Raw genomic sequence first — 66,930 nt, 5'->3', positions numbered from 1 at the left:
GACGCATAGTCAGCGAGAGAGTCCAGCCGGGATATCCAGACGAAACTTACAAGGGAAAGTCGAGGAATTCCTCAAATAAATTGAAAAGCCTTGAAAATTCTTAATTTCTCTTCCCTCGCATGTCTGATGGTCATGATCGGCTCCGGTGCAGACCCATGCCCACATGTAGCAGATTTGCATGCCCATGTACACGTGCCTTCCGTGTTTGTTACAGAATTCCGGTGTGTTTTCCCAATTACTGCCTAAGAGCAGGCTTCACCCTGTCCGATCTATAGACACTTACCCGACAGATACCTGAGCGCAAGGGGGAGCAGCTAAGTGGCCAACAGAATTCCATGAGCCCGATGCTCACAGTCAAGGGGATCACCGTCGAGCTGTACGGAATCAATGCACATGAAAATTGGGGAAGAATTGGGGTGTATCCTGGAGCTGCTCCTGAAAATTGTCGTCCTCATTGGCCTCTCGGGTCGTCGTCAGCCCTAGGAAATTCTTACCCGTAAGCCTGACCCATTTCTCCAGTCGTCCTCCGGGACGAATGAGCTCAGAGATCTGCGCGGATCCGCTCCTGTACCCGATCCCGAGAGCTCCTGCGACGATGGGGTCAAAGGTCGATATCGTTTCCAGAGCGATGCGTTGATGCGAGTATCAGATTAAGTCTACTCCTCTGATGGGAGATTCATGAAGAACCCAATAATCTCGGAGGCGTCGAAAGAGTAAACTTTCTGAATCTCATGCTGAGTTCCCGCCGAGTCGAGAATTCCTAGAGCGAGGATGAACGTCACAGACGTTGGACACATATTGAAAAATGCTTCAATAGCGAATCTGGCCCTTTAATAAAAATCGTGTCAATACTCTTCCTAGCGGTGGTAGCGAAGGCGAATCGGGTTGCCGGACGCAAACAAACCCAGGGAAGCAACAAGTCTGAATCGGGGAGGGCGGAACACACCGAGCGAGATATGCACAGCATTCAGAACAAACACGCTTCACTCGAGGATTTCACGCGTGAACTGCGATTTGTCTCCGAGTGTCGTAGGGATTCGTGGAGAAGGTACATGGCCCCGAGAGAAGCGCAGTGAATGTCGGCAGATTCCGCTTAATGTGTGTAGCTCCGAGGGCTAACCTCCTTCGTTCTTACGGCGTAAGATGACGCAGGCGGGGAAAAAATGCACCATATCCGTAGATGTCTTCGGAGGGAAAAAAGTTTTATCTCTGCTGTTCTTCTCGCGGCATTCGTCGGGGCTGGGAAGCGAACGGCTCTGAAGTTAATGAAGGATAGCCGTGCAGTCGCTAAAAATGGAAGAAGATATATGACGGAAACGCCAGGCAAAAAGACACCGCCGTCTCTTCCTCCTCTTGGCATCACTCACGGACTGCCGAGGACAATGATCTATGCCTCCTCGTCACCGTCGTCACTCGCTTTCCCCTCTCCTTGTTCGCTCATTTCTGCTCGCACATCTCGTCGTCGACGCCGTCCGCTGCAGCGGCAACTTCAGGCGGCGTCCTGGCGTCACTTAAACGTCTTGGCGACCAAGCAACGTCCAAAGCCGGTGTTGCGATTCATCCTCGACGTTGTTGGACTCACTTCGTTGAGAGCCTCTCACTTCCGTTTGTGTTTCATTTACGGCACGGTTAAAAAAAGCTGGACAACTCGTCATCTCCTTGACGGGAGTCCCACAATGACTGTCCTCGAGGAACAGTTGGAGGCGAAACGCAGCGTGGATCCTCCGACGAGTATTTCCTCAGTGTCTATCCCGAGCTGACAATGTCGTCCCTTCCCAGCAGTCGCTAGACACTAGTCGCTGCAGAGGGGACTTCCTACGACTACCGAAGACTTTATGCGTCCACGTCCAGCAGCTCCCCATTATTAATTGCATCTGCTCCCGGTGCCGCATGATGAAGGGTGTATGTATTTGTTAAGTGAGACGTCGCCCGGATCTCAAGTAAATCATCTAAAGGAGCCGACGCTCGCCATGCAGGCCTAGCTATAAATTTCCTCTTCGTGCTGCACGTATCAAACAACTGGATCACAACAGATGGCCGACAACATTTTCACTCATACGCCCACATTGTAGACGCACTGACTCAAAGAGCAGGATCTGCTCCGAACGTAACTCCGCCCGAAAGAGATCCTGACTCGTTTTTCTGCTCCAACATACGTCATTCAGGATTCAGAAAGGTCCCCGCATCGGCTCATACGTGTGGGAGTATTCAGGCGCAACACGACACCATCAGGTTTAGTCTGAGCGGCTCCATTCGGAGGGAGAGACACTCTTCCCATGTAACTAACGGACGAGGGAGCTGGCGAGCGCGGGTCCCGTCGAGGCACCGAGCTGAAGAGGCTGGCCAACTATTCCTTCCGACCGTTTCTTCGAACGTCTGCGCAGGGGAAGGAGAAACCCTACGCCATGCAAATGAGCCATCAAAAGATACTCACCAGACATCCGAAGACGTCACCATGATCGAGCATATCCTGCGAGCGAGCGACCGACTGGCTCGCTTGCTTGTTGGCTGGCTGGCTTGGTAGGATAAAATGCGCTGTTGAAACATTTTTCAATTTGCCTTAGGCCAACAGGGGCGGTGACAGCTTGAGTCAGCGGGCAGCGTCACCGAGGTCATTCCAATATTTTTCAGCGAATGCTCCTCTCCTCGTTCTTATACAGTGCATCGAATCGCCCCTAAATCTGCCGCTATGCAGACCTCAACTCCTCACTTTTTGAACGATGCCTAGAAAATGGATAATGCTGGAGTGTGGAATTTCATCGATGGCAGTTCCGACAGAAAAACCTGCTGGTAAACGGAGGTTTCAGGAGAGACCTATCAAACTTCGTCGCGGAGGAACAATGAGAGATCTTCTAGAAGCTGCATTCCAGGCCTAAACAGACGATTTTTCGAATGCCGTCAAGGCTGAGCGGGGCGAACGTTGGAAATGCGGCCTTTCTTCCGCTCCTGTAAAGTCCATCGAATGGGGAGCCTCTCGGCCTCTGAACGTTTTTGCATGCGAAATTATTCCCTTATCACTAATTTCGGTATGAGGTCTTCTCATGCTGCGATTTACTCGGAGAGCATCCTCCCAAGGGAGGGCTGGTGTCGAGCTCATCGTCGAGTGACTCGCTCGACCATGCTTCGCGTAAAGCTGAACTACATCGAGGAATACCTCGTATCTTGGAACTTCATGAACGACCTCTCGAATCAGACGGACATTTGAGGCCCTGGAGTTAGTACTCAGACTTGGCGGTAGTAGCAGAAGTAAGCTGTCGGCTGCTCGCGCAATGGGCATTTCTTCGTCGTGTGTCCGCTCCTCGCGCTACTCGACGCCAAGTTCGGGAATTCCCCCCGCCACCCGACCTGGCAGGAAAAACAGCACGAGAAGAAGAAATTCTTCTGATGTATGATGCATTCGCTCGACAGTCGAGTAACGCCCTAGTAGAAGTGGGCGGTACATCTGATGCATTCTGATCCACATGGTCATCGGAGAATCATTCGCTCCGGATGGCGAGCAAACAACAATGATTGGAGAATTTGAATGGGATATATCGAGGCGTAGATGTATCCCTCGAACGTGCGATGCTCCTTTTCGGATCCGTAGAAGCGGAGGCAAGCGTCCAAAGCTCACTGATATCGACGATCGAGGCAGCCGAGGCACGGACCGACAACGTTCAGCGAGCTCGAGGCGGGCGGGCGACCGGCTTTCCCGCTGAGCCAGACACAATCGATGATCAGTCAAACAGCTCGCTGAGATGTCTGTTATACAATGATTCCAAAGCGTTAAAAGCCCGAGTCGGGTCCATGATTTTCCATTCGACATGAAGCCCTTTATCGTCGCTTGTCTGCTCGTCGCTGCCGCTCGCGCGGATCCCGGAGTGGTTCAGGCCAAGTGGTCTGCTTTCAAGGCTCAGCATGGTGAGTCCGGACGTCAAGGAGCCCCAGGCGAGACTGGTTCCCTGAAATAGCAGAGAACCGAGGACTGATTCACGGCTCGCTTTCAGACAAGACCTACGAGGCTCACGAAGAGGATCTCCGTCTGAGCAACTTCCTCCAGGCTACCGTTGAGATCGAGGAACACAATGCTCGTTACCACGCCGGGGAGGTCAGCTACATGCTCGGACACAACGCCTATTCCGACTTGTCGGCGTCCGAGTTCAAGAGCAAGATGCTCGGTAAGAAGCGCATGAGCATGGAGGGAAGGAACTTCACCGAGGTCCCCGCGGCTTCGATGCCGTCCATTCCTCGCAGCGTCGACTGGAGAGACAAGGGCATCGTCACCACTCCCAAGGTTTTCTTGAGCTACGAGAATTCCCATATCACGTCGTAGGATACGATTCAAGACGAGGCGACCTCTCACTTGGGGGAACTCCCGTATCTTCCAGAACCAAGAGAGCTGCGGATCTTGCTACTCTTTCGGAGTTCTCGGCGTCGTCGAGTCCGCCATCGCTCAGTCCACCGGCAGGATCGTGGATCTCGCTGAACAGCAGATCGTCGATTGTTCCTACAACTATCAAGGAGAGATGAACAGCGGTTGCAACGGCGGTCACGAAGTCGTCGTTATGGATTTCGTCTCCCAGCGTGGAGTTGTCCTCGAGAACAGCTACAGCTACAGATCCGGCCAGTCCAATCACCACTACAGCTGCCAGAAATCCACGGGAACCTATGGAAGGAACCTCAAGTACCGTGAGGTCAAGCCCAACGACGAGCAAAAGTTGGCTGAGGCCATCGCGCAGTACGGAACCCTGGTCATGTCAATCTCTGGAGAGAACAGGGACTTCCAGATGTACCGCGGAGGAATCTACGACAACCCCAATTGCTCCAAGCAGGTCGACCACGTCATCTCGGTCGTCGGTTACGGTTCCGAGAACGGCAAAGACTTCTGGATCGTCAAGAACTCCTGGGGAACTACCTGGGGAGAGAACGGTTTCGGAAGAGTCCGCAGAGGTGTCAACATGTGCGGTGTTGTCTCTGACAGCTCTTGGTCTATCAGCGTTTAGAGTTCTGATCTTCAATAAATCAAATATTTGAGCCTATATCCCTCGAGTCTCCTAGATGAGCTCATCGAGTGCGGCGTCCTCTCCATCCATGTGCGGGAGTTGACCTCGCGATCCTTCTGATCCGCAATTTGACGGCCTGAAATAGGGTACTCGGAAACCTCGAAGGCCGCTCGAGAACTCTCAATCAACGTCCCGTGGAACGCAACGGGGCTCCCGAGGAGTTCATCCAGTCCTCTTCGGACGTATCCGATCGTCGAATTTCGTATCCTGTCTCCTTCCTCTCCGTCCTACACAGTTTACCGAAGCGGGGTGGGTCACGCTGAGTTCCCGTTGACAAAGAGAGCTCGGGGTCGCGTCGATAATTCTTGCTCACGGATGGAGTCGATCGTCGCCAGAAGCGCGATCGATTTGGAATCGGACGCGTTCTACAGTGCGACTCCGTAAAAGATGCCTGTCGTCTGGCTTGAAGTGATTCCGGAGGAGAAAGGAAACGGTACCGGTATTCGTCTCAATAATTAACGACAAGCGTCGAAAGCGGATGTCAGTAATGGCGCTGCTTCCGGTGGAAGGGGTTTCGAGGAGCCTAGGAATAAAAATTATCTCGCGACCGCTACACCATCTGGAGCGGTGGAGGCCGCTGGTCACACTGGTGAGGTTTTTCGGTCGCTGACTTTGCAGCGACACCGTACAGCTGCGTCCTTCGTACTCGAAGCTTTCTAACCTGTTTTATTCAAGTCTTTGAACCGACCTCTACCGTATTGGGCTGCCTCAGGCGACACGCCACACAAGTCGCATGGCAACGAATAATAATTGTGAATGGATGAGGCCCGAGCAATTTTTATGACGCCCATGACGATATCCGCTCTTTTTTCCTGTCCTGTAGTCTGGTGCGAGGGAGCCGTACTCGCTGTACCGGCGTCCAGTCCGCATTTCCATATGAGTACACGACGCGACGGCTAGCGTCCATTGAGATTCAGTTGCAAAATGACCGGGGTGTCGCTGACCACTGGCTGGACAGCTGAGTGTATGCTGCTTGACGAGTCAATCGACGGTTCGAGCGAAGAACAAAATTTCCATTGACGCCTGGAGCTCACCCTGAAGGAGGGGGAGAGGGGGGAACCGCTCCTCAGCGAAGATGACGCAGGCAGCTCGACCGTGATCGGGACTCGTCGGGCAATATCCGGATGTCATTCTCGCGCGTATAAATTTCACGCGCGGAATCCAATCTACGGAGCGAGGACAGACGACAGGCGTTACGCAACGGGAGTTGCATGCCAAAATCATTCAGATACAAACAAATGCATCCTACCCGTCCACGATGTCCTGCCTCGTACGAATACGGATACGAATTGGACAACCCATTCACGATGTTGTACCGTAGTCAATGAATGTGAGTCTCTGTGTTGATGGTGCCCAAAAAGTAGACGATATCAATCCGAACGCCGGCGGGCTTGGGAGCCCCTTGTTATTTTATATCTCCTGGCTCGATCCTAGCTCCATTCGCATGCAGTGGTCCTGAAAGGGAGGAACGATTCCGTATTGTATCCTGTCCTATCTGAAAGGCGATTGCCGACAAAGACTCATGCGCTCTAAATACGATCTTGTGCGATTGAGCATTTGCTTATCACGGATTACGCGCCTGGGACCTGAATGTTTTTTGCCAGCAGCTGGAATCGTGGCTCGCTCACGGCAGCCCTCGGCAAAACTCCTACCGAGGGTGCCGACCAGATTCAAGCAATGCCGCATCGTCGTGCCGGAGCGCGATCCGTGTACGATCTACTCAGAACTCGACCGTATCGGCGGCTACGACGCTCAGCTGTGAGCCGGTAGCCGATCCTCGATATTCCCGTGCATCGGGTCGCTCCTATTTCTTCGGCCCGAACAATCAATAGGTAGTGAGTTATCGTGTTCCCGGAGTCTACTGGCTGTTCGTGTCGTTTCCAGCTAAGAATCGGCAATAACCCGCAACTGGGGCGTATCTCCCCTCGAAGACGGGTTCGTCCGAATGCCAGAACACGGATTCCCTGAGTCGAGAATTCTCGTTGCCGGAGAACGATGAGAGGCGCAGAAAGAGTGAAAATGGGGAACTCTGCCCTGCCTTTTGCTCGGTAGCTCAGAAACGAGAGGTTATTCGTCACGAAAGCCGGCTCTTTCCAGAGACTTTGCTAGGAGATGACGATTCCGAGGGGGAAGTGCTCCTTACAAAAAATAACCTTTACACGGAAACTCCCCCGCTATATGTGCTCCATGGGAAGCTCAACGAGGAGTATTGACGTGTTCAATGAGAGGACAATCGTCGCGCATCTTTGCGCGTAGGTAACTAGCCCAGGCTCGTTCCCGGTCGAGAGTCTCGTCGACGGGTATCTGAAGCGTCCGGAATCCACCGAGATTTCTGCTCGAGCGGCTTCCGTCGCCTTCCGAGGATCTACCGTGACGCCAGGCTCGCGACTCTCCGACAGCTCGAGACGACAAAATTGCGGAAGCGAGCTCAATTTGCATCGTGGGAGCAATAAAGAGAGGATAGATGTTAGTGACATCCTTTATTCTCTTCTTCGTTAGAACTCTGTCGACAGCCGGTAGCCACCCCCGGGCAAGCATGCAGCGCACGATTTCACAGCCTAGTGAGCATGCAGGTTTGTACATAGTATCAGCAAGACAAATCAATACCTGCAGGAAGACAAGAGCGTGCTGTGTTCATGAAATCCTAGAATCTCCTCGAGCCCTCCGATCTGCGCATACCAGGGTGGCACCCAGCTAGAGCCCTGCAGACCCAAGCACGCCGTCCGCCCGAGTCGGTGGGAATCGCGCTCATCAGCAGCAGATTCCGGTCGCGCTGAGGAATGATCTCCCGGACGATTCATATGCTCATGAGAGTTATCGATTTTCAGTACTCTCCTAGGATAGCGGAGCAGATGATACATTCGCGGAAAACATACAGAAGATGGATGCGTCGAGCGCGTGAAGATCAGCAGCAATCATTACTGGAGCTTGAGATCAAGATTCCTAGCTTTCGAGTTATCCTGGAGCATCAGTCAGGGTTAGGGGTCGCAATTACCCGGGTATAGCGAATCCACTACCCGGGTACTAAAAACCCGAAAACCAATTTTCGGGTACTACCCCGCTACCACACTACCACTATCAAACCCGAAAATCGGGAAATACCCGGGTGGTAAACCCGGGTAGTGGGGGCCATTTGCTTTTTAAAAAATCGGTCGAATTAGTTCTTAATCCAAATGGAATCAGCCTTGGGCCTCTCTCTGGAGAAGGTTCAAAATGTGTCTCCGGTCCTCCTCCTTCGAAGCCAAGCTTGAAGCCACGCTTTGGACGCGCTAGGTTTCTCACAGACACTCCGGGAGACACTTGCTCCCCGAAGACCAGCGCGTCCAAAGCATGCCTGGCTTCGAGTCAAGCTGAGCAACAGAATCGGCTGCCGCGCTCGGAGACATACCGTGGACGATGAGATCAAGCGGCGCCGGTGAGAGCTTACGAACCCGAAGTAAAGGATTGCCGCATTCAAGCTCGAAGCTCGCGACTTGGCCGGACGGAAAGCTCGGAAATCCGGCGGCGGTCCCTCCCGACAGTCAGTCGAGGGCCAGTTCCAGGGACCTGTCAGAGACCAGCTCCAGGGTCCTGTTGGAGGCCAGCCCCAGGGATCTGATAGAGACCAGCTTTGGGGACCGAATGTAGCTTGAATGTCGACTAAATCATCGATCGAGCAAGAATGCACAGCTTGGTCTTTGCCCAGTTTCTTCAGTCTAAGTAAAGATGAGTCTCTTGGTGCAATGTCCGAAATCCATTGAGCCCGCACAAACGCCGGTCATATCCCAGCATGGACGATCAGCAGAGTCCCCGTACTCCGCGCATTTCATTTTCATGACATTCGAAAGCGGAGATGGCCAGCAACGCATCTCAAGGTCAGCCGCTTCGAATGAGTTCTACCCGCCACTACCCGGGTACGCCGGTACCCGACCTGAACCCGAAAAATGGTAACCGGGTACTCGATACCCGGGCTTTGAGATCCACTACCCGAGAATTTACTACGCGGGTACCTTTTTGCGACCTCCAGTCAGAATACGCTCGGACCAAATATCCGGAATATTCGGGGAGATCCTCAGGTTTCTCTTCTGGGTCTTCTCGGTGAAACTCACAGAGATCGCGGTCAAACAGTGGTCCAGACGCTCAAAATCTTTTGGCGCTGAAAAGCTCCGCAAGGTATGGAACGAGCTCTGGCGGTCATCGGAACAGGCTACTCGGAAATCGTTTTACATCACCAAAACTCCCTTTAGCCAGGAGTGCTGAGCTCACTCGGAATCTCGTTATGATGTGCAACCTCCTTGAGATTCCCGGCCGAATGAAATCGTCTTCCCGATGCGAGTTGTACCCATCCGCTCCGTCCCCAATGAACAGAGATGGGAGATACGCTCAATCGGTGATCGTAAACAATGTAGCACTCGCAACACAGCTCTCGGATTGCCGGCAGTGACACCAGGATCGATACGAGCGCCCGCTACGTATAAGAGTATGAGAGGGCTCATTCCGCGTTTGAAACATCGACCCACTTGAGCGCGGTTCGCGAAGGTGAACGATACAGCTGGAACGGTGAGTGACTGGCCAAATAATTTTGTTGTCCGTGTATGTTGTTGGGAGATGAACTTATTGAAATCCTGACGCGACGTGGACGAAAAGGAGACAATACGTACCAAGAGAGATACCATGGGGAGGAGCTGAAGTGTACCCTCAGAAGATGAACATATTCTTCTCCACACAAGAGGCTGCAACTCTCGGTCCCGATGAAGGTCGTTCTCTTCGTGGGGAGTGTCCGTCCAGGTCGCATGGCGGAGAGGGTGGCAAAAATGGTCCGCAACTACATATCGCAGTGGGGAGACATCGAAGTGATAACCTTTGGTGAGTGTTCCATCTTCGGAGTTCGCACTGCACTCATTCGACAACGTAGTCATGTTATGCGTCTGGTTGCATGGTCAAGCGCCGAAACATTTCATTGCCTAGACTTTCCTCCCACAGATCCGCTTGAGAAGAGTCATCTGACTGAAGTCAGGGAGCCGGTTCATTTCTCTGTAAGTACGAGCCGATGAGCAGACTCACCCAGAGTGTGAGATCCGATATCTCAATGACACCGAGAGAAGACGATCGTCTCCTTCCGGAGCGTAGATGCCTGTCAAGCATTCAGAGCCGGGACTCCGCACAGCTTCCCTTCTTTCATTTTCCAGAGCAATCCTTCCGAGAATCTTCTTACGGATCAGGAAACGATCGAGAATGCTGATGGCTTTATAGTCGTTTGTAGTGAATACAATCGGTCGATACCCCGTGAGTGAGAATGATGACTGACGATGTCATGATGATTCGAATCGGGTGGTGGATTTTATTCAATGACCGTGGTCTCGAACTCCTCGAGCTTGACCTCAAAAGGGGAACTTGGGATCATTTCAGCTGTTTGCTCCGCGATGATGTGCAACTTCCCGCCCAAATCCTATGCGGCTAAGCCAGTGGTTTTCGTCAACTATTCATTAGGTATTCGAGAGGTCGAGACAACGCATCATGTCAGTCTACCTCCGTCCCCATGTGGAGTTCAGAGATTCTGAGCTCGCGACCGGATTCTACGATTCCTCATTACAGGTCAATATGGGGGCGTCAGCGCGACCATGAATCTGCGGCAGTTTTGCACCGAATTGAGCATGATCCCACTGCAGGCGTCGATAAACCTGCCGCTCGTGAACAAAACTGTTTCCGAGGACGGCCATTTAGAAGACGCTACCTACGAGCGTCAAATGGAGCGGGCCTTCTCCCAACTCCTGTGGTATGCGAGAGTCATGCGAAAAGCCCGAATCGAGGGTGACGATCCGTTCCCGGCTTGACTACAGATTGCATGCAGTCGGCAGGAACGAGGTGGCAAATCTGCGGCTCGGACGGAAACGACGGAAAATGGACCTGGGGAACGCACCTATTCTGCTACGGCTCGACGTGATAATAACTCTAATCGTGCCCCCCTGGAAGAACGGGGACGTCCTAATCGACGTTTCGGGAGGACTCCACGAGAGGCAGGGAGGCATGTCTCGTCATCAAGGCTCCTTGACAAATTTTTATTTGGAACTCGAGTTGTGAGATCCGCATGGGGAAGGAGAACATCTCTCTGCGGATGGTCTCACCGCCGCGCCGGAGATCGGGACGGCTCGATTGGCTTTTGAGCAATAAAAGGTTTCGTGGAGATAATTCTTGTCTTCGACGAAGTCAAAAGCTCAGAAGTCCGACGGCTACTTCAGCGATCTCGACAGGATATTCATCCCTTCTCCGGCCCTCCAGTCGATCCGCGGAAGAGGATCGGGATCGACTGCCAACTTCCGATTGGCTCATCGAGACGATAATGCTAGCACCTCCAATTCACTAGCTTCGCTTGAGCTCATTTTTTGACGTGAAACGTCTTTAAAAAGGTTGGCCTAGTATTTCACCAAAAGTGGGACGAAACTTGTCCATTTTCGACGCCTTGCAGCTCCGTGCTTTCTACACCGATCGACACCCGGTTGGTGTCTTTAGATAGCAAATTTACGGCACATCAATTTCATATAATTCTTACGGAATTCCCACACACACAGATCAACTCCTGGAGGCAAGAATGACACCCTATACGCCCTATTCTCCTGTGAACATGGCTGCTCTTGGGAGAGGGTGATTTCAAATTTCCAGAGCGCGCGTAACAAAACTCAGAAGAAGATATTTTCCACTCGAAAGAAGATATTTTCCCAACTTCGGTGAAGAGTTAGATTTCACCAGTGATAATGAGACCTAAAAGAGCCAGTTCCAGACGTCGGAAGTCTCGTTCACGGACTAAAACTCCGTGTAATTGTAAACGGTCTCGTACAGGCGCTGAAAGGACGGCGCAATGGCGGGCGCGTCGACTGAATACGGTGAGCCAGTCCCGTAGCAATGCGACCACATACGAATCTAAGAAATATGGGCATTGATGCGCTAGTCAGTCCGATGGAGGTGACTCCCGATGTCAGCGACATCGGACCTTCCCGAAGCGCGACCTACACGCAGGCATGGCAACGAGCCACGACTCGCTTCAAACGATCATTCCTAGACAATGGATTCGGACTTAGCTGTGACGTCTGCGGTCGCCTATGGTTTCTTGGGGATCTCCAGATTTCAAATGAACCTTTCGCAGAGACAGTGGTTCTTGGTTTAACCATGATATCTCAGAAAGAATCGCTAACCCACCCCTGCTTACCTATGCGGTCGTAGATTTCCATTGCGCTCGGGTAGGAGCTGAGTTTAAAGAAATAATAACGATGCTCGAGTCTTACGAATGGCCATTCCGGAGACGTTCCACGTCCTCTACACGGTAGTGGCTCTGCTGCTACCTCTGAATTTTTCCTTCGATGTAGCCTGCATTCTGTCATTTCATTTGACCCGCGAGCTGAGTATCTGCGCCCACAGTTACTTTCAGCAGTTCCAGAAGGGCTACACAGGATCAGGATCAACTTCGCTTGGGACCAGCTCACAGGCGTCTGATGAGGATCCTCTCGGAACGAGCGCTTAAGAATCGTCATAGGCGATCGGGCAGCGCGGATTGCGACGCTTGAAGAAAGTGCTCAAAATCGTGCCTCTCGGTGGCGGTCAGTAGCTCAGTCGCCACGCAGATAGAGTTGCAGCACCGACCCGTAACTACGTGGCCCGTTTGGGGACATCGACGCTGTCTTTTTGGTGGAGGGCCTCGTGTCGTAATCGAAATAATTGTTTTCGCGCATCGAAAGCATCGAGCTTAGCGATATATTTTGCTGTCGATTTATCCTTGATGCTATTTCTGATTCGGTGCAGCGGCACAAACGGAGAAAATACACCGTGAGGGATGTGCTGCGCTGGGACTCCGGGGGAAAACCCTCCTCCAATGGTTGTGATCGGAAGAAGTCGTTTCGACCAACTTCCCCCGATTCCGAAAAATCAGAAACGAGCATGGGATCCGATTCCCGCGGATAAGGGTCGCTACGGGATTTCGGAGATTATTCTTGAAGAACAGGATGCTTCTCGACCTCTTCTCGGGAAGACTCCTCCAAGGAAAAATGGCGCGGAGAAAATGGACGATGCCTTCGTGCGTATCCCGATTCCCAGCGGGGAAAGACCCTCATTCGATGGACAGTAGGAACAAGGATCCTGCAGCTTTCTTCTACGCTGTCCGGGAAGGAATCAATAAGAGGAGGTGGAGGATATGAGCATGGATCAAGGTTTGACCGAGCCCTCCTCCGTGATAATAACCAAATGATCATGATGATGAATCAGTTTGTTCTGACTCGAATCAGCAACAAGTGTCGATGATGTGTAATTCCGGGCCTCCACGTTTCTGATCAGTAGTTTGCGCCGTATACTCGATCGCTGAGAACGTAATCGTAATCTTGCGAGTGATTTCATTCTGCCTTTGATTGCTGATTGGAACCGAATCCGATATCACATGTTGTCCATGTTACGACGGAGAACATGACAGCCTATCTTTGAGGTGGAACTTTCCCGGGGGTCAGCACTGCGGCCCGTCGGCAATGGTATTCTTGCGACAGCACTGAACTGATATGCGCATTATCCTACTGCGACATCATCCCCTTACAATCTTTCGCACGTCAGCGGGCATATGTCTGAAAATGAAACCTAGATGAATTCGGAGTACCTTTGTGTATCGCGCCATGTTCATGATTAGATCCGAGACTTAAAAACCCATCTCGGAGTCAGTCGGAGCTCCGAATTCTCGCGGGACACTCACTTCGCACGAAAACCCTGACAGCTCAAACCTTACCTCGAGACAGTCGATTCGGTGACGATTGGAAGACTTCGGAAAGGACATAAGTGCCTTCCTAGGCATCGCCTATGATTCTAACCGTCTTGGTCGCAGCGCAGGATTCGTGTCTCCCCAGCGTTCGTGAGCTATCCAAGAACCAGCACTCGTCTGCAGACCGGCAGACCCATTCAGACGATTTCCGTCGGTATCCTTGTTGCGTTTCTGAGTGACAGCCGTGAAGAGAAGTGACATGAAGTGATACGGCACCGCGGGGAGGAATTGACTGATCGCATTCACTGGCTCCCGCATCGGTCACGACCACGGAGTAGAATTTTTGTTTCAATGTTGCATTCGTTTCTCTGGGTCCGCGCGAAAAATATATCGATTATTTGCTGAAAGATGAACCAATGACACTTTCCCTTCTCGCACCGATCAGCGGACCCACAGCAGGCCCCGTTTAATTGGCCCGAACCCCTGATCAGCGCCCGGTGCTTCACATCGGCTGGGGTTGGATGGGACCGAGCCGCAAGTAGGGATTCGCCTGCTCACTGACCCGGAAAGAGATCTCTTTCAGCGTCGTAACAAACTTGTTCATTGAAAAAAGAAAGAGCGAGAGAAACATTTTGACGAGGTTTTTCATTAGAAAATATAGCGTTCGTATTTACAAGACTCGTTCAGAACTTCTGTGTTTCATGAGCAGGTTCGGTCTTTGGGGACCTCTTATTCTTCTATACCCTTCCACGTTCGCTTTGTATGACTGGTATCAGCGGCAGTTAGTCGTCTTCGTCACTTATTATGTTTCTCCATAAGATACGGATGGGGTAAAACTACTCAGGAGGGTCGATTATAGTCTGTCGGCACCCGTTCGGCGGTATCCTGTTGTCGCGACTTCTCCCATTTGGTATTCGCGGGCGGTCATATCATGTTCCTGACGGTACACCTGGGGGCATGGATCGCTTTCGTTTACGCTGTCACGTCTTCTTCGAAGGCCATCACCCAATTACAAGAAATTATCGGTCTTTCTAAAGCAATAAGCGTTTTCTAATCGAATGTCGAATCCTTGAACAGACCTGCGAGATGTCCACACCGGTCTCTCGTTTGTTTCTCTCCAAATGACCGTTCTGGCTCCGATGATTACCGCCTTTCCTCCCTGAAATACAAGATTAGTAAGCCTCGCGTTAGCGTTCATTCGCATCGCATTTCGGAACGAAAGAGAACGGTTTAGCGAAGCTCCAAGCAGAACATGAAACAATCCAGACCTAGAATCGGCCTGAGAATTAATTTCCAGGTTGATGATCGGTATCTCGAAGAGCATGGACATGGCGTAGGCACAGCCGAACGAGAAGGTAGCGTCTCCGAGGACTTCCCATGTCTGTAACAATTCCAATACCGACGGTCATGACTCATGACTTCGAAAATGCCCAGGGCTCCGCTGGTTTGGACGATGAGGGACGGTGAGGGTCGCGAAAGCACGACCTTCCCGTGGGCACGTACCATTTCTGGGAAATGTCGAAGGAAGAAGCGTTCTTTCGCTGATCCGCGCTTGTACCACATCACGATCGGATGAGCGAGGTATGTCATGAACACTAGCCTGGATTATTACATGTAGAGAAAAGAACCATGGTAAGAATAGCAGCTCGATAAACTTACGGAAGCCAACATAAATCGACCGCTATTGCGAATTATCGATCGAATTCGGATCAGCAGATCACCTTGACAATGGTATCAGAGCATTCCAGGTGAGTAGTTGTCCGATGAAGCCGCCGTACCTGCGATTCGGTGAGGTTAATTCTCTTTCTGAATGGGATGTGATCAACAAGGAGTCATCTAGAACAGCCGTGAAAGTCCACGGACATACCCGTAGTGGACTGCCCAGACGATATAGGCAACCGTGATCGACCAAGCTGTCCGATGGGTTGCTGCGTATAGGTATTGGGCTAGTCCCAAGTCATCGTAGTGAGAATGCCAAGGCGTAATTCCTACAATAGAATATATCGCGCAACTTATCGGACACTGCACAAAATCACTCCAGAGATATCAGCCGCTACGAGGAGATTTCTTTGGCATATTCCGGGACATGTATCGGCAGACCGCGACGGTCCGCAATGGATACATGACCGCTGATGTCTCACCGTAAATGATTGCCCATTGTGTCGCCAAAGAGACGACCCAGCCCATGACTGCTACGAAAGAGTTCGTTCGCCACTTGGGAGTTTTGAACATGAGATATCCCGCGAAGATGCCGACGGCGTAGGGACCCCAATGTGTGTAAGGCCGGTAGTAGACGAGGTGAGCTTCTTCTTTGATTAGACTGAGGGGAATTTTTCGAACTTACTTCCCTATCATATTCCAGAAAAAATAGGTAGACGAGCATACGAAAAGCAGATGTCGACTGATATCGATAGCTATGAAGGAAAGCTCACTCGATATCCGGATGAAGGAAAATCATGATCGGCGGGAAATCATACTTCAGGATTATAGCCATTGAGATGGATATACTGATAATGACTAGAGCTGTAAGAACAAGTGGAAAGATTGGCATCGATTCGTTTGATCCTGTGTTTGCCTTCTTTAGAATTGTGAAATTCTGACGCAAAGCTTTATGAGCTACAATAAAGTCGACAACACACCGATATTGATTAGAGCTCCCAGACCGGGTCGTCGGTACAGTGGGATAATGACAAGCAGCGCGACGATGTAAAATTGTAGATCACATTGGAGATACCACGTCGTCTCCAGGCACTGCAATAATTCGAAACAAAAATTCACGCTCGAGATACAACCTTCGAGGGGAGTCCTCCCCGCGACTTTCTCCATTTTATCAGAACAAGTATTCTCCCCGATCAGGGGGTTCGATTCGCTTACAACAGAGTCGAACGTCGCCGACCAGTTGGCGATGAATAGCATCGTTTTCCACCAAGATTCCTCGCACTTTTCTCCCTGGAACTCGAGCATTTCCTTCCACATGGGCCCACGTCCAAGCAAGGGCAGTACGATCTTTGAAGAAGGAAAATTCAATTTTTTCATCATGAATAATTCATGTTCGTGTATCGTGACTTACTCCGATGCGAGAAACCATCTGGAGCGTTGTGAAGGGCCTTACCGCGATCGCTATGGTGAAACCCATGGGCGGGATCAGTCTCCACAGGCGATGGAAGAAGTACATGAACAACGACAGTTTCCCGTTATTTTGATGCATGTATTTCATGCTGCCGTAGGCGAGAGCCAAGCCCCTGAGCGAAATAAATGACATGGGTCAGTCTTGTCTTAGAAAAAAATCCCTTCAAGATCTCTTCCGTTCCGGTTTCCGCGGAGCTCCGCGTGCTCGCTTCGAATACGACTCCTCGCATATATAGGGCAGCAACAGAAGCAGAAGCAGTCGCTGTTGAATCTACGAAAGGGCATCGTGAGAGTGATCAAAATCGGCCGCAACAGGGAGACAAAGGCATCCAAAATCCGAGTCGAAGATAAATCGCATCCGAGCCTTTCTTCTCAAACAGGATGCATTTCAGCAAACAGCTCTTTCGATTTGAGGGCGATGTCGTCTTTTCAAGACTCAAGCAAGGTCCTGAGCTTTGTTGGGAGAGCTCGATTCACCCTGAGAATCTTGCAAAATTCTCCATCGGCTCCTTTATCGCCAAGCCGAAGGCCGGCATACAAACCGCGAGAGCTTTCCTTCTGCTCAAGCCCGCAGCGAATTCGTGGATGGATTGGCTAACATATATGGCTCGGAGCTGAACCGAGGAAAAACTCACCCCAGCATAAAGAAAGTGTCAACAGCGAGCCAGCCGGACATAAGAACTTGGAACGGGTAAGTGAAAGGTTCACGTTGAATGTTCTGCAGGGAGACTGAAAAGAAGTTCCAAAAATTTTAAGACTTGGACCCAAAACCATTGAGGGGCTATCTGTAAGCAAGAACATCCTCACTAGGAAGAGTGAAGCAATCTTTTCCGCTTCAAAGGGTGAAATTATTCTTTGTTAGGGAAAGCTCTTGGCGAGGAAGCTTCGCAAACGGTGACGAACTCTCTCGAGTCAGCCGCATTAAACAGCTCTGATGATGGGATGACAGGAGTCCAAGATCACGAGAACTCCCCGAATGCAGAAAATCTCCTTATAAAGGTTTGTTTACTTTGTTCATCGTTCGCCTGACTGGTTGTGAGTGAAAGTCTGTTCGGGACATTTAGAGCCGCGAGGCATCCTGAGCGAAGCTATGATGGCTGTCCACAATCGTAGCTCGCTGCCGAAAAGTGGAGTTTCTCCATGACATCGAATGCTTTCAACGAGCTAGTCCGTCGTCCGTTCGTTGCATCGGTCACTAGCCTGTCGTTGATCTGAACGCCTGACCAGCCGACCGTCCGGCCGACCTCCCGAAGTGGGCTGATTCTATTGCAAACAGACTGATATTCCGGAATGCAGACGCAAATTTGCGCCATTCAAGTTATTTTCCTTTATTGCCCGTCCCCGCGGGGATGTGAAGACAGCGGCAGATGGGAAGACAATCTCATTCTCATTTATTGCCGCAAAACTTACCGACGGCCTCGGGATTGGTGAAAATGTAGGCGTGACACAGGATAACCCAGCACATGCTGAAGAACTTCATGCCGTGAAGTACCGTGAGCGTTCCTGGAATTCATTCAAGGAACGATTTGTTAAGAGCTTCGCGATCCCAATTTTCGATGCCCGTTTCTAGCGTAACTCCATTCAGAATGGAGGAAAATGGAGTCTGATGCTAGCCATAAGAACAAAAATCGCGTATCACGCTGTTTTCCCTTTATTCGATGCTAGTGAAATTCATTTCCATTCCGGTACCGGCATGACTTTTTCGAACAAGCCTGGAAAAACCATGACCTGGACGCAGTTTGAGCATCGGGATTCACTCACCAGGTGCTTGTTCGGTATTGAAGAGTTTGAGGGAGTTTTCGTACAAGGAAAAAGCAGTGAAGAACTCGATGAGGAAGCCTGCGAAGCGAGAAAAACATATCCGCTTGAAGCGTCGACATATTGTGAGACGAATTATTCTCCCTCATACTCCAGATCATTGAACATGGGACATGATCATCAGCTTATACCGCTTGGCTATAGGAAAAATACCATTTGGTTTGTGCGTTCGGTCGGTACCAGTGGCCAGGCGATAACATGCGGTGATCAGGGTACCCAAAATCATCAGTCCGAGCATGATCAACAACGCCGCGCTAAAACATAAATACTTGTTCGAATCGTATCACGCCCCTCGTCTACGACCGTCGAATTCGGCCACAGGCTCATTCTCGCCCATTCCAGAAAAGTGATCTCAAGGGAGATCACTTTCCTGGGCCTGGTTCTGCTTGGATGCATAAAATTTATGCACTCACATTGCGACTTTCTGCGCGGGGCGAATCTCAATGGGTTCACCGTCAACATCGCAGTCTGGGACGGTGGCGGTCCAGTTTATATTTTGCAGCACTAGAAAACGAATGACTTGAGTATCCCAGGCTTTCGGGAGGGTCTACCAGAGTAGTAACGGACTTCACCGACGTTCCCATCCCGGAAGCGTACTCTGGATGAACTTACTGACGTTGACGAGCTTCTCAATATCGTCGGCAGAGCATTCACTAGGAATACAGACTCCCAGCTGAGCATGGAGATGGTAGAAATACGTCGCATGAGGAGCCATGTGCTCGAGAAGGGAGCCTTTGTCGAGCGTGTGGTTGTCGCCCAGCGTTGCCCAAATGTCCTGGAAATAAAATAATCTATGGCTTACGAAACTTACTTTGATGACCGACAAAAAACTCCTGCTTCGTAAGATGCCATCTATGCAAAAGAACATTCTATTAGATCGACGTTTTACGGTTGAGCCGATTGACCGGTTTCAAGTCCGAGCGCTCCGAATGAATGACTACAGTCCCTAGTTCGCTCCAAAGCCGCGAACACTATTGGTGCTTCAATGTGTGACGCCCAAGTTTTCTCGGAGGGACATTATTCAGTTTTCGACATCCGAAATTCACAGGTGATCGCCATGGTACCGTTCTCTGTCGTGGTCAAGTGGTAAGCGGGGCTGATCATGAAAAGAAGAAAAAAGGACTCACCATGTCATAATGGATTCGATCTGGTTTTGGCGGCAGGGGAGCGTCGAACTTCAAAGTGCAGTATTTCCCCCTGAAATTGCGATCGATCTCTTCAGTCGACGATCGGGGTCGATCGGGAATTCATGTAGTATCGATATTGCGTCAAAGTAATTCGGAATTCAGAACGACTCCGAAACTCACCGGAAAATTTCGTTGCCTTCGTCGTCATCTTTCACTCTAACCCTAAGACACTCATCGTAGTTTCCGAAATCACGCAGCGTTCCAGTGAGCATCCCGGAGGCTGGTCGACCGCTCGCATCGATCACTGGAAAAAGCGTCGCGAAGTTTAGGAAATTCTTAGTTGTCATCGCGAACGAGACGATAAATTACGCGAGCCGCCCCACTGCTCAGTCGATAGCTCGCTGCCTTGCGCAATATCGCTCCCACAGATACTGCTCCTCAACTTGGAAACATGATCAATTCATGGCTCCCAGACGGCTCTCGTCGCATTAGACATCACATGCCGACCTCCGGCTTGACGACGATCACAAATACTACAATGCCGATCGCGCAGTCCGAGAGAAAAATCAAATCTTGACACTGACAACAATTACTATTGTATACGCTCCGGAGCTCCATCAGAAATGAGGCCGCTTCCTTCACGTCATTGACGGGGTCAATAAGTGCCGTGGCTGGATACATGCGGGGACATTTCCTCCTTCGAGTCGTGGGGGAAATTCGGTCGATGAAGCTCAGAAAGACGACAAGGAGTGCTCTAACCCCGGCTCTCACCAATCCACCTATGTTCTGCGAACTATCTGAACAAAATACCGCTTCCGAGTCATCGAAATTCAGTGCAATGAGCGATCGACCGAGTCTCAATCGCTTCCAGCCGGCCTAGTCAGTCTCTCTGGGTGGTGGATCGAAGGTCGGGGGTTCAATTCCCGTTACAAATTCATTTTGCTCTCTCCTGTGACCCCTCCCAGACTCAGTCGCCACGGGAGCTCCCCCTGGCTTCCCGGAACGGTTTCATTCTTCCCATCCCGTTTCCCTGGTATCCTGGTCGTCTGGGTTCATGTCGAGAAGCGGGGCACGGCAGGGGATTATGAAATCGGTAATCACAGACACAGCATAATGTGTTTGACGATTGGTATCTGACGCCAACGGGACGTAGAGCCGAAATGGGAAAGAAAAACGCGGATCGACTTGAACAACGGCACCTGTTCCTTTTCGTAGTTGAATCGCCGTCCGCTTCATTTACCGTTATTGTTTCTCCGCGGACCGCTGAGTCTTTTGTCTCTTTCTATTTCATAAGATCCCCCTGCCGGCATCAAGTCGGCACTGACTGAGACTTCGTTCGGGCTCGGACGACTGAAACATTGGCAAACCACGATCTCAGTCAGGATAGGGGAGCGCGCACGAAGACCAAGATGTGGTTAGCCTTCCGGAGGGCGCGACAATCTTTCTCCCCGTTGCCTCTTCTGGCGAGAGCTACTGGAGAGCTCAGGAATTGAACAACAACGCAACTATCCAAATTTGGTGCGTCGACGGAAAACGCGAGGGCAACGATAAATATCTGTCTCACGGCCGTCTGTTCTCGCGCAGAACTCCCATCCGTCAAGTCTCGTCAGCCAACCGACACGAGTTCTCGTGTAGACATCTTAATAGATAAAAATGTGGACGCGCGCATTACCATCGCCGGCGGCCGAGCCTCCCGCGTCTTTGAGATAGCCGCTCCATTTTTAACCGCTCGCAGACACCACCATTCATATCGATAGCGCTTGAATTCTATTACCTACTGCTCTTCAATACGATATTCACGACTGACCGACACAACGGTCCCTTGTTGGCGTCGCTGCTGCGGCTGATTTGGCCTGGCCAAAAGCGCTCGCCTGGCACGCCGAACTCCCCGTGACAGTTACTGAGCCTCATCAAGCTGCTTTTTCAACCAGGCTTCGAACTCTCCCCGAGATTTACAGACTGCAGCACCTTCGTTTCGACCGACCAGTCGTGAGAGCGCGATTCTCAAGCCATTCGAAGAGAAAACAAAGTTCCACTAGAGCGTCGCGTTCCCGTCGAGCCTCCAGCGGCGATGCGTGGAAAGAAAAATTCTCCCCCAGTCGATTGTCTCGAACTGTTGGCACTTTTATGCTCAAAAATTTGCATCTTGTCTACTAAACCATCCGCGTCAAACACATGCGTGCGCCGTCCCTTGCGGGTAACTGAGCAGCCTGCGGACGGCCGGCCAGATGGCCTAGGCGACGAGATGCCTGAGTGGTTGCCTCCAGATAACCACCAATGAAAACACTCATTTGAATACCCAGAATCAGATGATTGCTTGGGAAATTTTTCCCAGCCTTTGGACAACGTCGAAAGTTATCCAGAGAGAGAGAGAGTATGTCGACCCGCCGCACCCGATTGTCGCAGCGGGTCCTTACTGTTGCAAATGGAAAAGGTCTCGACGGAAAACTTCGGAAGCGAACGAATCGACGTCATTCATATTTTAAACAGGTGAGAGAAATGGATCACATGCCAATTTCCGAATCAATTGCTCGGACTTGAATGGTGATCCAGAACAGTGGCGCACCGACCAGCCATGACGCTCGGACCGGAATTCCCCCGTTGCGTCGCTCCGATGCCGAGCCCAATCTCTTCTTGAATTCACCTGAAACTTCTCCTCCGGCAATCTGTGTATCAACATATTTCAAGTCGAGTGTCGGTTGAAAAAAGTGAGCCGTCTACTGATAAAATCTTCTCTTGAGTGGCTTCTCGATGCCCCAAGACACTTGATGCCCGCAGCAGACGAACCGCCTCTTTTGGTACGCAAGTGTTCCAGAATAACACAAAGGAGCGATTTTGCGCGAAGTTCCCCTGCTCCGCGAGAGATAGAAAGCGAAACACCAAAGGCGGGAAATACCAAGCTCGTAACTGCCGAAAATGTCACGCTTGAAGAAGCGGTCATCAATTCTTACCTAACACCGTGATTCTGACGGCGAGGGGGAATGAGGTCTTCATCTTTCTTTTCTCAACTCAACACTCGGGGACAGCTCCTCAGCTCGATATGTAAAGATATCCACCGAATGGGAAAATCCATAAAAAATAGATTCCGTGCTGCGTTTGGATCGACAAAGTGATAGAATGACGACTCAATGCCCAACACTCACTCCTGGCATCGATTGAGATTCGTGTATGCTTCTATCGCCCGTGGCAAAAAAATACAAAAAACAAAAAAATGTCGCCTCAACGCCGATGCAGAGAACGAGAGTGAGACATCATGGTTTTTAGCGACAATGAAAAACTCCGATTTCATTTCGTGGGGAGTCTCGGTGGTCGATCACTACCTTCCGGGGGATCGTCTAGCTTATTCCGACGGTACTAGATCTTGTCTCAGACCAGTTCTCCCTTCGTCCCCCCAGAAGCTGGGCAAGGAGTGGGTCGAGCGGATCCCTTCCAGCTCCGTCGCATGATCTATTTCTATTCATTTCAAGCGGCCTGGGGCCGCACAGACGATGTCAAACGGAGCATTGATCACCGGAAATAAAAAGTAACTTTTTTTCGAGTCTGGTCTGTGAGAAAGGGGAAACAAAAAAGGCACGCTGTTTTTGAAAGGGCTGTCGAAGCTAACGAGAAGCGATCTGAAGATTGCGATAGACAAAACGATCCTTGTCCGCTGCTGCTCGCGGAAGCTTCGTTCGGAAACCGGTGTCGATTCTGGGTCTTCAAGATCCAGTCAGCAGATAGGCGCACGAAATTGAGTCGCTAGCTTGCTGGTTCATTGGCTCACGGCGGATTGCCCGTCCGTCAGAGCGACTGACCATCTTTCGCGAAGCACCGCGTTCATCGCCGAGCGCTGTGAAAGTGGATCGATCACACGCCTCTCAACAGCAGGGTTGAACCTTGTCCTCGCGCACGCATGCATTCATCAACAGGCACGCCACCCACAAACGACTCTCATGCAGAACATGGACAGGCCTCTCGGCGGTTCCTCAGACCTCGGGAATCGCACCGATCTGTTCTGTTTCCCTACTCCGATCCCCGCTGCGGCAGAGGTAATCCGGCTCCGCTGCGCTTTGAGCTTATTGTTATCCGTGCGAGTCAGCCCTCCGTTCGTTCGGTCGGTTCCACGAATGCACAGACTCATGTTCCTTCCATGTCCAGACACGCTTGAGAGACAAACATGAAGGCATTGTCCGCAGGAGAGGAGAGCCCAAAATGAGCCATCAATTTTTGCGGAACAACTCAATTGAAGCAAATCTCCCGTCTGAGCCAGCCAACGTTGGGTTGATGCCGGGTGCCCGCAAGCCCTGATAAGTCATGCCGCGCAACCATGTGTGGTGCCAGTGGATCGAATCCCAAGCAAAGAGCAGCCTTAGCTCATAGTATGTTGCTCTCAACCTACGCCCCGCGGCTTCGAAGGGAACGGCGACGAAATCCGCAGCGAACGCGCGGAGAACGGCTCAATTCGACGGCACCGTGACGTAATGAAGCAATCCGAAATTAACTGATATGCTGGTGATCGCTGCTTGCCAGCCCAGGCTCCTTCTCCATGGTACCAACGAGCCCACCGTCCGATGACCAAATGCATTCCGAAGATAATTCCTCTTCTTCCCTTCCGCAGGGGAAGATTTGAAGAGAAGAGCCCGGCTTCGCGATGCGGTCTTTCGCGGGTGCGCGGCATCACTATCAGAGGCGATGTACATTCAGCGAAGCTCGCTGACTGGCAAGTTAGAAGGGAAGCACAGTGGATAAATAGCTGCCCGACTGTCGGGCAAAACTTTCACTGCCGGCAATTTTTGCCTTGCGCCGAACAATCGGACAGACAGTCGGTCAGTCACTTGGTCGAAGTCGTGTTGGTACGTGACTTGTTTCTCATCCCACAGACGCACACGCTTCTATTCTCCATGTTTTTCGCTCCAGCCCGATATTTTCAAAATACTGCGTCAAACAAAGCAATAATCATTCCCCGCCAACAATTGCCTCCACACGCTCCGACACGAGAAGAAAGCCTATTATCATCGGGGAGCCTTCCCGGCTGATGATTCGGCTCGTTTCTTGTTGACAAGCGAGCTCAAATAAGTGAGAGACGCTCCCAGAAACATTTGTCAATACTTCCGTTTCGTCATTGGTCTTCTTCATGAATATGGTATTCGGCGTCTTTGTCATCAGCTGGTGCCTTCCCATCGGGAGGTTCGTTGCGATCTGGGGGATGCCTTTTTGCCAAGAGGAAGTCTTCGTCTGTATATTGAGAATTCCAGAAATGATTAATTCAGGCCAGCTAATAAATATGTAGATTCATATCTAAAATGAAACAGATGTCGGTCCTTCGCACGGAAGTGTGGACCGATAATGGAGCTCTTCGATCGTGTCCACATTGGCCCATGAAATAGTAAATTCACGGATGTACGGCGAACATCCTCCAAGAGATGAATATTCTCAATCGGAGGGAGAGGGTAGCTATCTTATCGGAGCATTTTTTTTTGACTAAGCTCTTCGCCAATTAATCCGCCAGTATCGCTGGCACACGTTTCATCAGCGATCGCGCCTCCGGACAAGCACCGAGCCAGAACGCTTCCCGAAAAGATAGGCTCGGGAGTGTCGGACCACCGAATGCCTCATTGACTCGAGCTCGATCTGCATGCTAAGTACGCTCGTGATTCTGAGAAGATTCCTATCGCAACGCACAAGGCTCCTATTCGCAGAAACTGGCAAAAAAACCGTTGCGAAAAACTCGTGATGACAAAGGATCTTGACACACGCAAACATTCCAGCTGTGACTTACAAAACGAGAAATTCGGGGTTTTCTGGTAGAGTCGTAATAAAGATCTTAGCGGGCTTTCCCATATCTGCGATCCCAAGATCATGGTCGGAACAGTGGCTTTCTGATTCTTGCCTCTTTCCCCTCGAAACCTGCGAATTCATCTCCGCGCTCGACCCGGCATAGTGGGCGGAGTCCTCCGATGGCATTCATCATCGGCGTGGATAAGAAGTACGAACAGCGCCAGGAGAGGTCCTGGCCTCTCGCTATAGTGGCCGTCCGCAGGGGTTAGCACTCACTGGAGATGAACATTTTCTATTTTTCCGGGGAATGCGCCCTTAACACTACGATTTGGGTCCCGCAGCGTGTAGCGGAAGAACAGGCAGCTTTTCCGATCCGGGAAGCAGTGCCCTGAGCTATCGGATCCGGAGGAATCTTGCGATTGTGGTTCGCCGCTCCGAGTGAGTTCCCTATTGCGGTCGATCATTGTATGGAACGTGTGGATGAAACACGCAACTTCGAGAAAGGATGGTCGAATTCAATCGATTTTTCAAACTCGCTCCGCCGCGCCGCTTCAACCGAAAATACCTGGCATGAAGTGCTTCCTCACTTCCGCAATCCGGAACCTCGCGTCGCGGACTTGAATCAGAAAAGACCTCGAGCAGGACCGGCAAGCCGCTCGGAAACGTCGGGAGAATTTCCTTAGAGTCTGATCTCGGGTTAAGTGTTCTAGGCGGCTGCCTCGATTCCTGAGCAGAAAGCTCATGTCTAATACTAAGACAAATCGAGAAGAATGCTTGTTCATTGAGCCCGAGCATCTGTTGGAAACGGACATCTGACGGCGACGCGACGCAAGCGATAAGGGCTAAAGGTTGGTATCGTTTCGACGGACGATTGGACGAAGCGGGGTTTAAATTGGCATCTATATTTGCGCGCCGGAAAGTGCCGGAAAACAAAATGCTGTATCCTGAGCCACCAAAGACGCCTGCGTTTTATATAATGGGAATCGGCTACAGATTACGCTTTCGGAGAGAAAATTCCACAGGGCTATCGTCCCGGAGACTAGCTCTTCGGCCGGCCGGTCGATTTGTGAGCAAGCAGGCCGCCCGACATTGAACCAAGCCACCCCACTGGTGAAAGCGATGGCGACGCCAGCGCAGGGACTTAAAGTCACGCTGGAGTTACGCTCAAGTTGAGTATGAACTTTTCTTCAAGGCTGCCAGCGGGCCTTCTTATGAGCTCGTGAGCAACGCTCCGAAAGCGGCGAGAATTCGCGATGTCCGTTTCTGCGGATTCGAACTTCATTATAATCTTCTTCACGGAACACTGTTCGCGCCTCGCAGTTTTCTGGGGTCGGTCCCCACCGCGGAAAGCGTACTTAGAAAAACAATTGTTTGTCGACCGAACGATTATTATCTCCGGTGTAACCGTTAGTGAATGAACGATCGGACAGTGCGGGAACGCAATCGAACTAATAGAATGGTTAGCTTATCTGATGGGAGCGTCGATGGAAATAACTACATCTGCGATATCGCCTCTAACAGCAGTTTAGTTTCACCCAATGATGAGAGATTAGATCGAACAAGATAGTTTTCTGTACTAGCGCAATTACACTGATTTGATCGACGCCCTGCAACCCGGATGAATAGGGGCTGTCTATCGGACTAGATCGACTTTTTTCGTCGTTCCTCGATAAGTGAATTCAAGCTCCCTACCTCCAGAGATTCGCAAGGACGACCCAAATTCCAGAACGCCGCGAAGTACTCTCCGGCCACAGCTCTCGGAACTTTTTCCCGGCTGGGAACGGGCAAGAGAATCAACAAATCTGCGAGCTCAAGATCATAACTATGACGAACTCAATAATCTTCGAATCCACCCGATCCCATGACCAATAAATATAAATTGTTTACCGTGAGAAAGTAACCTTCTACGCGTCTACGCGTCCGATCAATGACATTTGCTGTGTATGACTTTGGCGTGTAACGGTGCCGTAGATTATTTAGAAAGAATATTGCGCGAGCTTCGCGACCGGCCCCGTATGGTGTCCATGAGCGCTTTCACTCCGCTTCTAATTAATCCACATTTGCCGCACTTCGACTTCGTGAATAAAATCAGTGAATGCTCCTCAAGACGGTCCGCATATTCTCCCCGGAACGTGCCCTCTTTTGGATAATTCCATCGACGACGGCGGGAATTGCGTCAACAACACCTATAAACATCGTTAAATACTGTTGTGCTACAACAGTGATTACAGCGAAGTTTAAGTTATTGGTACAAGACCGGGTGACGAGTACGAAATCGTGATTCGTGTGCTCCGAATACTTGCGGTCTAGATCGGATTTCTCCTCGCCTTTCCGAAATTCGTGGATTAATGAGACGAGCTTCGCGAATCCATCGCGTGAGACGATGTGTCGCTCGAATCATCGACTAGAGCATGTCTTTCTCCGGGGCTCACCGTGTTTGTGTTTGAACCAAAGGTTCGGACAAGAGGCCTGACATTGGAATTACTGCCGGGATCAGCGGTGAGCTTTTCGTGCCGCTGATCAAGGGTGGCACGGCGATGATGATAGTGGTGCAAGCAAACGTGGCGTAACAATCCTTTTCATGGGTAGAATTAGAAAATATATAGAATGCTACCGGCGGAGCACTTTAAAGACTGGTGGGGTATCCCAGCAACGAAACGATTCATGACCGTGATCGAGAACTCAGTTGGAAGCCGACAGCGCTTTGCTTTTCGGCTCAGGAAGTCGATTGGCTACGCTGCGCTTCTACTTCAGCCGCGAGGCGCAACCGAAACAAACATTCAGAATGCAGACGTCAACGCTAAAGATTGAGATGAGCTTGATACACCTCGATGAGAGCCCGAAGTTAGGACCGATCGTCAATCAACGAAAATCGGAGTGTGCGAAACGTTGGGATCACTCACTTTGTACAGCCCACGCCTTGAGTGCACGGAGCCCCTGGAAGAGCTTGAAGTTCGCTGCTTGACACTCGGCGCTCATGTCAGCCTCAGACGATGTTCGCAGTAGGGAGGGTAAATTTTTCCTGGAACGGAATGGTTGAAAAGATGTTTTTCAGATAATTAGCACCAATCTCCGCACGGGAGTACACCCTGCGATTGAAAAGCGCCCCAGAAATTAAATCACAGGGGTCCCATGATGGAACCTCAAGAGAAAATCACTTTACTTCCTAGTCAACTCACCGCAACTGGTCATCGATGACTCCTTTGATCATGTTTTCGACCTTGGCCCAAGCCTGTCGTACGGGCTTCAGAGTCGTCGTCGCCTCTTCCGTCGATGGGCTGGTGGTCGTCTCATCATTGTTGCTCTGTAAGTGAAATGGATTCATTCGAAATGTTTCATTTCGATCGGTAAATTCGGTACTTCGCATGGCCCCGTTCCGCAACCCCCTTCTACGTTACGTTGGAGTCGTTTTGTGGGGGCTGCTTTCCCGATTGAACCGCACCCATTCGAGTAATTGTTCATTCCATCATAGAAGTTTCCTCGCGCCGCTCAGCCTTGTGTTCCGAATGAGCTTCAAGACGGCAATTTCGGCGAGTATCTATCGTCATCGAGCCCGAGATTCGCCCATCAGTCAGACGGCATTACGGTCCGTGAACGTGAACTGGATTGGGATTGCTCGGAAACGACACGTCGCATTCACTTGTGAGTGTTGACCGATGGATTTCTTTCAGGCAAATTACCCGTGACGCCAAACTGCTCCCGCTGCTCGTCTCGATACGAGTGTCGAACTTCTGTTTGCTTTAGTCAAGATTGAGTGAAAGCATCTTCTGATACAACGGGGCGGCCTGTCAGACGGAGGCGTCAACAAGACTTTCAAAAGCTTATTGCTCGAAAGCCGATCCAACGGGCGCTCGCGAGAACTTGTCAAGTGTCTTGTTTTCCGTCATGATTTGTATGAGATAATTCGCGCTCGAATATTAAGAGATACCATCGGTGAATGATAAGCGGCTCAAAATCGCGCCACTGCATTTGTCGGGGAGCAGCTGAGAAACCATCTATGTCGGACCCGCACCGTGAGGATACGAATTTTCCGTAGTTCGTCAGTGGCCCCAATTCAAGCGTATGTAGAACATTTAGCTTTCGGACGAGGCTGTCTTTGGCGTAGCTTGACGATTCTCGCATAGAGAAGATACGCATCTTTGCACCAACTCAACGTTCTCTCAACAGGATGGGCGGCAGTCTAGGATTTCAGTCAGATGCCGTCTTCTGGAGTCTTAAGAGTTCGTTGCTCCCACAGCGGTGATCGAGGTTCGCACGAAATCGCAGCTGGGACAGCGAGGGGTCGTTCCGTGCGAAAATGCCGTTTGAGAGTTATGGTACACTCGAGCATATCCATCTCCCTTGATATCCGGTGAATCGGAATTCCGGAATCGGAATTTACAATGAAGTCGAACGTCTGATTCCTCCACAGTATCATCCCGAATTTCCCATTTTCAGAGCTCATGTGTCGAGCCCATTTTGACGGGATCTGTGCGGAGAAGAACAGTTTTGAGAACGGTCCTGAATCCGGAATCGATCGAACCTCCTTGTGCACCTTCCGGCAGCTTGCCGCGGGGACTCTCATTGCTGTCACATGCAGATGTCGAGAACGGCAGCTGGGGCGGCCATAATTCGAGAGTCGTCCTCAGGCTCCTCGCTCCAGAGACAGGAAAGCCTTGACCCCGCCTTCCAACAAGGTGACACGAGGTGGCTCCCAAGCAGGTCGCCGAGGAGCCGCGCGCGGGTTGCCTCGGACTCTTCCCGCGAGAATGCAGAGCTCTGAGATCGTGTCTCCAGGAGCGATTCTGTTATCGGACGGTTCCGAAATTACGGGGGTCATGCGAAGATTTCGACAAATTTTTCTGAGGAAGGTTGTAGCCGAAAATCCTCGGAGGGCTTCGAGCTTGTGTCGGCTCACGGCCAGGGCTCGACTCCAGATTCACCATAACTCCCACCGAGTAGAACGTATCGTCTCCGGCTAATGGGAGAAGCTCCGCTCGCCGATAATGACAATCAGGCGTGTTTCCATGAGCCGGCTCTATCGTCTGCATTTCGTCGACCTCTGAGATCTTCGGGGATCGTGTAGCCGGTACGGAGCCGCGGTCATCTGAGGATTCCGCTCGTATATCCGAATTGTTCGTCAAGCCCTTCATCGCTCGCTAATGGGTCCATTGGACGACATGTTACTTTTCAGCACGTCGGTTTCTATCGCTCGCGACATCGCGTCCTGATCGGCGGCCAGCTTCGGTCGAGACGTTTCGTAACACCGGACCTCCAGCTCTCCGAACGCAATGCGGTGAGTGCTCTTCGCATGTAGTCTTCCAGCTCCGGGGAGGCGCTTACCGCAGATGTAATCGCCAGTATTCATCTTTCGATTTTTTTTTGGAAGTGAGCTCTTTTCATCGCTCACGATGCAGTAAATATGCCCGCTCGAACGTTGATCGTCTCCTTTGTCGGGGACTCACACGTCGCGTCGCAGCACGGAACAGCGGCGCTTTCTTTGTCGCAGCTCGTCAGCCTTCGCATAACCATCACCATTACCGTCTGAGGGGAATGTCGGAGTCACTGAGGTTCGCCCCGAGTCCATGTAAGTGCAGCGATCAAGTCGAATCAGCTTCTCCCCTCGCACCGATGTATTGTATTTCGCACGCTTTTGTTCTCAATCAGTCGCGACATGGGTCGCGGCCCCTCTGATCCCTTTGATTTTCCGCAGCACGCGTCGAAGTCATTAACAGAGTTGTTTGCTCCTTTTTCTGTCTGGTTCTCACATGAATAAATAATATAATCAATTCCAATCAAGGATGCCGTGGCGAAAAGAAACACTGCGCTCGCTAACCAGACTACAGAATCCAAACGCGGTCTGTGTTTCTAATTCGACCGTTCACCCTGACGCCCCTTCGACTGTATATAGATCAATGCCGTTCGCCCATTATCTTGGCCTGGTATCGTGTGGTTTGTGGTGGCCAATGACGTCAGAGGTAATATTCTTATGAATAAAGCGAATGTTTTTCCACGGTGGATGGCGGTGCGTGTCTTCGGCGATTATGATGCCGTACGTGCGACTTGCAGGAGCACTGGAATCTTATTCAATCGAGGTATCGAGGCACCCGCGTTGACTATTATTTCACGATCGTTTCACAGCCGCGGGAAGAACTTCTTCTGTAATAAGCCTTCGGGGGAATCTATCATCGGCGACCTCGCGTATTTCTCTGGGGTTATCTTCTTCTCCGCGCTACCGAAGTCGTCATTCTACTTTTCCGCAGTGTCATCTTTTCACGGTTAGAAGTTCTCTTGCTTTCGAATTGCCGTGAAGCCGCTCGCATCGAACGGATCCCAAATTATTCAATCGGGAGCCCGATACTGATGCAGGGTACAGGGAAAGGCTCCAGTCTGATCACCGACGCCGATGGAATGTCGGAGCTGTCGCAAATGACATCGCCAAACTTTATGATTCCGAATGAAACGATCTTTTTGACATCCGGAAAATATGGCGGAAAAGTATCCGGACGAGCGAACCTCCTTCGACGACGAAATGGAATAGTTTCGCTGTTTTGGCGGCGGCACATGACTGTCAAGTCACTGACTGTGCAACGCTCCCCTTAAAGCACAACAGCGGCGCAAAAGGAACCGTCAAGAAGAATGCTCGTTAGCGCAATAATCGAGGACGCGCTGCGAAACTGCAATGCTCGGATTGGACGGGCACAGATCTCGCCGGAAGATGGCGGGAGGCTTTTTGAATTTCAAACGAAGCGACTAATAAATAAAGCTTGTGGTTTTTCTCGGTAGTCGCGGAGCGGTGTTCTTTCAACGCCGGTGGTCAGTCAGATTCCTCGAAAGTTGCCATTGACTCACGAAAGTCTGCCTTTTAAACTTTAAACTGCTTGTTTGGCTGCAACAGCATGCTGGCCTCCCGGTCGACCCGTCGTTCACTCAGACCGCTTGGAACCGAGATGTCTCTATTTGAACTAAGCGCGGTCAGTCGGGAGATCGAGAATAGGCCGCAATGAAATTTGCTTGCCTCTCGCGCATGCTCGAATCAAGGAATGCTCGGCCAACGCCCTAAGATCGGTTTCCGCAAAATTCGATTCACCGAAATGAAGTCCCTCTCGAACTATCGACTGGCCGAGCGTCCTTATTCTTATCCTCGATTCCGGCCGCGGGTGTTGCTCGATCATGTTACCCTCAAGGCTTCCCGTAGAGCTGACCCCACGACTGGTGCGAATTGGAGTAATTACCTACAACACTGTGAGTGCTGCAGACCGTTGCCGTCGGTCTGTATGTTCACGCGCGAGAACGACAATCGTCAGAGAACGCTTTCCGATGGAGAATCGCGCGAACGCTTACGACATTCAGCTTGCTCAGCATGTAATACGCCCCCGAAACATGTTTCTCGATCTATCCGTTGTCTTCGGTGTCCATTCATCCATCTATTCTGTAGGCTGTTCTTTGGTATATTAATCTTGTCCAACATCCGCTCAGTTCCGTTAGTCGATATGCGAGCACGCGACGAGGAACGTCGGGACAGAACAAGGAAACCGAGAATTCCCCAGCAATCGATGCGTCTCACACTTGGCCAGAGAATTGTTGCCACTCCCTTGCAGCTTTGATTTCTGATCAAGTCATAGGTGTGATTTTCGCGAAGGGATCCGCGTGAGCGATATTTCCAAGTCTGGACAGGAGACGAGCGGACTCATTGCGCAACCGAATGGAAAGAACTGGAGCTGCGGGCAAGTACGTACATATATGAGTAGGCTACGAATGCGAAGAGAACGACGGATCGCATGAAAGGAGAGCTTGACAATTTTCGAGGAGACATTGTGTGATTATTATTTCGTCTGTGACTCATGCTCTGGCCGAATTATCTGAATCTGAACGACTTACGATATCTCAGACGATGACGGAAGCATATGAGTGACTGAGCGAGGGACACGGCAGTGTACTCTGAGTCTGCGATCTCTCAGGGGGAAATTCCAGATCGAATTTCCAAAGATCAAAATTGTTCAACTCTGCAATTCGAGCGTTCGCAGTTTGGAAACTCCCCGCAAGTCGGACCCATCGTAGCGGAGCAGAATTTCGAGCATTTGTGTGTGAGTCTTGGGTAATCCTGCCGCGCTTCGCAGAACGTTTTCCAAGAATTAAACACCGCCTCCGACCGGCTCGAGTCGTATGTTCTCACTCAGTCAGTTATCTTGAGTGTTAGACGGTTCAATGACAGTAGGTGATGAGAAACTCCCAACCGTGGAGTGATTTCCATCGATTTTATATTTTTGAACTCTACCGTGACATGACGACATTGGTTCACTGAATGTCTTCAACAGATCCGTGAACTTCTCGTTCGGGGGCAGAGCTGCCGTTCAAAGCAGGTGATCGTGTAGAACGTATCGGTGGGGGCGAACTCTCCGCGTACTTCACGGGCCCGTAACGCAACTTAGATCGTTAAGGGTAATGTCTTCTTTCAACGTTTGCTCCTGAGCGCTCGTTTTTTATGCTCTCACAAACACCGATATCGGATAGCTCCGTTTACGTGGTAAAGCGGAAAAGCTTCAAATCGGTCAACAGCGAAGACTGTTATCAGTTTGCGGATTCTTTCATTTCCTTTCTACTGACCGAAACAGACCCCGGATACCGATTGGGCCTATCCCGGGGCATGTCAGCCCTATAGCAAATGGAGCGGTGGTGTCTGCTACTATACTCGCTACTCTGCTTTGGCCCATGAGTCGGGCTCGTGGGGCAGCACTTTTCCGCCAGACTATTGTTGTTTTCTCCCGAACAACTGTGAGCTTTCGATTTATCTACATATCTGTCGATGGAGGACGCGGTTCTAAAACCGCGACGATCTTGACCGAGCCGCGAAGCGTCCTCAGGCTGCTTCGACGAAAAATGAGGAGAGAACTTGCACCACGCCCATTGTTGGAAACTCACCGAGGCTATTTTGGTTTCATCCTGCGCGGAACAGATCGTGCCGATCTGAAGGAAGATCAGGATAACGAAAGCACTCCGAAAGACGATGTTCCGTCGTCTAGACCCCATTTCGGAGCGAGATTCCACGCACAGCACGTCGCGCACTTTTCACTTATGTCAAGCTTGAATTTGCGATCCACCACAATAACAATAAAAGTCTTTCAAAATCTTTTCACTCGGTGGACAGTTGACCGTTCGCCGGTGTATCGGTCCCTTGTGTCTTTTCGGCACTCGATCCCACAGAATGATATACGGTGTCCGTATCACTCGGACCTGACTGATTCAACAAATCGAGTCGGAGAGCATCTGGACAGAGACGGTGAAATGCTTCCTATGACGCCGCCGATGAAGACTGATAAGTTTCTCTTCATTGAAGTACGCTGGCACGCGTCAGTGAATCCATGCTTGCCACGTGGGGAGTGACATAATTCAGATGTAAGGAGGTGGGAAGAGTCGAATACAACACTAATGATTGTATCCTCGAGAGGAGAAACTTCTTCGGGAGCACAAACTGGCACAGAACGAAACTGTTCAGAGCGAGAACGCACTGGGTATCCGCCAGGAACGATCCACTTGAGCGAATGTCCAATTTTCACGTCGGTCGCTCAGAAGTCCCTAATGGTGAATGAAGGACTTATTTTTTCCAGAAGACTGTTAGCTTCTCTGTCGCAGGCTCTCTCTACTTCCCCTCTCGGAGCTTCGCGAGCTCCAAGGTAACCACTTTCGATGGCACCGTCTCCTGATCGGTCCCACGCCAGTTCTGATAATTACCCAGACGATAATGATCAACTCTCATCGCCCGGCAGCAGGACAAGGCGATCCGAAGCTTAATGGAAGACCTGCACGGCGCGCGCGCGGCTAGTTAGCTGCGAGAGAAAGCGAAGTGAAAGTCAACGGAGTCGCTTGGCGAAGGGCGAAGACCGACTTGCCCTCAGCTGCAGCACCGCAGAACCCCGTTATCCGAGGGAATGGGTACGTCGGCGTCGGCAGCGTCAGTGGATTTGATAGCATCGATGCTGTGGAAATCTGCTTCTATCTGCCGTGTGACGGAGATTGAAGTTCCGTTCTTCTCCGGAGAAGCCCCCTTCATGTCTCGATTTTTTATACCCATCAATTACCCGCTTCTCGATGTACTGAATATTTCTCGCATTGTAGCGAGTCTTTCCTTACGACGACCGTCGTCGGACACAGTCATCGATCACCGAAAAACAGCGGAATCGTCTGTGATGATCGTCGAGGTGAAGAGTTCTTGAGTGACTCAGGGCCGGCCTCTAATTTCGCTTTGAATAGACTACTATTCTTGTCGGACCGACTCCTTCGAATATTCCTCCTCGATGTCGCTCGAGCCTCCTCGCTTAGGATCTCGTTGTCGATTTGCATCTCATGAAACTAATGTTTTCAAGCGGAGGAGAAATTTAGGAATTCGCCGCTATATACGGTGGGAGCCATGTATGACTCGTTCCGATCGTTAGAAAGGCCAGAATCACCAGGGTCGACAAGCAGATCGACATCAGTGAGGATTGATCGACTTGGAGAATTCTATTGCAAGGTTTCCTGTTCTAATTTCCAATCCCGATATATACGGGGCTCAAGTCTCATGGCTCCGATCGGTCTGGCGAGTCGATAGGCGCGAAGAGGGAAAGTTCTCGCTCACAGAATTTCTTCATGCATATATTCGCAGCCTCAGGCAGACGAGCCGTTTCGTCTGAGACGTGAAACCTCATTCAACAGCAGAAAAAAAAACACTAGGAGCATATTGAGGTAGAGATGGCGCCAAATCATTGGATACCATGCCTGTGCGGAGCTCGAAGAGTTTCAGGACCTTCCACGACGTGGAGACCTTGTTCATCGGTTTCCGGGGAATGAAGACGATCGTGAAAAATGGATCCATGCTCTCCGACCACTCATAATCTCTTCGATTCAATGAATGCTATCTTCGCTCGATGCCCGTTCCCGTCTTTCTCTGCACGAGCTCAGCGCTGACAATTTAATCCTTTATCACCGCTATTTGCCAGCAGAGTCCGTCGGCTTTGGATTTCAGTTTGAGAGGTGCTGTATTCGTATCCAGTGAAAATGGGGAAGCAGCATGTAACAGCGATGGATAGCAAGTTTGACATGCGACGTCTCGAAATCGCATCGTGACCGTACGAGGAACTCAGATGGCAATTCAATCAAATTGCCAGATTTGCTACATCCGGAAACTGAAGTCATCATCCAGGCCGTCACATGCCGAACGGAACCGTCTTGATGGGGAGTGACACGAAAATGCTCGCCGTCGCCACCGTATTTCGCACCTTAAACGTCGACCGTTATCGTCCCGATGATGGCGATATTTCGATACCTCGGAGCTGCTCCTCATCCGGCCAATGAGCTGCAAAAGGCGGAATGAAGAACCCATGGGGGGTATATGTGTGCCCCAAGACCGGATGCCAGGGAAAATTGTGGTAGAACCCTAGCCGGAGTTGAACGATTCGTGAACGACCACTAGACGTACAGGAATCTAATTAGTTTTCTCTGTGCCAGGATATTCCAAGGACTCTGAATTCTGAAGATCGAAAACGTTTGTCAGAGCTATGGCACGGAGCCGAATAATTTTGGGTCTATCGTAGGGCTGACACCGCTCAGACCGAGTGCGGACCTTCTCTCCTGTTCCCAGGGTCGAACGATCTTCAAGGCGTGATGTAAACGAGCGGGGTTACGTCACGCCAGTTTCACGCTCAGGTCCACACCCTCAGTGCATCATCGAGGCTTCAGAGTGTACGAATCCGGCAAGCGGAAACGTTAAAACGACTACAGAAATGATCCTGTGAAGTACGATCTTAAGGGCTACACGCTCGGATCTCGGATTCGGATCGAACATGAACTGCGACGCCAAGGGTCGCACCTCGCGACATAGTTACAAGTGCAGCGACTTGATGAGTCGATTCGCGATCACTAGCTCGTCATGCGATGTCTCCAGCTCCTCAGGCGTTGTTCTATAAGAGAATACTCGGAGGTCTTTGCGCCGCGATATCGATTTTCCGGTACGATTTCTCTCACAGCCCTCGGGTTCATGAGAAGTGCTCTCGATGATCGCGGCCCGATCCTGAAGAAGGAGCCCAGACATGCCCGGCCAGAAGAACAGAGATCTCATTCACGGAAGTTGAATGTGGTGATTTGATGGAACGAGGGCGCAAAGCGCTCAAACGATCTCCGAAAGCTTATTGTCGAATTGCCGTCTCCCGACCGAGGCAAAAATCAATCAAGTATTGTCTGTTTATAATTTTCGGATGTGTTTCTTCTCATTGCGGATTCCCAATTTTCGTCGACCTTTCTGTGATATGTCGGGAACACCCTTGACGACCCTCGTCGACTCGTATGCTGATGGAATTCCAAAGGCTCGCGTAAGACTTTCGTCATATATCAAGCAGGCGATAGCCTTCCCAGAAAATATCGTTGACCCGAGATCAAATGGGGCTTGCGAAAAGTGATCCCAAGTTGTGAAGAGATGAATTTTCCCCTATCAGAAAAATCCAGGATTTCCATGGAATCGTCCGGGACCTTTCCTCCCATCTCGCTCCTCGCTGGAGCAGAGCCAACAATGTTCGAGGGTGCTCAGAACAAGAGAAATGAGTACCCCGCAAGCTTCTCGTGTTGAACATCTTGCGAGACACCATAGCGATTGCTCACAGAAAAGTGATGGATAAATTACGACACCGGAAGGAGAAATACAGGCGTGCAACGTGGTTAATTTTTTTAGTTTGCTGCCTCCTTCTTTTCTCTGACTGCTCTTGATATCACCTCGGTTCGGAATAACAATGTGTCGATCGAGCTTTGTTTCAGAAACCGTCGGATGTTTTCTGCCTACCGCGATTCTTTAAATTCATTGTTTTTCTAGAAGGGCGTTTTCTCACAGAACTTTTGCCAGATGAGCGCTCACGAACACCTACAAGATTGATGAAATCGGGCTGCCGTGCTTCCCTGAGGAATGCGAGCTCCTCGGAAATGATTGTCTGTTTTACGATTCCCTCCATCTTCGTATCCAATTCGACTTCGTAGATAATGGCGTCGTGACAGGCGTCAGCGATATACAGAGAAAGAATCAATCGAGGATATTGAGGTTCTCCTGGGCAGGATTTCGTGGACAAGCCCGTGTCTTGAACAACGTTTACTTTTGTTACCGGCTTTGAAAGCTACATACTATCGCGAATGTAACCGGTGAGTTAATCATTGCCTACGGGACTTGAGGGTGCTCCCAATTTCAGATCAGATTCCGATTCTCTCCGCAGGAACGTCCCGCTGGGCATCGATTCGAACGGACCTAACGTAAGCATCATCTTGCGAGCCAAGTCAGATGAGGAGAAGAGGGGCACATCCCCTATTTCAGAGCGCACAGGGTGCGAATCACACCCTCTCTCTCCCTCTCTAGATTTCAATGCACTTATCTCCGTTCTCCTCGGGATTTTCCCTGCGTTTAAGCAGCTGATGGTCAGCATTTTGGAATTTTATCTTGGACAGCACATGACCGAGTCCTGATTGTTGATATCCTGACATTTATGATTTTCGATTTTATATCCGGGCTGAAACTTCTCAGACTGGATGCGTGCCTTCTCCCCTGTTTCCAGGAGCGAACGATCTTCAAGGTGTGAGTTAACCGTAAGCGGTTATATCACACCAGTTTCACGCTCAGGCTCGCACCCTCAGCGCATCATCGGAGCTTCAGGATGTACGAATCCGGCGAGCGGAAACGTTAGATCGACTACAGAAATGATCCTGTGAAGTACGATCTTAGCATTGTTACTCTTCTTGCTCTCTCTAGGCGCGACGCAGAGCGACTGTGTGCAAGACCGAGTGCCCACACGTGTGCTCAATTCCGACTGGTTCCCCGATGATGTTCAATATTTCCGTACCGCTTGAACACTCTGCAATCGAGCGATCTACCGTTCTATAATTACGAGAATCTGATAGTTTGCCGAGGAAAGACGTGATCGCAATTATGAATAGCACGGCGCCGGCTCATGAAAGGACCGAGCCTTAGGAGGGTGGGTGAGAAGGTCCGGAAGTTCCGAGAGCATCGGCGGCTCGAAGCGGTCTCACGGAGAATCACAGGCGGGTTATTGATACCCCGCCTGCGCTCACTTCCTACCTACATTATTGAGTTGTCTCGATAGACAAGTCCCACGTTTTCTCCCCGGCTTCTGAAGGACTCCCCCAAGCATTCGACGAATAGCAACGGGAGATTATTCAAATTATCACTCGAGCTAGGCGTGAATGCCGTGATTTCACAGAAGAATGATAAACAAGACACAGAACGTTTCGGGTGCTCTTCCGCTTACGAAAGAGAACAAATTCCAAACGAAAAGAGCGTTTGATGGTATGCTTCTCTGTATTCTCGATCCGGTGTCCCGAACTAGTTCCGCTCAGTCAAATGGAACTTGGGAACGATCCGCACGAAACACGAGAAAGCTCAGCCGAGAGAATGAGCTCATAAATGCTGAAGTCTGAGCATTTTCGGGGATTATACGCTTCCAAGGGTTTCCCCACCGTCTGAAAGCGAGACTCCATCGCTGAAGAATCGAGTTTTCTGTAAGCTCGGCCACGATTGAAGCATTTGCATTTTCAGAGAAAGAAATGCTTTTTTCTGACTATCACCCGCATGCGACGGGTGGACGGGACTACCTTCGGAATTCCAGGAGACAGACAAAAATTTCGTATTATCGGCTATCCAACCTCTCTGACTAGACGAATCAGCTTCTCACATCGAGCTTCAGGGTGGTCAAGATAATAAGTTCTCTTGATCTTCCCGGACCGTCTTTGCCCAAGCTCTGCCACTGGCTTTGGACGGACGAATTTGTGAAAGGCTCCCGTAGCGAATCAGGAGCATTCTGCGATGCGGTATCCAGTTCTCTATGAGGGTGCTACATGCATTCGTAGAATGGTCAGTACCGGAAGCGTGCCCACGATCTTCTCCCGAGAGAGCCAAGCCAGAATTCGGAGGATCGGAATCATGACGTGCCTGTCCCTCAGCACACGGACCGGAATATCACACTCGCGGAGTGCACTCCAGATAAATCTCGAGATAAATATTCCCGTCCTGCTTCATTCTCCTACAGAGGGCGAGCTCTCGCGAGAGGAAATCTCACAATCAGAAACAATCAAACGCCGGTCTCACTCAGTCACTCTTTTGAGGCAAGCCGTTTCCGTGAGACCGAGGTCCGCAGACAGAGAGAATCGCGTCGTCTGACCCGCTGGAGCTCGAGCAGATCCTTCAAACATACGGTCGGGAGTCAGTGTGTGCTCGAAGGCATCTGGCAACTGCGATGATGGATCGCTTTAGCCCCTAATTTAATTCAATCTCTACAATCCTAAAATTCATGCTATGCGTTCCACGCGCTGCAGAGGAGTAGAAAGGGAAGAATCGTCTAACCGACAGGCATACAAAAGGATTCCCGTTCAGCATGCATGAGGGAAGCAAGCGCGATCACAAATAGAACTTCCGAAAAGCCAAAAAAAGGATTCTGATGAAGAATGTGTTTTTGTTGTCGAGGCAAACAGTGTGAAGTTGAAGAAGGATCCAGTCTCTTCGCATCATAGAACTTCTCATAGAAGCAGGTGACTCCAAGGGAACTACTGCTCAGAATCTGCCACCGTCGGGGACATTAGAAAGTCATTAAAGTATTTTCGTCCTTTGACTCTGGTTTGGAAAGCTATTTCTGAGAACCCATCGACAGAAGACATCGGTCTTGTTCAACGGATAATTCAGGTGATCAGGAAGAATTGTCAGCTAATGAACGGAGCGGTCACCCGATCGGGGGAGTCGAGACTCGCTTAAATCCAAGAAAAGGATGTAGGACGAAAATAAATATTCCCCCCACCGAGCTCAGGATGATACATCCAGTCTCTCCTGAGAGCGGGAGATTCAGTTCCACGTTGCTCAGCCTGCGGAAAGAATCCCAACCCGACCGACGAGAATGGAATGAAGATGAATTGAAATTATGAATTGCTTTATCATTTGAATTGATGCCTGCAAATGGTGATCTGATCACATTTTGTTGTGGCAACAAATGCAAGGAATTCCGTATCTCCTTACACATGTACCCTAAACCATGATTATATTTGAGGGCCATGCGGACCGCTCGTCATATGGCCTCTGGAAAAGCCTGACAATGATCCTCAGGAACCTTTTCGGATCCACGTAGACCCCGGTTGCGGATAGTATTATAATTAATGACCCACCAGACGGGTTTCTTGGCTCACGGAATGATATTTGGACGAGTCAGGTGCGGGCTCAATCGATATGGAGAACCGGAGCATCGTCAAGAGATCTGAATGTAGCTCCCGCAGCATGACCTTTCGCCTTTGAATGATCTTCTTTATTCGATCTACATATGTACAGAGAGTCAACGAGAATGCATTCTATCACTTCTCCTCTGAACTCGGCCACTTCTGTTAGTAAATATCGACTTCTGCCGAAACTCTATTCGAGAACGGAATCGATTCGCCGGAACTTCCAAATCGATCGGCAGCAAAATCAGTGGATGGAGACTTCCTTCCCGTCGTTGCTCGGGTCGTGAGATTACGGATACATCTACGCCCGTCTATCGAGGCACGGACGCAATATTTTCCGACTTTTGTGCCGAAGGGGTTCGTCGCGATCAAAACAGAAAATATCTATAGCAGCATGAGAAACTTCGGTAAATGTTCCGGCGACATGAGAAACCTAAGTGGAGCTAGATCGCGCCTAGGCGTGCCGAACACTAGATTTGGAATCGATGATATTGCTTTCATCTACGTTCCACGTAGAATCGACGGTTGAGTGGTTGCTCCGCGTCTCGGGCTCGAAGTTCATCTCACGAAGAAAGGAAGGGGTCGCATGGCGTTTTCCTATTGAGATAGCGTCGAGAAGACAGTGAAACATGAAACCTCTGAGCATTGGGTTTTTGGAACGGAACATCCTACGGCTCGCGTCGGTTCCAAATTATTCAACCGTTCTTGGTGTCGGACAATGTGGCGACAACTCATATTAAACAATCGCTTTGAAGCTTCTCAGTGGCTTTCGTCGATCGCTTCAGATATGTTTGTTGATCCAGTCAAGGTAGTTCGTCACCCTGGTGTAAACTCCAGGGAAGCCTTTGGTGGCGCAGCGGACCCCGAAGGATACGATTCCAACTTGGTAGAATCTCGTGGGTGCATACCCCTCGGGTCGAACGAGAGGGCCTCCAGAATCTCCTTGACACGAATCCTGTACTCCTGATTCGTCTCCGGCGCAGATGAATCTTTCTCTGTCGACGTGGTCGATCTGTAAGCGGAGCAACAACTCAGAATCTTCTTAAATGACATAACAAAATTCTCGGGACTCCCACTTTCTGTCAGCCGAATCGAATCGCTCCTGCTCCAACGGTCAACAGCGACAAAGACGGACAACACCGCGTAAATTTCACGCGGAACGAGTCGATAAACTGATTTCAAGAGACGTCACGAATGAATTAGACTTTCCGGGAGCTACGTCGGTACGCCAGACTTCGGGAAAACGGATCGTACTCACATGTACAGCTTTGTAAGCGTCACTGCATCGTTTGCTATCCCAGATAGGGAAACTGGCCTGCTGGAGAACTTCGGCGGTTTTTCCGAGGTATCTCGTTCGTCCCCAGCCGGTCACGTACGCGTATTTCTCGGTGATATTGTCCGGAATAATATTCTTGCTGTACGGTAGACAGATCGGCGAGATGTATCTGTTGAAGGTCACGTCTTGGTTCATGAACATCAACGCGATGTCGTTCGTGTTGAGACCGTATTCGAAGTTCTCATGGGTGATCAGTCGAACCACCGAACGCTCCACCGAATCTTGAGATCTCCTCGACAGATCGTGCTCACCGAGTCGCACTCTGAACAGGCTCGCGTCGGTCACTTTTTTTGGTGAAAGCACGAAGCAATGGGATGCACTCAGGACGTGTCTATGTGATATGAGGCTTCCACCGCAATGGGACTCGAACTCCCCTTCGCGGTTCCTCATGAGCACCAGGACCTGCCATGGCCAATCACCTTTCTTGGCATCCACACCGTTCACGACTCGGGTAAACGAGGCGTTTGTGTTTCCGCATTCTTCCGGAATCAGAGCGGGTCTACGCGCTCTGAGAACCTCTCTGACCTCCGGTTCTCGAGTCGTGCTCGGGGCTCTCGTCGAGGGTGAGGAATTGGCGTTCGGTCTGAACTGTCGAGGGCAACACAGGAGCGGACTTCGGTCGTTGTATCCACAAATGTACTTTCGCAACAAATTCAAGTCCCGAATCCTGTGAAGACCGGGGCACTCGGCTAGAGGGCCGCATTTCCCTTTCAACGTATCCGGCGTCGAGCAATCGGAATCGTCATAATCGAATACGATCAGTCGATGCGCCCTATTCTCTATGCCGGCTGCGCCATCGGTCTCTGGGCTCTGCGTCGTCGTGGTTTCTGATCCCGCCAGGATGAACAACAGCGGCACTATTAAAAGCGTTCGGAGCGCGGCTGGCGACATCTTGCGAAGAAACTGACACCCTGCTTTCGTCGTGGAGCCTTTGCGGGAACGAGAGAGGTTAAGCGGTGATAAATAAAAACTGTTGCCGGGACCGTCTGAGAAAGCGTCTTGTGAGTCAAAGTGACGTCAATCCTTAGAGAAGAGACGTTTCGAGGGCGTCTCCCACGTCGGTTTCGGTGTTGGTGGACATCGGGTTGGCTGCCACAACGGAACTTGTCAATGTCTCGGAGAATGATCGTGAATCTCTCGAAGAGGAACCAAGGAACCACAGAAAAGCTTTCGAAGAAGGAGCAGCAGCCGACGAACAACATTCGCCCATCAGCGCGCATAGGTGCACACACACACCACGGGGAATTTTCCGGATTACCATCGCGAAGCACAGCGAGCAACGATTGAGTCAAGGTAGTCCACAGAAAATCAGATGCTTGCGTAGCACCGTGCCACCTATCGGCAGAAAGCGTCGACTCAGATCAAGTTTCCGACTAAGAACCATACTCTGCAACTCCGCGTAAAACTCCATTGTCAGCTCAAGCTGATGCGATTCGATCAGAAGAGGCTTTTCATCCCGACAGAGGTTTCGTGGGAGCTTGCGACGATGGGACTGTGTCGATCAGTATCACATGATGCAGGATGAACAAAAATGATTCCGACTGTGGAAAATGTCCGTGAGGTCTCGATACCTCCGTCTTCCATTCTTCTCCGTTGAGTCGAGAGAAATCCCGATGGGTCTCTTCCCTCCCCCCTCCTCCATGCCGAGTCCACAACCGTCGTCAGGTCGACTGGGCTACATGGACCGAGATATTTGGGAGAATCTCCCCCCGTCAGGGTGCATCTACGACGTCCCATTAATCTCCGCCTGCGTCAGATCAGCGTCAACGTTCATCGATAGCGGCGTCACCTGAGTATATGTGAGTCCAGGGACAATCATGATCATGAGAAATGAAGAACTCCAGAAGGCGAAAAACAGTCATCTAGGTTGTTCTTCACACAAGGTTGACGGGGTTCCGCACGGCCTTGTCGGCTCGTCGTCCTCGCTATCGTGAGTCAGGGGTTCTGGGAATGACGCCAAAAATGCAATCAGGCAGGGGGCCAATGATTCATCTGGATCTGGGAAATCCATCGGAGGCGACGCAGCCTGGCGCAGACTGAAACTTCGCAAGCGCGATTCATTATTCCTAAGTTCAGTGCGTCGCTGTTCGATCCCCGGAACTTTGCTTTTCCGTGAGAGGGAAGAGGCTCATGGTGTCGAGGATTTGATATAGAGTTTATTTCTCCCAGAGCTTGATCCTGGGACGAGTAATCGACAAGGTACCTAAGCTTTGGGATACTCATCATCATATATACAGTCTTAAAATTCTCGGTCCCCAGAAATGCAGTTGCCACCAATCTAACGCATATACGGATGCGATGACATGCCTCTAGCACTCTTGATGTTTGTTCTAACGGTGGCTGTCGGCATCTTGCCACCAACAGCCATTGAAGCCCCCCGGGGACCCCCGGTCCCATCGGTCCGCCCATCGGCTTCGGACAGCTGTTTCCCAGAGACGGGTTCGGGGCACGTTCTGGTCCGCGTAGATATCTACCGCTGTAATGAAGTAAAAGACACGATTCAATTGATTGTTCCACGATGGTGAAATTAGGCTCAATAGGTCTAGACTCTGCGGTGGGGGAAATCCGCCGATTCCAAATCATTTGCTCACCCGCAAATGGCGCTGAGTAAAACTATAGTGTCACCGCTCATGATTGACGGGGCAACTCTACTCGTCGCATCCACATCCCAGTCCTCACGGGTGGAGCGGATAATTTCACAGGCATTCTGACAGATTCTGTTGTGAGCAGCAATCAGTTTCTGTGCCGCATCTCCGTTCATCTGTGCTGCTTTGTTCAAGATCACCTGGAGATGTCAGAGTGAGTCGTGAATAATCCGCGCTAGCGTGATCCCCTCCCGGTACTCTACGTGGAAAGCAGCGCCGAGCGAAGAACTCAGAGGTTCATCTGACCTGATCTGCGGCTTCGATCTCCGGATCGCAGAGGGTTCTCAGATAGTCAGGGACTGCTTGATGATTGAAGAGTGGTACTCGACCGTCGGTTACGCGCTGCAAATCGGGATCAGGATCGGGTGATACGAGTAGCGGAAGGATTATCCGATTCCGTAATTTGGGAAGCTTGTCACTGCGGAGCACCTGCAACGAGACGCGTTCGAGTTAAGAACTCTCCCCCTGTCGGAGAATGATTCTGCGAGAGAGTGTTTCGGCGGAGTAGGATACCTTGAGGAGATTGTTCATCTGGCCGGATATAAGCGCGAAGTAGTCGAGGACAGCGGGCCACTGCAACGTTTCATATTCGTTCTCCAGCCGGAGGATCAACTGCTGGATGTTATTCTTGAGATCTGTGGTCCGCGAGAGCAGGGCATCCACAGCCTGATCCACCTTGAATGAGACATGGTGAAGGGGAATGAGTTTTATTCCCGAATCAGGCGATGACGGTCTCTCTGGCACTCGCAGTCACTCGTACCCTCGTACGAGAATTTTATTGAGTCGCGGAACCTTCCACAGTTCTCCGCTGGGAGTATGATCCAAGGGGAAACTCAAGAGGCTGTCAGAGCAGCGACCGCGCGTAGGAAATCTACAGAGCGGGGATAATAGTTCACTGAATGCCTCTATTCTATGGAATCGTTCAAGAATTGAGCTATGCACCTGCTTGTCCTCCTTCTCCATGTTCTTCAAATGTCGATGGTTTTCAACACCATGCGCGACAGACGACTACACTGTGCGTGGAAGCCCACAGTAAGCGGACACTGGAAACTTGCCGATTCCTTCCTTCCGTCGGCCCGGGTCGGAGGGCTCCAGCAGCTGCAACAAGAGAGGGGGCGGCCATATTGACAGAGGGCGCTTATAGCTTGCTCGGCGCGGCATTCAAAACCCGAAGAATCCTCGGGCTGGAGAGCCCGGACTCCATCGGTGTTCTATGGACAACTACCGGACAGATAACCCTTGAGACAATCGATTCCGATAATTCTCGGGATGAGAAGCCAGGGAAGAGTCGGAGTTTCATGCTTCGTGCAAAGAATTCTCGGGTCAGAATCCGGATTTGACGAGTTTGAGTACGGACCAAATCACAGTAACGGCGCCGAGATGACCGCTATGGGCAACCGTGCTCAGCCGGTCGGAAGCTCTTCTACCACGAGATGGCTCGGGCTACCTTCCGACACCATCAAAAGGAGAACTCAGAGATAGACAGCAGGCCTTCCAATGTCCGCCCTCCTCTGCCGGTATCGTGCATCACTTTTGGCTGCGAAAGCTTTCAACCTCCAACCTTTCAACCCTTTTCTTTTCCTGAAATTGCAAATCTCAACTAGTCGTGTTGTACCGATGATTAAAACTGTTTATCGTGATTCGGATCTCGGTTGGGAGCAAGTCTCATATCGACGACCTTTCGCAACGCCGGCGGAGTCGGCGTCTGTACGGAATTGAAGCGCGGTCCCGAGAATAATAGGTCCCGTAGATGATCGTACCCTCAAGGTTTCTGAAGATGTCCGTAAAGGTCGGATGACGCGCTCTCGCAGACGACGGGGAATCGGGAGCCGTCTGTGCTAGTTGGAATACTTGAAATCTTCATGAATCAGAGGACCAAATGGAAGCATATCAAGGCGAATCCGTTACTCGTCCCCGGATCCACTCCGTCCTATGGTCTCCCGCACGTCCTGACTCCTGACGGGTGCTTGTGATGACGACCTGGACCTCCTCCTGGAAGCGGCCCTTTTCAGATTTCCAGGGGAATTCATGAGCGGCGCAGCGGCGGAAACAAGGGAGGCGAGACAACCTCCGGGAAAATATTCAAGTCAAATTATTCGCCGCAGATTCCGACAAACCCTTCCCGAGCCACCACTCATTCAACTCCTCATTTACTCCGTGAGATTGAGCGATACAATCCCTATGTGTTCAAGAGGAAGGGATGGGTGAAACTTCGATGACACATGAGGCCACAAGATCTATTTCTCAACACCCGCATTCCAAGTTTCGAGAATGTGCTCTTGAGAAGATTTACTTTATTTTTCCCTAATCTTTTTTTTCGCATGTCGGCATCCTCCGTTGCATCTATCGTCCTCGATAATACCTACTTACCTAGATCTTATCGTCAACAACTGGCTTTCCAGCACCAGGACAGCACCTACATATTTCAATATACAGCAACTCTAGTCTGATCCTCCAGTCTTGATTCGGGTTCGATCCTGTTCCACGCGATTCTGCTCTCTGATACATTCTTCAAAACTCATCGTCACTCCCTTGCTGCTGCGGCTGCTGCTGCGGCGGCTGTGCTTGTTGTTGTGGTAGATCGTTTGCTCCGTCGGGAGCTGCGGGGACATTCTGCTTGTAGGACGCGAAATCCGCCCAGTTCTCATCGGAGGCGTCGTTCTGTTCGGCGAAACCCGAGGGGCTCGATGCCTCAGCACTAGAGCCACCACCGAGCTCTGTCTTCAATGAGCCGAAGTCTGCCCAGTCGTCTCGAGTTTCGTCACCTCCCGACGAGCCGGCGAGGTTCCAAGGATTGAAGCCTTCATCCATTTTATTCCACGGATCGCAATTCTCTCCTCCTGAATCTTCCTCATCCGATGAATGATCCTCGATTGGCGGAGAAGCGACGTTTGTGATGCCGGGAATATCTACATCGGTGAATTCGTCATCCTCGAAACCGAATTTGTCGATTGAGCAGGCAGTTAGCTGGAAGAGGGAAAGAAAGGATGATACTCGCGTCCATATAATACACTGCGCCCAAGGAACATCTATCCTGCACTTAAGCGTTGACGTGAGAAGAGCCATTCCTCAAGTCATTCAAGCTCACCATGTTCATTTGGTAGTCGTTCAGAGCCTGCTGAGCCGAGGCTATCGCTTCTGCGGACGGGACCCCCATGTCCCGGAGATCCTCGGGATCGTCTCCTTCCGAGCAGGAGGCGGCATTATTCATCGGACAAACGGTTTTGTTATAGACGTTATTGACATTTTCTAGAGTTTCCTTGAAGCTCGACCAGCTTTGCTTGAAATCTGGGCTGAGACCGTCCATCAGTTGCTCATAATACTCTTTATAAGAATTCTCACTCATCGCCTCAATGTAATTCGCCATCAATCTCAAGTGTCCGTTGTAACCTTTCTGGTCCTTCGGGACCGTGTTATAATTCTGGACAATTTTTTCTAACAAATTGCATTCGGAAAACAATTGATCAAATAATACGTGTTTGGCTGGCGGCGCCACTTCCGCGCTCCCAGCTACGCCCGACGTTGTCGAGTCGTCGTTACCGGGACTGGCGGGAATTTTCTCCGAATCTCCTAATCCTGTCGCAGTTTTGACTTCCGAGGACGCCTTGACACCATCGTCGTCGTCGTCTCCTTCGGTGTCGTCGACGGAAGTTTTCGTTTTTACATCGAAGGTCGTATTCATTGATAGCTCATCGGCGGTCGACCTGTCCCCTGGTTGACTCTTGGGCGGAGTACAAATAGCTTGCACTATCGAGTCGACTTGGTTGTGCAGCTGGCTACAGAGTGGATAATTGAAGAAGAGCTCGAGAACGATGGGCAGTACCTTGAGATCCCGTATGGCCAGCAGGCTAGGCTCGTCGGCGCACGAAACCATCGCAGCGATGAGCTTTACGATTTCCAGCCGAACCGTGCCGAACCGCTCCTTCTGTTCTTGAGTGAGACTGACGATTAGAGCATCCAATCGATTTGAAATCGCCGTGAGACATTTCCGGATCGCCTCCTTCGCTCGCTCGGTGTCCAGTTCTCCTAGGGTCGGCGAAGTTTCAGCTGGCGGCGAGTACAGCCCGAGGAAACATTTAGAGTCCAACATGATGTCTTGGTAGCACGGCGTCGTACTTTTGTACTGCAGCAAGGCCAGCAGCACGAAATTGCTCTCGAAGAGGGTCCACGCTGACAGATCGTCTTGGCCGGTCGGGATCGCATGATCGAGGATCTCGGTGATCAGGTCGACCTGCTCCACGGATGCCAACAGTGGATCGGGGGGGCATTTGTCCCGCAGCGTCATCTGCTGCTCCCGACCCACCTTGACGATTTTGCAGAGACATTTCGCCGAGTTCGTGATGACCTGCTCGGAATTGTCCGCGCTGAGCATCGCCACAAGTTTCGGAACGAGATTCGCACTTGCCAACCATTCGACGATCCGGGGCCGCAAGAGGAGGTTTTCGCTGCATTCGATCATTTTGTTGATGAGGTCTTTGATTGCTGAATTGTTGATGTGGTTCAGCAGCAGGTCGATAAACGCCGAACTACTCTCGGATTCTTGCTGCTGTGGCTCTTGTGCTTCTGCCACAGGCTTCTCGTCGTCGGCTTTTTCAGCATCGCCCTCAACCATTCTATTCTGGTAGCGATCAGGATCGTATGACTGAATGAAATCGAGAAATTTATCCGTACGTTTCGTAGCTAGAGCGATGAGGAGTTTACACACAAATGAGGCGGTAAGGTCGTTGAGGGCATCTTCTTGTCTAAATACGTTGCAGACCTTCGTGAGCAGTTGGGGTGAATTGATAAGTGCGTCTTTGATGGCGGGTATGTCAAATGTCAGTACCTCGCACGCTGTGTTCGGTAGCTTGTACTGGATTTTATAATCCATCTGAGGATCGGGATCGTGGATGATCATGTCGACCAGTTGTTCTAGTATTCGAGGCTCCAGGAGGTACGCGATGAGCTTTGGTGAGTTGTTGCGGAGCTCCTGAAGTAAGTCGCTCTCCGAGAGTATCTCCTGCGGTGTCACATCTTGTTTCTCGAGTAGGCTGTTCATATTCGATACGGTGTACTGCCAAAAGGCCATCTTGAGGCCTTAGATTCGTCGACGACGCTATTCGAGTCCCATAAAATGAAAACGCGCTCGAATGTTACTCGATACAACAGCGAACACACCACTATTTCCTCGGCTTCGACGACAGCAGCACTCGTCGTCCACCAACACCAGTATGCAGTAGTGATCAATTGTGTCGAATCGAAACCAAAACACACCTTTCCGCAGGATAAGCTGCCACGTCAGCTCATTAGTGGACTTCGCGGACCCACATTCGGCAAGATGGCGTTATTGTGGAGAGAGACGAGCAAGTATCATCAACTCGGTGCAAAGTTTTGATGGAAGTGTGTCTCCTACAGTGCGAGAAGTGACGGAAAAATCGATTCTGTGCCGTATTTTCCCCGAATTGCCTTGGACGAAGGACTCGCTTTGGAGCTCCTCATGGGGCCGGCCGATTGTCATTAGACTGCTCGGGTGACAGACGTAAGTTGACGAACGATTTACCTCGACGTAATTCGAACACTGGATTGCTAGTTGGTAACGTTCACAAAACACCGATATTCCTCGATACTCCCGCTGCCGGATCTCCTCTCAGGAGTAAGATCCAGGACGAGTATAGCGAGGGTCGGGATCGCGCTCTCATGGAGAGCATGTTCTGCGGTCTCCACGAGCTCTAAGAGACCGGAGCTGCTCAACCGGCTTGATATTCTGAGAATTGGGCTGGATGTACTTATCCGCACTGGGGTATGATGGCTCGAAGCACTACCCGCGAGATTCCGGATTGCAGATCGGCAGAGTTTCTCTGAAGCGCAGTTTTTATGGCGGAAACATTACCCCAGGCTCCGGAAAAAACTCCCGGGAGGGGGGCAGAATAAATAAAAAAACGAAATTCCGAGGGCGGCGGGGAGTTCGATTCAACAACCCGCTCCTGTATATCGACTGAACGAGACGATGATCCTCACGGGAGTGTGACTGCACTGATCCTCAACCTCCGAGTGGAAGCGCCACAGTTTGTCGGCCGCTCGAGATGTCGGCTTTTCAGGACAGCGCTGGACCGTCCTTCTGGATCTCACTCGGCCTCTGTAGTCTCGGCTTGCGGGCGGTTGCTGAAACTCGCGATGAAACTTCAGTGTGAAAGTATTGCAGCAGTTTGAGCTATCGCTCAATGAGGAAGGAGAGGGGGGAGGGGGGTAACGGATGCTAAAGGAGAAATGACGATACGCAATCCTCAAGGTTCCGTGCCGATGCATCACATCTAAGAGTTATTTATTACAGGCTCGCTCCTGTGCTCCTCAAGATCCGGAAAGCACATTGGGATAATATGGCTTTGTTCAAGAAGCCCAATAGGAAACAACGCCAACAGCGCTTGGCACATTCAGACAGCGAGGAAGACCAGGAGCACACGAGTCTCCTGCGCACTCAGGAAGATCGGAAAAACAAGGACAAGGACGATCGCGTGAAAACGACGAGCACCTTGCTGAGGTAGGTTCAGGAGGGAGCATCTTCCGACTTCCTCCATAGGGGTTGATATCTGGGGCGCTGACTGCTATGTTGACTTTTCCAGCTTCGGTGAGGCTGAAGAAGACGCTGACGAAGGCGAAGTTTTCAAAGTGAGGAAATCAAGTTACTCGAGACGCATCGCTAAGGAATTGGAGAAGGAACGAAGACGGAAAAAGTGTGAAGATTCAGAACCCCCGGTGAAGATTGAAGAGTCTACGGCTGTCAAACGAGAAAATGAAGGCAATAGCACCAAAACCGTCGACCTCCCCCTTGCCGACGGAATTGACGGCATCCGCATCAAGGTTAGGGAGCGATTACTGATTGAAGAAGAATAATTCCTGATGAGATCGAATCCGTCGAGGATTGACCTGCCAAATGCTCGAGAGTAGGATTCTGTGAAATTCACATTTTTTCATCCGCAGAACTCGATCAAGATCTTGAATTCCGATGAGATCGAGCGGCTCGACGATGTCAAAGTCGAAGATGACGACGAGGACGATCATAACGACGTCAACCAACGCATCGAGTTCAACCGCGATAGTGTCTCGAGAGCTCTCGAGAAAGGGGCGATTCCCGATGCTGCGACGATATTCGCTCTGAAGAAGCAGAGGCAGAAAATGGCGGGCCGATCGGGCGAGGATTTCATTTCACTCAAGGAAAACAAAGAAACGAATGGATCCTCGGCAAGAGCCAGAGAAGGAAGACTTCAGGAAGATGAAGACGACAGTGGTGCCGAGGACGGCCGCGTCAATTTCAGTGACATACGGTCTGGACGGCGAGAAGAAATCCGCGAGGTCTTAGGTTCGCAAAGCAATCATTCCGTCGAGCACGAAAACGAGGACGACGAAGATACCGAGGCGCTCCGTTGGGAAAAGGAACAAATCCGCAAAGGTGTCGGTACGCTAGCCGGGGCTCAGACATTCTCACGGAGCCCCTCCCCCAACCCCGAAGACCGGAATAGAGTCTCGAACCTACCCCCGGTCTACATTCCTACGGACAAGAGCGGTTTGACGATAAAGTCGGTTGTTGACAGGGTTCGGGATCGTTTGAGCAATGTGAAAGACATTGTCGCTCGGTCTCAGAACCAATATACTACCATCGCTACCGAGTTGGCGCTCTGCGCCGAGACCATTCAGAGCCTTGAGAAGCAACTGCCTCGGACGGAGAAGGAGTATCGATTTTATCAGGAGATACAGACCTACTCGATAGATTTGATTGAATGTTTGGACGCAAAAGTCCCAATCATAAACGCACTCGAGGGTCGGCTCCTTAGCGCTCTGGCGCAGCGCTCCGAGAAATTCGTTCGCAGAAGAAGGCAGGATGTGAAAGATCAAGCTGAAGAAGTTCGCCCGGGAGCAATCGGTAAGTCTTTCCCGCGAAATCGCAGTTTCAGATCGGTCGAGCTCATACGGATTCCCTATAGCTCGTCTACCGCATACGACAAGGAGTCGCTTTGAAAAACTAAAAGCTTCTTGATCGTCCGTTTCAGTCGAGACCGCAGCGAAGCGCCGCGCGCGCGAAAGAGAGGGTCGCCGTATGCGGAGAAAAACGGCGCGCCAGACTTCCGGTGTCAGCCGTCATTTTGATGGCATGAGCTCCGATGACGAACAGATTGAAACAGAAAGACTCCAGCTCTCTACGGATCGCGAACAAGTGTTGAGCGATGCCACGCACATATTCGAGGACGTCAATGACGACTTCAGTAAACTCAGTTCTGTTCTGAAGCAATTTGAGAAGTGGAAGCTCTTTCTGAATGAGTCGTACCAGGAGGCCTATATTCCCGTGTGCGTCCTGAAACTTGTACTGCCGTTCGTACGCCTGGAAATGCTCAACTGGAATCCGCTGGAAACATCGGAAAGCGTAGAAAAATATCAATGGTTCAAGGAGCTTCTCTTTTTCGGCTACAAGATTGAAGACAAAGACGAGTCCGACCTCAACTTGATACCCAGAGTTGTTGAGAGAGCGCTCATTCCGAAGGTGGGTTCAACGATCGTTGTTCATGTTTCCCTGTCTCGTCTCCCGGCTCTCCCGGGAGCGGATATCTCGTAGACGAGAGGCGAGTACAATCCCGGAGGAGCGATGATAACAAAGAATGGGAACTTTTTTTCTGCAGATAAGTGATTATGCCGAGCGTGTATGGGATCCTATGTCGACATCTCAAACACGGAACCTTGTGCGATGTATCCGCAAGCTTTGCGATGACTACCCTTTCGGGAGGAAGTCTAAGCCGCTGGCGACGCTCCTGGGGAAGATTTTCGTAAAAATCCAACGCTCGCTCGAGGAGGATGTTTTTGTCCCGATGGCCACGAAAGAAGTCGTAGACAATCCTTTCTGCCCGAGTAGTCTTTTCTTCCAACGGCAGTTTTGGAGTGCGGTCAAACTTCTGGAGAATATTCTCTCGTTTCACGGAATATTGGCAGAACAGCCTCTGAAGGAGGTCGCCATCATGTGTCTGTTAAACAGGTCAGTATCCTTCAGAGCCTTCCGAGACCCGCTCTCTTCTAGCTGGAATCCGTCATCTCGAATTTGTCTGTCCATCGAAGTCGTATGTACATCATTTGTTTTCAGATATCTGCTGTTTGCGCTCCAATGCTCTCTCGCGCATAAAGACACAGTGGATCGGGTTGAGGCAATCGGAGCCATGCTGCCCACCGCGTGGCTGCGGTCTAATCCTCCCGCCGAGTTGCAAATGTTCTCCAAGCTTCTCCTGAGTCTGATCAAACACTTGAAGAGCACATTTGCACCTGAGTAAGTTCCCCACGATTTTATCCTCGGAATATTCTACTATTTCTCTTGTCGACATCCTGGTAGGTGATTTCCGGCAGATCGACCACGTATCCAATTGTGGATCTTTTTTTTCCAGCTTAAAAATCCAATCGATCATCAAGCTGCATGACAGCTGCAGCGCAGTCTCATATGCTGACTTGACCGCGAGGAAGAAATGAATGCGGGAGGGGGAGGCCGCTGTGTACGAGTGGAGTCCCATGGATAGTGAAAAATGAAATATTTTTCATGATAATTATCAAAAAGACCCGGTTCTGTAAAATAAATTGTCTAGATGCCCCTGTTTCATATTGAAGGTGAATCGATTTCTGAGTTTCGGGGAGAAATATTGGGAAAATCGGTCGTCGTACGATCCAAGGTATTGTAGCGGAATCATCTACAGATATACAGATTCTCTTCTCCAGGAGCGTGGAGGCGATCGGCCCGGCGAGCCTCGATGAGTAAACGAGTACTGCTGAAGATCAGTCGAGCGAGAACGACACTTCCCGGGGGAAGTTTGGAAATTAGGGTCTCCCACATGAGATCTCAGAATATTCGAGAGGTGACTGGGCTCGATGGCTGGATCCCGATTAACAATCCGTTCCTGAGCCATTTGAGTGAGATCAGGAATCGGTAGATGTTTCATCGACTAAAATCCCCATGGGGCCGTTGATGCGAGTCGCGAGGAAGCTCGTTCACGATTGGTCAGTGGTCTCCGTCCCATCAAATCACAGACAGAGTGCGTCCGACATGTCCACATTGCATGGACAAGTCGATATTGCATGAGAATCTGAGCTCAATCCTGATGCTTAGAGATAGCGTATGGAAGAACTACTGGAGATACAGAAACCAAGGCATTCTTTGATTGAGTGGAGCTGCTACAGAGGCCGTGGCTTAGACAGCGCCCTGAGGTATTCCAGCAGAAACAACGACTCCGACACTTGACTTGACGCGGGGCCACCAAGAATTCTTCCCACCTCCAGAGCTGAATTGAGACAAAGGACAGAATGATTTGGTTTGCTCATCGATCTCGCCCTAACCATGGTCATCCCCGGAATCAGCGAGGAGCTTTCAGCGGGAGAATCACGCACACCGATCTCAAAGTCGGACTCTCCATTGATTGAAATGACAAGTTGTTCAATAATAACAAATAATCAATTCAATTCAAAACAGCGAACCTCCTGGAGAAATTGTTGTCCTTCCGAATATTGCACGCCAGTCTGGCTGGGATTTTCTCTTTAGGTGTCCTCGAGAAATTGAGTTCCCGCTGTAGCATATCCCGTAGAAGCCCGCTCCTCTAGGTTGAACTTACGGGCGTTGCTTACTTTCACGGTCTTCCCAGCCCTTAGCGTGGAATTCGTCGCGGTTTTACGACGCTTCGATATTTTCCCTTAAGAGAGTCGGACGAGAACGACACGACCGGAGATATGACCGCGTGCGCCGTTGTTCTGGGATCGACAGCTAAAGAATAGACAAAAAATGTCAATAATTTGAGAATCAGTCATATGCCTTGCTCCTCATCAGCGATCCGAAGTGCGAGCCGAACTGCCGCGACACATTGAGACATGCTTCGAGACATTCAGACATTAATCGAAAGCTCATTATATTAGAGAGAGTGAAGCTCGCGTATCAATTCCTGTCCCCCTTAGTGAGAGAGCTCGAAACGTAGCTGACAATCTGCCCGAATTCCGAAGCGGTTCTCCCGGGCTAGTGAGCCGCGTGAGTGATCTTCGATGGCCCCCCTTTTTAAGAGCGAAACTGTGATTGAAATTTTCGATCAAACCCGACCAGCGCAACGGACCGCATCTAGAGAGCGAACGTACAATTTGCGACTGTTGGAAACGAAGCCTTGACTAGGCCATTTTTGCCACTGGAATTTCTTCCAGCCCTCCGTCGATCACTTCAAGGAGACTTCAAAACCGAGAGCGACCGAGTAGTGATTTAGGTCCAGTCCCTCAACTGTCTCCCGGCATCCGACGGAAGGAGACAGTCTCGCATCGAAGACGGAGCAGCTCAGCGCATTATTCTGAAGCTAGATGAATGGAGGACTCAGAATTGTAGCTTCATCTTCTAGGGATATGGAGCCTCAACTTGGGAGTAGAACAGGCTCCGGAATTATGTCTTCTCATACTCGTTACCTTCAAAGGCTCATTTTGCGAGGCAGCGGTGGACCGTCGACGTCAATCCAGTTTGACTGATCAGGAGACTGATTCGAGAGCCGAAGCATCGCCCAAAGACGGCTGGGATTCCCCATGCAGCCTATTGTCGAGATTCAGCCACTCCATGTCGGAGCTTCCACATGAATATTTTTTCGGAAGTCCCCGGTTGGGATCTCATCCATTTCTCTTTTTTGAGAGCACCGCGGAAAAAAGGTCGATAAAAGTCCGATTTGAGGAGCACATCTCGTAAAATCAGGAATGAGACGAAACAATTTAGATGTCTCTCTCCTTATTTATTATGACATCTTTTGTTCTGGCGGCTTGTTGCTCATTTCTTCCCTAGCGAAGTACGATCCGCGTCCGTGGAATCCATCCCCGTACATAGACACTCTGAAAATTTATTCCTGAGTGCTCCGCTCACTCAAGATTTATGTGACATCATGGTCGTGAGGGATACCTCTCGGAAGTGGAACCGGCGAGCACGAATGAAACGGAGGACTCCGATCGGGACTATTCCAGATGCAGAGATGACGAGGCTCAAATACATAGCAATCTTATCATAGAGCTGAAACGTATCCGAGGAACGATCGAAAGTGACAGCGGTGGCATGAGTGGTCTCGATGGAGCCACCGGAATTTACTCGAAGTCGATCGTTTCAAGTCGGAGATCCTCACTCGTTTAGCATTCTGAACCCGAAAGTCTATAAAGATATTCTGCTATCGAAATTCGAGTAACATGGTTCCGATATTCATCGGAGGCATCGAACTGTGACACCTGTCTACCTCAAATCGTTTGGTGTTGCGGACGCGCCGTGGACATGGGGCTATCTCGCGAGAAGTTTCTCCTGTCCGATTCAGAAATCGAAGCTGAGGTCTCATGATCTACCCACGCCTTCGATCGGTAACCTCCCACCACAACGTTTACAACCCCACACCGGCAAAGGTCGCCAAACATAACGAGGATTCTGAGTGGGGGTTACTGGTGCGGCGATGTTAAATTACCCCGTGGTATGCGATGTTACTTCTGGGAGGATCCGCTCATGACCAGCGATGAACTTCGGCCCGACCGGAGGGGCCATTCTCGCCACCACAATGTTCTCGTTTCGACCGACGATAATCGTCATAGATTTTCTTCAAAGAGAAAATTCGCTCAAAATCGGTTGCGAACTTCGGAGCTACTTTCGAGTCGAGACCGAGCGAGATGCCACGGGTATCCGGAGACCGTGAATTGCGCTATCGAATCATTCCGATTGCTCCTTATATGATAATTTCTCTACTTTTCAACGCTTTTACCTTCTCCCAACGCTATCACGTAGTCAGCGGTACTTCTCGAGGAAGCTCCGACTGACTGCGCGCGGAATCCGATACTCAGTCAGTCAGTCATCGGCTCATGCACCGGGACGAGAGTCGACTCCACAAGGCCGGTGACCCTCTCCACACTGCTTACAATTAGACTGACGGCGCTGCAGTTCGCGTTGTTGGGAATCACCCACGCTTCCGACTATTCTACTCCTTCGACAAGCATTTTAGAGGGGCCATGGCTTCTCAGACGACGAAGTTGAGTAATGGGTTAGAGATACCGCTCCTCGGTCTCGGTACATCAACGGTGAGTGACACCCCATCATTCGGGCTAATCGTGAACGGGCCAGCGTTCGTCATCCGTTTTTGGGGAAGATCTCGTTTCACCGTACTTACCGTTGGGGAGGCGGCTGCCTCTCGATCGTGGGTCGGAGATCGTTGAGAAACTTAACTCTTTAAGGTCCGATTGTGGGCGATGCGATAGGAAGGCTGACTGAGCGGAATTTGCAGTAAAATAGGGATTCGACCTTCCGCACAGATAGGTGATATCTACGAGGGAACATGTCGGGCGATCGATGCCGGCTACCGTCTTATCGACACGGCTTCCCTGTACCAGAATGAAGGTGAAATCGGCCGAGCCGTCGCCGATAAAATCAAGGACGGGACTATAAAGCGAGAAGACCTCTTCATTGTCACGAAGGTGGGCGGATTTCTCATTAATTGCCCCAAGTCGAAGCGTAAAGTGCGTAGCACTAGATGAATCTTGCCCCTTTCTAGATACACGTCAATAGTCATCGGAGAGGAGCCTTCGCCAAGGACTTCGAGGGCTCTCTAGCTCGCTTGAGGGTCGATTACGTCGATCTGTATTTGATACATTGGCCGATCGCGCTTGCCGAAAACTGCAGCGGGAAGATTACAGACGGTCCCATAGTTTTCGATGACGACGCAGATTATCTGACAGTATGGGCAATGATGGAGGAGGTGGGTCCGAGGAAGATCACGGGATATCTCTCCGTTCGAGTTCGAGTGTATCAGGCACGAGAAAACCTCTGAATCGTTCCTAAAACTACCCTTGACTCGAGTAGTTGCTCGAGTCCGGAAAAGTTCGCGCCATTGGTTTGTCCAACTTCAACAAAGCTCAGATCGAGCGGATTCTCAAATCGTGCAAAATCAGACCGGTCGTCAATCAAGTGGAATGTCATCTGGTCTTCAACCAAGAGCGCTTGAGGAGATACTGTGCGCAGCAAGGCATTCTGCTCATGGCATTCAGTCCCTTGGGAGCTCCAGGTAGAACAATGTGAGTACAAGAACAGGCGCTATATTGGCAATCTGAACATTGGGATGAGGCAGATCATGTTCGAACCTGACGAGGGCCCCTGTATCGAGACCCACTCGCGAGAACTCTCTCCGTATATACTTCATCTCAACAGAATAAGGACCGATGCGCCGAAACTGCTCGAGAACGACGTTGTAGTCGAACTCGCCAGAAAGTATGGGAAAACCCCCGGCCAAATTCTGCTCAGACATACCATCCAGCGGAATATAATCGCGATTCCGAAGAGCGCCAACCCTCAGAGAATACGGGAGAACATCGACATCTTCGACTTCGCTCTCGAGCCGGCCGATGTCGAGCGTTTGAACGCGCAGGACAAAAATCTTAGGCTGGTGGAGAACAAGGTCTGGGAAGCTGGTAAATACTACCCCTTCCACGATGACTATTGAAGCGTTCCCAAATGAGCGCAGCTGTTGGCTCCGACGAATAATGAATAATAGTTCCCATACAAGAATAAACCAAATCCACCCTTTTTGCTCAATCTCCCATCACGATTCTATCTGATAATGATACGGAGTGACTGGAAGGGCCTCGGCCTCGACACGGCGTACTTCATGAGGACGATCCCGTTAGATCGAATTGTGGGAGCTCAGGTCCACGGATCATGACATCCGCTATCGCACGGCCTGTGTCACCTCATAAGCGAAGAAGCCAGCGCCTCAGGGGCGGCTCTCAATGACACACAGTCAAGCGCATTGTGTGCCCGTGTCGGGACAACGGTGAGCGAAATAGAACAAGCAGAACTTGGTAGTCGCCGCAGCGCATGTACAGCAAAAATGCCTCTTTTTTATTTCTCCAGTTCGTCTGCCGGTTCGATCGGTCGGACTTGTTTCACGCCATTTACCGGAACCTCCGAAGCCTCCGTAGACGGAACAAAATGCCTTCATGATAGCTTGGGCTCATATCGTGACCCAGCGATCCCAGATCTCTCGAATGAGTCCACTCCATTCTATAGTGTAGGCCCGCTTAGACGGGATCCACACAGGGCGAATGATCATCCCTTGAAGATAGCCATGAGTAGCTCTTCAAAGAATTCTAGTCCATTCGGTGAGATTAGCGCGTGCGTCGTCAATGAAGCCGTTCGCCGCAAACCCAAGACTCATTTCATGAATTATCCCCCTCACCGTCTCGTTGGACGATGTCCGGGAACCACTCGAAGTGTTCATTCGAAGGAGCCAGCTGATTTTTCACGACACAATACTCCAAGCAGGGCAACCTGATCAGGAGATGCGTGTTTACACGACGCGTCGCGGACAGTGATTCTCCGCGGTCCAAATAAAATGATCTACTCCTTTTGCCAGAAAACGCTTCATATTGAGAATCCCGAAAGAGGTCACAGACTCACCGGCGGGAAGTACGTAAAGATTGAACGTTTAACAATTCCAGCGTCTCCCTCCGACTCGTTCGCGTGATCCCAAGTTTGCTCTGTGGTGTCGCGAATTCACATTTATCGCTTTGGCCCATGAGCCTCGACCGGGGACGTAAACGAGCGGTATGATCGAGTTCTTCAGGACGCTAATCACGACTCGGCAACTCCTATCGGTGACACATCTACGCGGACTTTATTGCTCAGTAGGGTTCCGTTCATTTCGAATCGTTTCTGGCGGGCGAGTGGTCCACCCGCTGTGGATCCGACCCATTGATAGAGAGAACCACGAAGGAAGACTCGCCGTCAGTACAACAATCTGCTCGGGCAAAATTCAATCTATGCATAGCCAATCCATATGACTCCGGATCTGACGACCTCTCTCGAGGTTTACGGAGAATCGACGAGCTCACCGGTGCATCGTTCTCCGAATTCATTGTAGAGAGACCGCTCTCGACGTATTCCGAAGGATTGACCGTGATGATTGCGCCACGCGGCGAAAGCCACCGAGACCCAGACCCTCGTCGGTGCGAGATAATCGCAGGGAATGCCCGTCGAAGGAGCCGATTGACTCGCCAAACATCGGAGTATCGATTTGAGCCATTCAAAACCTGAAGGCGATCCGGCGGTACGTCGAGGACGGCAGCGATAGTCAAATACACGACGTCGAAATCTGAAATTTAGACTAGTTGGCGAGCCCGTCCGACGGCCTACGGTCCAACTAGTCATACAACGTCTGCTCGGAGCAGCGGCTCGTGGTTCCCTCTGATTACGCCGGGTCGTGACCCCAGATCACGACCATAGTCACTAGAGGGGTATCTGGCCCGAGAAAGCAACCCTCGGAGCCGGCTACACTCATGGTTTTTCGACGGCTGTACAGAAATCCGCCGATGGCACGAAATTCCCTCGTAACGGATGCAACAACCTGTCGCATGAATGGCTGCAGCTGAATCTGAATGACCTTCGCTTCGGTTTGCAAACCCGGCATGGTCAGAAAATCAGTGCGAAACTATTGTTGTCCTCTGAGACACGAGGGGCTCTCCGGAGCTCACGAATTGAGGCTCGCCGAAAATGAGGCTCGAATATCAGCTCCTCTGTCCAGGGCGAACTCTGCGCAGGATCGACTGGGGAATACCATTAATACTGAAGAACTTTACGGGTTCGAAAGAGCTCTCGTTTGCGGCGATGACCTGTTTGACCTGCAGGGTTAATATCCAACCGCAGACCGCAGTCAAAAGGCTCTTTGCCGTCGAAATTCCGACGCTCAGACATAAGGCACCGCCCCCTGTCACTTCTCTTCTGTCTTGGGAGAACTTCAGCGGAGGGTGGAGCATGCGGTTCCGACGACGCCGACGCTAAGGCTCAATGTACGACTGTGAACGAGAGCCCGCGTCCACGATCAAACTAGCTCGACAATCGCTCGTAACATCGGAGAGTTGATATACCATGTCCGTACAGAGACTGGGGTCAACTCAGTACAGCGTACTACAAGCTTCAGGTGGAGCACGATGAAGTGCAGCAGAAGCGCCGCCCTGGGCAGGTAACGGAAAGGAGAGGAGGCGGGCCCTACTCCTCTGCGCGGTGAAGTACGCCGAAGGTAGTCTAACGTTCAGTACAGAGACGAGTTCGGTAGATGACGGACACTCATGAAGAAACTAGCAACATAGTGTATGACATTCAGTTCGTGCTTTCGTGACAGCAGGATGCTGGTCTGGAGGAGATCTTGCTCAGTCTGGACCATCGCCCTCATGCTGATAACGTGGGCGAGTCATGGAGTGGTGAGTTCCAGATAGCTTAATGCAGTTGGAAGGATACGAAGCCATGGAAGCCCATGGACTCGAATCGGATTCGGATTATTCGGATGCGCTGCTAACTTCCACTGGTACAAGGTCGAGCCTCATGCTAATCTCTAGCATTATCGGAGACACCTCGGATAAATTTCAAGAGTATCGTGACGAATATCGTCTTCCCGTCGTGATCGTGTAAAATTAACGGGTCGCTGGTATCGAAGGAATCAGGGATGGCGCGCTTATCTGACTTGAAATTGAGTCTCTCAGGCTCATAAGTTTTTGATTGAAGAAGAAAGTTTCCCCCAAAGTCTCGTTCTTTCATTCTTCTCCTTAAGCCTTTCGAAAACGGACAATTATCCCGGACACGAACGATCGATTCAGCGGTGTCCGAGCTGTCAACGCACCTTCTCGCGAGATAAATCAGTCAGAGCCCGAAGCCTTATCGCAAGGCTCCTAGAGCCTCTGACCTTGGCCTGACTCGCTTGAAAGGTCTTTCTGGAAGACTCGATGGCAGTCCAATGAATTCAGCTCGAGATCTGCTTGAGTTCCGATCCCAACCTCCGAAACCTTCTCATCCTGACGGCGATTAGGAGCGGAACAATCGAGGACCGTCAATATAAAAGGGGAAGGAGAGTGATAGTAGCCACCATTTAGACAGGTGGTGTTTAGTTCAGTGATCGTCATCTTTGCCACCGCTGCCGCCGTCATTATCGTCGAGAAGTTCTACAAAACACGAGAAATGCGGTACTCGGTACTCGTGAGTAGCGTCGGGCGTTTCGTTCGTTCGTTGTTGTTCTGGTCCGTCGGATCGATTCTATGACGTAGTCTTTGGTGAATCGAAGCGTCACTCCATGGCACTTTACCTCCCGCGGCCTTGTTCATTACACGAAGTGGTTTTCACCAGCAGCAGAAAAACACAGAGAAAAACGTGCGCAGACCTCTAGACGCTGGACTTCGATTTTCTCTACATGCTTGATCAAGAGACTCATTGCTCGAAACGACGGAGAGCATTGATATTTTTGCTGATTAGAGCAGCCCTCCGAGTTCGGGATGGAAGTGTCCACGGGAACGGCGTACTGGAAGTCTCAGGCTCGAAAGATTTCGAATTTGGAATCACACATCCAGTACCACGGTCTTCTCCGAAGGAGTTCAGCCGTATACCTGAGTACCTGGATATGCTTCGGAACTATCGGAAGACCTCGGCCGAGTCATTCCGGCTTCACCGTTATTTCTATGCTTCGGCTGCGGTATTCGGGGTTTCGGCTGATTTGTTAGCGGGTATCGATCGTGTTTGGAATCAGTGTAACGGATGACGATCTGAACGTAGAAGAATCGTGAACCTACGGTTGATGAGCATCGATCTTGTTCTGTCTGCTCGCGTCTGTATGTGTCAAACATCCGCACAAAGCAATCGTGAACGGCATCGGGATTCTTCTTCTCCGCTTCAATCACTCGCCCACTGAGAAATCGGTGATTTGCGGCTCCCATCATCATCATCATCATGATCTTGTGTCCCTGAAAGCGAGGGATCTCAAAAGTTCATTTCACAGACGGTTCGCTTGTTCTTCATCTCTCGTGCTTCATTTTTCTCGTGGTACATCACGAGATCTCGAACAAAGCGATCTTCAAACGCTACAAAACTTGACTCCTGTTACATTTCTGGCACTTTACTACGCCATAGCTCCGACCGGCGTACCGAAGCCCGAAACAAGCGTCTGGGCTTTCGCTCGGCAGCTTCAGAAGCACTGGTGATCCGAGACCCCTTGTATTGGAAGGAGCGTTCGGCACAGTGTCGAACTCTCTCATAACTCGAAAAACCCGGATGAGCGCAGATCGGAGCAATACCGGGGATTCACCGAATAACCAACTTCATCTCCTCTCTTCCAGGCAGACTGCAACTGTAAAAAAGTCGGAGCCCCCTCGTCCCCGAAAACCCTCTCGCGGGCCAGCCGATCCACGGTCGAAGTTCCATCAGCAGAGAAACTCGCGAGCAGATTCGGATTGGGCCCGGTAGCTGATGGTCACTGGCGACAAGAACAAAAACAGGAGGATGGCTCCGTCAGAGGTCGTTATGGATACACAGATCCCAGCGGTCTTGTGAAAATCGTCGAATACTTCGCCGATGACAGCGGGTTCCATGTTCTCCACGTGAAAACACAAGCGCCAAAGCATCAAGTCGACTCGGATATTCACCACGATACGTTCAGCCCGTTCCTCGGCGTCGTTCCACCATTCGTTGCGAGGAGTCGCAACCAACACCAGCCTGACAGGATGGATTTCCCGATTAACGAAATCTAATTAGAGCTGATTGCGAATGAAGAACTTTGCTCAAGGACGAGAGGCGAGCTCGCGAAAACCGTGTGGACTTGGGAACTGACTCAGTCCATGTCGAGGTCCCAGTGCACTTCTGGACCGTAAATTGTGATAATGTGAGAACTTATTTCTCTAGGAAGAGAAGCGACGTCAACGATTATTGGGGGACTCGTTGTGTTGCTTTGGATTGTTATCCATTGTGATACCGTAATGTATATAGGGTATAAGTCAATAAATTGTTATGAGTAGACCTCTACGGAATGTCAAGGGTTGTCTTATGTTTCGACTTCCGATCATTCTCCGCTATATCGGGCAGAATCTACAGGAGGCAAAAACGAGACAGAATGCAAGAAAAACTCCAACGTCTTCTCAGAATGTATCGTCACCGTGACGAAACTCCTCGGTAAACATCGAACTTCCTCGACTTTGGACGAGGAAAAAAAGCTTACGTTGGATCGAGTGGATGTCATTAGGCTCGGATGTGGTGAGAATTTTTCGCTCGTACCGAATCCGATGAGCGACCATTTAGCCGATGAAGTCTGTCCGTGAGTCGACGCGCGGCTCGAAGATGAGTCTCGTACCGTCGTTCGACCATGGTCCGTCTGTCTCTCCGTCCCTTCCTTCGTCCGTCCGCTCGCCTGCTCGTTGGTAAGACTGCGACGGCGATGACGCCGATAGCGTCCATCCAGGGATGCGATGCTGCCGGAGAGGATATTAGCGGTCGTGCCCGCTTGTCATATATCACAAGTCATGAGGAGTCGTTGTAGAGGGCAGACATTTCGCGAGGTCGTGATCTAACCATTGGCAACCTGCCGACGACCGGAGGCGACTCAATGGCCGGGCATACCAAGCGAGTCAGCAACTCTACGGAAATTGTAATGTTTACTCCAACACGTGAAACGATTGTCCAGAGAGATACGCACTGCCTTGCTGAATGGTTTCTCAAGTGATTCTCGCTACAAACGTGCGAAAGACGACCGGCGGCCCAGTGGCATCGTGGTGTTGTAAGCAGATACGATCGCTATCTGCTCGCTTCCATTTTTTGAAGCGGATTCCTGATTCTCCGGAAGAAATCCTCCAGAACGCCGTGCCTGCGACACGATCGTTGTACGAGACCGGCGAAGAACTCACTCCGAAATTCGGAGCTCGCTCCCGGTCGCTGACAATTACATCGAGATTCCGATCTGGTCGAAAGAGCTGTAGAGCGGGTTCTGATGAAAGATCGCATGAGGTGCCGCGAATGAGCGCAATCGGAGGAGTCGACAGCTTCATGAAGACGGATAGAGTTCATCCCTCGATTAATTGACCGCGTGGTCTACGGGTCGATGGGTCGGTCGGTCGGTCGTCCGGTCGGTCGGTTGATCCATGCTCGATAGAGGCATGCAGTGAAGTCGTGTAGCCGATTTAAAGAAAGTCAGCCGCAGGACCGACGAAGCGACGGCGTACCGGACGAACGACCAGGTAGCCAAGCATCGAAGCTCGCTCGATGGCGAATTTGTAAAGCTCGGCGTTGCTACTCAGCTTCGATCTTCTATCGCATGCTTTGGGAACTTCCCTCGGCGAGCAGGGCAGCGTTCGAACAGGCCAACGGGCACCGATCGGA

The 66,930-nt window shown here is 50.8% G+C and overlaps 8 protein-coding genes, 2 non-coding genes and 1 pseudogene across 10 annotated transcripts; 5 read left to right on the top strand and 6 right to left on the bottom strand.

The window, feature by feature from the left end:
• The first annotated feature begins 3,798 nt into the window (after positions 1-3,798).
• On the top strand, positions 3,799-5,018 carry LOC100904469 (mexicain). The gene is made up of 3 exons (XM_003743768.2): positions 3,799-3,900; positions 3,987-4,273; positions 4,368-5,018. The coding sequence occupies exons 1-3, from the start codon at positions 3,804-3,806 to the stop codon at positions 4,980-4,982; spliced, it is 999 nt and encodes a 332-aa protein (XP_003743816.1). The 5' UTR covers positions 3,799-3,803; the 3' UTR covers positions 4,983-5,018.
• A 4,529-nt stretch (positions 5,019-9,547) lies between these two features.
• Positions 9,548-11,068, top strand: LOC100903418 (uncharacterized). Its single transcript, XM_003743843.2, has 6 exons — positions 9,548-9,581; positions 9,752-9,887; positions 10,005-10,057; positions 10,211-10,307; positions 10,431-10,511; positions 10,617-11,068. The coding sequence occupies exons 2-6, from the start codon at positions 9,773-9,775 to the stop codon at positions 10,853-10,855; spliced, it is 585 nt and encodes a 194-aa protein (XP_003743891.1). The 5' UTR covers positions 9,548-9,581; positions 9,752-9,772; the 3' UTR covers positions 10,856-11,068.
• Positions 11,069-14,605: 3,537 nt separating this feature from the next.
• On the bottom strand, positions 14,606-29,029 carry LOC100903129 (nose resistant to fluoxetine protein 6-like; annotated as a pseudogene).
• Positions 29,030-37,139: 8,110 nt separating this feature from the next.
• LOC114828254 (small nucleolar RNA U3) lies at positions 37,140-37,344 on the bottom strand. Its single transcript, XR_003777106.1, has one exon. It is a non-coding gene; the product is annotated as a small nucleolar RNA U3 (small nucleolar RNA).
• A 1,743-nt stretch (positions 37,345-39,087) lies between these two features.
• On the bottom strand, positions 39,088-39,292 carry LOC114828253 (small nucleolar RNA U3). The gene has a single exon (XR_003777105.1). It is a non-coding gene; the product is annotated as a small nucleolar RNA U3 (small nucleolar RNA).
• Positions 39,293-41,891: 2,599 nt separating this feature from the next.
• Positions 41,892-44,050, bottom strand: LOC100902992 (proclotting enzyme-like). The gene is made up of 2 exons (XM_018639706.1): positions 43,048-44,050; positions 41,892-42,801 (listed from the first exon to the last, which is right to left on the bottom strand). The coding sequence occupies exons 1-2, from the start codon at positions 44,014-44,016 to the stop codon at positions 42,571-42,573; spliced, it is 1,200 nt and encodes a 399-aa protein (XP_018495222.1). The 5' UTR covers positions 44,017-44,050; the 3' UTR covers positions 41,892-42,570.
• A 1,353-nt stretch (positions 44,051-45,403) lies between these two features.
• Positions 45,404-46,859, bottom strand: LOC100902843 (mediator of RNA polymerase II transcription subunit 8). The gene is made up of 6 exons (XM_029111605.1): positions 46,713-46,859; positions 46,284-46,445; positions 46,017-46,199; positions 45,717-45,910; positions 45,511-45,601; positions 45,404-45,478 (listed from the first exon to the last, which is right to left on the bottom strand). The coding sequence occupies exons 1-6, from the start codon at positions 46,731-46,733 to the stop codon at positions 45,404-45,406; spliced, it is 726 nt and encodes a 241-aa protein (XP_028967438.1). The 5' UTR covers positions 46,734-46,859.
• Positions 46,860-48,170: 1,311 nt separating this feature from the next.
• fmt (phosphatase 6 regulatory subunit 1-like protein fmt) lies at positions 48,171-50,994 on the bottom strand. Its single transcript, XM_029111579.1, has 3 exons — positions 49,475-50,994; positions 48,859-49,315; positions 48,171-48,737 (listed from the first exon to the last, which is right to left on the bottom strand). Exons 1-3 carry the CDS (start codon positions 50,836-50,838, stop codon positions 48,282-48,284), a joined length of 2,277 nt encoding a protein of 758 aa, XP_028967412.1. The 5' UTR covers positions 50,839-50,994; the 3' UTR covers positions 48,171-48,281.
• Positions 49,652-60,328, top strand: LOC100904229 (aldo-keto reductase family 1 member B1). Its single transcript, XM_003743766.3, has 6 exons — positions 49,652-49,678; positions 58,785-58,832; positions 59,064-59,225; positions 59,303-59,506; positions 59,611-59,822; positions 59,956-60,328. Exons 1-6 carry the CDS (start codon positions 49,652-49,654, stop codon positions 60,245-60,247), a joined length of 945 nt encoding a protein of 314 aa, XP_003743814.2. The 3' UTR covers positions 60,248-60,328.
• LOC100902554 (PAX3- and PAX7-binding protein 1) lies at positions 52,127-55,250 on the top strand. The gene is made up of 7 exons (XM_029111578.1): positions 52,127-52,287; positions 52,370-52,607; positions 52,728-53,667; positions 53,795-54,282; positions 54,419-54,768; positions 54,874-55,053; positions 55,169-55,250. Exons 1-7 carry the CDS (start codon positions 52,127-52,129, stop codon positions 55,248-55,250), a joined length of 2,439 nt encoding a protein of 812 aa, XP_028967411.1.
• Positions 60,329-62,836: 2,508 nt separating the features above from the next.
• LOC100902414 (uncharacterized) lies at positions 62,837-65,312 on the top strand. The gene is made up of 2 exons (XM_003743837.1): positions 62,837-63,002; positions 64,902-65,312. Exons 1-2 carry the CDS (start codon positions 62,895-62,897, stop codon positions 65,310-65,312), a joined length of 519 nt encoding a protein of 172 aa, XP_003743885.1. The 5' UTR covers positions 62,837-62,894.
• Positions 65,313-66,930: the final 1,618 nt, after the last annotated feature.

This window comes from Galendromus occidentalis, unplaced genomic scaffold (genome assembly GCF_000255335.2).
Source record: "Galendromus occidentalis unplaced genomic scaffold, Mocc_1.1 scf7180000077451, whole genome shotgun sequence".
In the NCBI taxonomy this organism is placed as follows: Eukaryota; Metazoa; Arthropoda; class Arachnida; order Mesostigmata; family Phytoseiidae; genus Galendromus; species Galendromus occidentalis.
This window is presented reverse-complemented; position numbering and strand designations above follow the sequence as displayed.

Excerpts from the sequence above, each read along its gene's own strand:
- LOC100902843 (XM_029111605.1), bottom strand. The coding sequence starts at position 46,733 with ATGGAGAAGGAGGACAAGCAG. Across the intron at positions 46,200-46,283 it reads AGATGAACAATCTCCTCAAG|GTGCTCCGCAGTGACAAGCT; the intron begins GTATCCTACTCC and ends GTCTCGTTGCAG. Across the intron at positions 45,911-46,016 it reads AGATCGAAGCCGCAGATCAG|GTGATCTTGAACAAAGCAGC; the intron begins GTCAGATGAACC and ends TGACATCTCCAG.
- LOC100903418 (XM_003743843.2), top strand. The coding sequence starts at position 9,773 with ATGAAGGTCGTTCTCTTCGTGGGGAGTGTCCGTCCAGGTCGCATGGCG. Across the intron at positions 9,888-10,004 it reads CATCGAAGTGATAACCTTTG|ATCCGCTTGAGAAGAGTCAT; the intron begins GTGAGTGTTCCA and ends TTCCTCCCACAG. Across the intron at positions 10,512-10,616 it reads TTTCGTCAACTATTCATTAG|GTCAATATGGGGGCGTCAGC; the intron begins GTATTCGAGAGG and ends TCCTCATTACAG.
- LOC100902414 (XM_003743837.1), top strand. The coding sequence starts at position 62,895 with ATGACATTCAGTTCGTGCTTTCGTGACAGCAGGATGCTGGTCTGGAGG. Across the intron at positions 63,003-64,901 it reads CGTGGGCGAGTCATGGAGTG|GCAGACTGCAACTGTAAAAA; the intron begins GTGAGTTCCAGA and ends CCTCTCTTCCAG.
- fmt (XM_029111579.1), bottom strand. The coding sequence starts at position 50,838 with ATGGCCTTTTGGCAGTACACCGTATCGAATATGAACAGCCTACTCGAG. Across the intron at positions 49,316-49,474 it reads AAGAGTCAACCAGGGGACAG|TCCCGGTAACGACGACTCGA; the intron begins GTCGACCGCCGA and ends AATTCCCGCCAG. Across the intron at positions 48,738-48,858 it reads ACGACTACCAAATGAACATG|CTAACTGCCTGCTCAATCGA; the intron begins GTGAGCTTGAAT and ends TCCCTCTTCCAG.
- LOC100902992 (XM_018639706.1), bottom strand. The coding sequence starts at position 44,016 with ATGTCGCCAGCCGCGCTCCGAACGCTTTTAATAGTGCCGCTGTTGTTC. Across the intron at positions 42,802-43,047 it reads ACGCTTACAAAGCTGTACAT|ATCGACCACGTCGACAGAGA; the intron begins GTGAGTACGATC and ends CTCCGCTTACAG.
- LOC100902554 (XM_029111578.1), top strand. The coding sequence starts at position 52,127 with ATGGCTTTGTTCAAGAAGCCCAATAGGAAACAACGCCAACAGCGCTTG. Across the intron at positions 52,288-52,369 it reads ACGACGAGCACCTTGCTGAG|CTTCGGTGAGGCTGAAGAAG; the intron begins GTAGGTTCAGGA and ends TGACTTTTCCAG. Across the intron at positions 53,668-53,794 it reads AGTTCGCCCGGGAGCAATCG|TCGAGACCGCAGCGAAGCGC; the intron begins GTAAGTCTTTCC and ends CGTCCGTTTCAG.
- LOC100904469 (XM_003743768.2), top strand. The coding sequence starts at position 3,804 with ATGAAGCCCTTTATCGTCGCTTGTCTGCTCGTCGCTGCCGCTCGCGCG. Across the intron at positions 3,901-3,986 it reads TGCTTTCAAGGCTCAGCATG|ACAAGACCTACGAGGCTCAC; the intron begins GTGAGTCCGGAC and ends GCTCGCTTTCAG. Across the intron at positions 4,274-4,367 it reads GCATCGTCACCACTCCCAAG|AACCAAGAGAGCTGCGGATC; the intron begins GTTTTCTTGAGC and ends CGTATCTTCCAG.
- LOC100904229 (XM_003743766.3), top strand. The coding sequence starts at position 49,652 with ATGAGCTTTACGATTTCCAGCCGAACC. Across the intron at positions 59,226-59,302 it reads ACCTCTTCATTGTCACGAAG|ATACACGTCAATAGTCATCG; the intron begins GTGGGCGGATTT and ends GCCCCTTTCTAG. Across the intron at positions 59,823-59,955 it reads GGAGCTCCAGGTAGAACAAT|AATAAGGACCGATGCGCCGA; the intron begins GTGAGTACAAGA and ends TCATCTCAACAG.